We start from the raw sequence: 72,089 nt of genomic DNA, 5'->3' as shown, positions 1-72,089 counted from the left end.
TACCAAGTAACATTTCTTTTAGCCAGCCTTCAACAACCCTTGGTCTTGGCCAGGCCTCTAGTGTTTGTGAATACATATGGCTATGTCGAGATATTGTAGCCTTCCCTTCCTGAACAGTGGTAGTTACAAGCATACTGTAGGCATACCTGTTTCACACAACAGCATACACATTTTGTTTAATTTCTTTTTTTTTTAGATTACTCCAATCTAAAAAAATATATGAAATTAAACAAAAGTATATTTGGAAGATTTGTGTTTACAACAGGCATATGAAGCCATTTGTGAATCAAGCAGAAGAATGAGAATGAGAAGAATGATGACTATGTGTAGTCTACAGTGTATTTTTAAAAGGTCTTCGTTTTCCTCTCAGTTCTGAGGTAGGAAAATAAGGATTGCATTCACTCGTTATTGAACCATCCTTGATCCATAGCTTCACTAGACTTGAGAGGTCTACTGATGTATTCATATATATTTTGTATAGAGTTCTTTGAAGCAGGCATGCTTCCCCTCAGAAGACAGATGTCAGAAGTGAAGCAAAATGCCAAGGCCATTCTTGAAAATAAGATACCATAGTGCTTTATACAGCAGGCTTGAAAGACAATTTCACCAGAGCTTTGATCAAAATGAAGTACCTCTTCCAAATTGCCCAATTGCATATTAAAAGGACCATCTGGAATCAATCTAGGTTCCTTAGCTAAAATAGATTCAGTTATTTTATCTTATCCTGAATTTGTTGTGCCAAAAAAAGATGCTTTGAAGGAAAATGGGCTGAGGCCAATTGGAAAATTATGCCTTTAGGCTAACTAAGGATAGTGCTTTCTTCCTAGCCTGTTGAGTCACAAGTAACACATGGAACTTACCTTGAGGATTTTGTGGAGGGAAGCTTTTTAAAATTATATTTGGTTAAGATTTTGTAACACAGCTCTCTACATGGGGCTCCCCTTGAGATGCACCCGAAGACTACAGCTAGTTCAGAATGCGGCCGCGCGGGCTATCATGGGGAGGACCAGATACTCCCATATAACACCACTCCTGCGCGAGCTGCACTGGCTGCCTGTGGTTTTTCGGGTGCGTTTCAAGGTGTTGGTTACCATCTTCAAAGCGCTTCATGGCACGGGACCTAGTTACCTGCGGGATCGCATCTCACCTCATACATCCCTGCGACCAATCCGCTCCCACAGGGAGGGACTCCTCCGGGTGCCGTCCACCAAGCAGTGTCAACGGGCGGCGCCCAGGAGTAGAGCCTTCTCTGTGATGGGCCCAACCCTCTGGAATGACCTCCCCCCCGATATCAGAACTACTACCGACCTCCGCTCCTTCCGACAGAAACTTAAGACCCACCTGTTCCAATTAGCTGGCTTAGCTGATTTATAGTCCCACTTTCAACCTCCTGGCAAACATCTTATTTTGGGGTAGTTTATAAGGGTATTTTTAATTTTTTATCCGAATCTTAATCTATTATTGTACAGTGCATATCCTACCTCCTCCGTCAATTTACCTATGTATATCTATATTTTTGTATTCACATTGTTTTTAATATGACTGTACACCACCCCGAGTCCTGTTTAGGAAAGGGTGCGGTGTATAAATTAAAGTATTATTATTATTATTATTATTATTATTATTATTATTATTATTATTATTATTATTATTATTATTAGAGAGTAGAACGTATTTATTAGTATTGAAAAACTAGGGCTACAACTCAGAGTAAATGACATTTCTGGCTACATTGAGGAAAGTTCAACATTGCCTTTTAATCAGAATCAGAATTGTTTCAGTGGGTATGTACATATGATGAGAGAAAGAGCTATGGCAAAATAAATTCTTATGGATATTAACTTTTTTTAGATTTCTGAAAATCAAATAAGGGACGATCATACCTCCCATCTTAGACTCTGGATCCACTCTACATCATGCTTATTTTGATCGAGTTTACTATCAAGTAAGAATTCCAACCCCTCAGTAGGATCTGTTGCTGTCCTATCTGGAGATAAGGGATGAGGTAGAGAAAATGCTGGTGTCAGATAGCATCCAAAATTAAATTAGAGTCCAAGGCAAAGTGCTGCTCAAAGTTCCAATTTATTAAGAGAGCCATGCTGGCACATCTGGGGAAAACCTGAATCTGAAGCTTCTCCCCCCCCCCCCAAGTTAAAGTTCATGATTTTGCTCCCACACCCACAAGTCCATCACATGGTCCAATCTTCCACTGCCATGCTGGCAGTCCCACCCATCCAGTTCCGGTCAGGTGCAGAGATGCCAAGACAAAGGATGACCTTGGCAATCTAGGAAGGAATTTTATTTTGGCTACATAACATTCTACTCTGTACCATCCCCCCTCCCATTTCCCCACTATAGAAACAGCATAGTAGAATAGAAGTGTGGCAGGCCAAAGATTCAAAAGGAACATGGCTGCAGGCCTGACAGCTGGCTTGTTTTACCTCCCTGCTTGTAGCACCTTAAAAGGAGCAGGACAATTGCCTGATATCTAAGAAACTGTTTGAAATGAGTCTTGTTTTTGAAATCTACACAGGTTCCTTTTCTCAATGTATCATCAGATATGCTTTCTATTTCAGGGTGATAAATGTTAGTCTTGTTGTTAAAAAAAAGTGTATTCTAAAATATATGACATTGAATGAAAATAGATTGAAAAGGTGAAATGATGCAATAACTATTTCTTTTTCTGCTTTGTAGCCTGCTTTTTTTTCCAGAGAATTAAGATCACATGATCACATGATCACACATGATAAATAAATTTCAGTTTACAATATGTTCTCACTATTAACTCATAATACTTTGAGAAAGTAAAGGGAACATGCTATATTTAATGAAAAAGTACAATTGGTATACGTAAAATTAATAGTTACTGTCTATGTTGGTTAACCACTTCTAAAAAAAATAATTTGCTATGTCATTTGTGTACATAATTAATGGCCATTAGAATTATTACAAGATTAAACATCACAGTAATCAACTAGGTCAAATAAAGAGAGCAGTTGGTCAACATTACTCAATTTTCACTCCTTTGGTTTATAATGTTATGATATTCATAGTGACAACTGGACATACACTAAGATAGATCCTCAAATTTATAGCATATTGTATTTTCTTGAACATAATTCTACATTTTTGAATCTCAAATTTGATTAAGGATAATTGAAACGAATTGACATATCCTAAGATTTCAGATGTCTTGATATCAGATTCACAGCTAGAGGACATAATTAGAACAGGGAAAAGCAGACAGGACCTAAAATGGAGAAGGGAGAAAGAGAGGGAGAGGGACAACCAAATGAATTATTTTAAATTTGATATTGTCTTCCGGGCACAAAAGGAAACAAAAATAAAAGAAAACATGTATAGAAACTAAAATGTGTACTGTATCATCTGAGTTGAAGAAAGGCTGTCTATTGCCATTGCTTTAATGTTAAAAAATAATGTGTTAATTTGTTTTTGGACCTGTTAGTTAATACTTTATTGCCTTTGGTGTTTATGTTCTCTATATATGTTTAATAAATTGTATGCTTTTATATATGTTACAACTCTTCACAACAGCGTGGCTTCTCTATTACTAGAATATCTTTCATGTTGTCATTGCTTAGAATCTTGTCATTCGCAAGAGTATTCTTGGAAGGAGGGAAAGAAAAGGGAATTGTTCAAAGCACATCAAGTGAGGAACAGATGGTCATTTCAGTTAGGGATGGTCTGTCTGTCTATCAGTTAGGGAATCAATGAGAAAAAAATGTGAACAACCACTCATAACAGACTCACTAAGATAAAGTATATTTATAATATATATAAACTACTATTGAGGAAGGTACCACCTATAATGCACAGGTACAGTATAGGTCAGTGATGGCAAACCTATGGCACGCATGCCACAGGTGGCACGCGGAGCCATTTGTCAGGGCACGCAAGGCGCGCCCTGTCAGCTGGCCAGCACACATGCGCGCGCTAGCCAGCTGAGTTCACCGTTTTTAAAAGCCATTTTTTCGCCCTCCCCAAGCTCCAAAAGCTTTATAGGAGCCTGGGGAGGGCGAAAAGAGCCTCCCCCCCCCCCGGAGGCCCTCCGGAGGCTTCAGGGACCGTCCGGAGGCTTCCCTGAAGCCTTCGGAGCGCTTAAAATGACCCTCCGAGCAAACTGGAAGTCACTTCTGGTTTGCTCGGAGGGTCATTTTGAGCGCTCCGAAGCCTTCAGGGACCGTCCGGAGGCTTCCCTGATGCCTTCGAAGCACTTAAAACGACCCTCCGAGCAAACCCTCTGGAGCCTGGGAGGGTGAAAAAAGCATGTAAAAATGGGGGGGGGTCGCGCCTGTTGTGCACGGATGCGCACAGGGGGGTCGTGCATTGCATAATGGGTGCGGCACGCCCACACATGACCCCCCTGCCCTCCCCCCACTTGTGGCACGCGAGCCAAAAAAGGTTCGCCATCGCTGGTATAGGTGGTACCTTCCTCAATAGTAGTAACTGTAAGAGGAATCCTAGTGGAGTCCTAGCAGACAACCATTTAAATATGAGCCAGCAGTGTGCACCAGCTGCCAAAAAAGCCAACACAGTTCTAGGCTGCACAAACAGAGGGATAGAATCAAGATCACGTGAAGTGTTAATACCACTTTATAATGCCTTGGTAAGGCCACACTTGGAATACTGCATTCAGTTTTGTCACCACGATGTAGAAAAGATGTGGAGACTCTAGAACAGGGGTGGCGAACACGCGGCTCGCGAGCCGCATGCAGCTCCCGGCCAAAATAAATGAGGCTCTTTGCCTCTTATCATTATTTAGTATACTGTGGCTCGGATCGCGCGCTCCCTTTCGGAAGCTGGGGAGGTCCTTTGCAGGCAGCTAGAACGGGCCGCCTGCAAAGGACTTCCCCAGACTTGCTTTGAGGAGCACGGGGCGACTGAGGCTAGTTGTGAAGCCCCAAAGCCCCCACCGCCACCGGAAGAACTGCTGCCACCTCCTCCTCCTCCTCCTCTAACAGACAGCACTGCCGGATTTGCCGCCCAGCGCTGCGGCTGAGATGAAGCCGCCAAAGCTCCAGCCAGCATCTCTGCGCGTGGCAGCGGCGCCTCCCCTCTGCTCGGAGCAGCTGAGCTCAGTCAGCGCTGGGTTACCCCTACCCCCTCCTCCTCCTCCGCCGTGCTTTTGAGGAGCCATGAGGCTGCAGGAGCCAGTAGGAAGGCGGGGGGGGGAGCAGTGGAAAAGAAGCCTCATGGCTCCTCAAAAGCACGGAGGAGGGGGAGGGGGCAGAGGTAACCCAGCGCTGAGCTCAGGAGCAAATCTGGTGATTCTCTTGGAGGAGGAGGAGGAGGAGGTAGCAGCAGTTATTCTGGTGGCAACTCGTACTCGTCGGCATCTTCAGCAGAAGCCCTGCCCACAATGAAGAAAGCAAAGATGGAGCAGATCCACGCAGATGACGTCGCTGCAACATGACTGGAGGAGGAATTCTGGGAGTTGAAGTCCACAAGTGTTAAAGCTGTCAGGTTTGAAGACCCCTGGGGTTTTTTTTCCCTAAAGGGTTAGGGGTGCAAGGGTCTTGTAACTTGACAGCTTTAAGAGTTGCGTGCTTCAAATGCCAGAGTTTCTGAGCCAACATTTTGGTTGCTAAGCAGGAGCGTTGTTAAGTGATACTGATATTATATAACACTTTGAATTAAGCGGGTACCTTGAAGAAACATAACTTTGAGTTTCAAATAATACTGATTTCGTTGTTGTCTTAGGTGACATCTGTGAAAAAAATTTGGGTGCTCAGGCATGAAAATGTGCCGCTCAAACACTATACTTTTCTGCTCACATCGAAAAAAAATTAGAGGGAACATTGCTTCCGGGTCTGTTTTGGCAGGTCACTGCGTGGTGTGGCTCTCTGACTCTCACAGTTTAAAATTTTGGCTCTTTTTGTCGAACTTGTTCGCCACCCCTGCTCTAGAAAGTGTGCAGAGAAGAGCAACAAAGATGATTAGGGGACTGGAGACTAAAACATGAAGAACGGTTGCAGGAACTGGGTATGTCTAGTTTAATGAAAAGAAGGACTAGGGGAGACATGATAGCAGTGTTACAATATCTCAGGGGTTGCCACAAAGAAGAGGGAGTCAAACTATTCTCCAAGGCACCTGAGGGTAGAACAAGAAGCAATGGGTGGAAACTAATCAAGGAGAGAAGCAACTTAGAACTGAGGAGAAATTTCCTGACAGAACAATTAATCAGTGAAACAACTTGCCTCCAGAAGTTGTGAATGCCCCAACACTGGAAGTCTTTAAGAAGATGTTGGATAGCCATTTGTCTGAAATGGTATAGGGTTTCCTGCCTAGGCAGGGAGTTGGACTAGAAGACCTCCAAGGTCCCTTCCAACTCTGCTATTGTATTATTGTATTAAAGTACTACAGTTTTGATTTAGCTTCCAAGATTCTGTAATCTAACCCTAGCTGATGAATGAAACACTGTATGAATCTTGGATCCTTGATTGTGCACTGCTGTTAGGAGGTTGGCATTAATCTCTGAAACTTTGTTTTACCAGAGAGACTAGTTAGTCTCTCTGGTAAAACAAAGTTTCAAAGATTAAGAAAGGTCAGCAGTATTTCCAGCAGGTCTAGGTCTAGAATACAAAATTAGTTACTTTTGTATTCTAGACTTAGACCTCCTGGAAGCACTACTGACCTTTCTTAATTCAACACCAGCAGCACATTGATGCATAGATCACTTAAAAATAAGATAAATATATCAATTGTTGCTCCACCTGGTATTATTAGGGTTTGACTGTCTGCTGTTCTTACTCCTCCACTTTTGTTATTTCAGTCACTAGAATATTTAATGGACAAATTTAACAAAGCTGAATACAGTCCCAAGCCTTTCATCACTCAATTTGAGCTGTATATATCCAGAAAATCACTTGAATTCCTCATGTATTTGTACTTAAGTAGCCTGTTTTTCAATTTTTGTTAATTGTAGCTGCCCTTGAGCAGGCTAATAGACAACAGTCACATAAAGGAATACAATTGTATGTAAAGGTATTTTTGTTTAATTTTAGATTTTTTAAACCTGCCTTTATTTTTATACAGTAAATAGCTCAAGGCAGTGAACATACTCCTTCCTTCTCTTATTTTCTCCACAGCAAAAATCCTATGAGGTCAATTGGGCTGAGAGTGTGTGACTGGCCCAAAGTCACCCAACTGGTTTTCATGCCTAATGCAGGACTGGAACTCACAGTCTCCTAGTTTCTAGACTGGTGTCTTTACCACTAGACTAAACTAGATATATTTAAATTTATTTATTTATTTAAATATGCCTTTGATGATTTTATTGGCAGAGCTGCTGATAATCAGGAGATTTATAGGTAAAACCAAGATAAGCACACAAAGAGTATGAGAATATATAATAAAAATTTAACTGCATGCTATAGATATTCTCTGAAATAGTTTGCTTTGCCATTTTGAAAAGGTTTGTTTAATGAACTGTGAGATGAATTAGCTTGTCAAGACATGCTGGTCAGTCAAAAGCAGCTATTTCAAAGCTATGTGATAATAAATGAAAAACTGGAACAGTTGAGACACACTAAAGATGGAAAAGAAAAATGTTACATCCTTTCTACACCCACTCCTTCCTTTCCCTTGCAGTCTTTAGATGTTACTAGAGTTGAACCTATGCAGTTAGGAACAACGAGAATTCCCTTATTAGTTACACTGAAGTTAACATGTGCTCTTGGTTTACACTTTTATTGTGGAAATTTTGGTCACCTTGCATGTCCCTGCTTTGTTAAACTTTCATGTCCTGAATCAGGTGTGACATGCCACAACTGAAATCAAGGGCTACTTTACCAATGAATACCCACTCATTCCAGGCTGAGAATATGGAAAATGACACAAGTCTCTCTTTCAAAAGGACAGATGGTCAGTTCTTAACCAACTAAAGTGAAGATAGACCTGACCCTGACTGACAACACCCTATTCTCCAGGGAATTTTGTACTCTGTAATGCCTCTTTTAGTAGTATTAGTTTGAGGAGAAACAACTAATTTCATTAATACAAGTATTGCCCACTCAAACAACAGAACATACAATGCATGTAGAAACCACAGATGAAAGATTTCTACCTCCTGATCACATTGTGGAACATATTGCTCCCCTTCACTTCATCATAAACAAACACTTAGAAACCTTGCAAACTGTATTTAAGTACTTCCTTCCCTTTTCCCATTGCCTTGAGAATAGATTGGCTACTAAAATACTGTCCGGTATTGTTTCTATAACTATTCTTTTACTCTTTCTTCCTCTTATTTGTTATCGTAGCAAAACAAGACTATTATGTATGCTTGGAATCTTGCCCAAACAAATGTTACTAAACATTTGTGTACTCAATCAGATGCGATGGATTCTTAATAAAGGTATCACAAATTTTATCTTGGTTGAGTGGGGGATGGACCTGAATCTCATCATTTAGGTGACTGAAAAGGAAGACGGAACCCAGGAATTTTTATCTAATAATGCAAGGGAGAGGCCTTCTATAGACATGTGAATTGGCTAAGCTACCATATTTTAAAGCCTTTGCATTTCTCAAGAGGAAATAGGTATTTCAAGCTAGGATGATAGCTGAATTTTGTATTGTAGGAAGTTATCACCCAGCCCTCTCCCAGAAAAATGAAATATCCTAGGAAATATTGAAAAGGCAGAATATTATATTTCCCTGGATGTGAGAAGGAAGAAACATGTTTTAAATTGAGAATAGCTCCCTGTAGCTTCCTGCCTCCACCCCCTTTGTCAATGGCCATTAAGAAGGCCAAGCCAGTCCCTTTACATAATAAAGAGTTCTCCCCTTCAGCTCCAGGGGGTTGGGAATGAAGGCATGATAATATAAGCCTTTACTCAACTGACCACATGGCATCTGAGAACTCTGAGAATTCAACCAAACCTGGACTCAGCCTAGAGAGTTGCCCCTGCATGGGCCCATGTGAGTCTGACAACCAATCAGAATACATTTCTTACACAGGAACAGGAAACAGAGAGGTGGGACTGAACAGGTTATAAAAAGCCTAGCAAGCCCCTCCATCTTCGCTTCTCTTCTTCTCCACCAACATTGAAGCATGTGATCACCTTTTCTGTTCAGGACTCAAGCCATGTGGTCCTGTCCACCATTAAAACCATCTTTCTAAGCAGCCTCCATGTCTCCAGTGTCTTTTTCCCCACTTGGAGCTGAACCCAGAAGGACATTTCTTTCAACAGTATGAAGAAAAAAAAACTGAAAAGAACAAATACTTTGCCCAAATCAGTCCAATTTAGATCTAATTTTATTTAGCTCCTCGTTAGCATGTATTTCTCTTTGTACTAAAAAAAAGTAAAGCTGCAGCTTTAGCCCATGCTAAAGCGTCCATCGAAGAGTTAGCTTGTTTGAAATATTTTTTTGATGATAAAAAAAAATTATTAGACTTTCTTCATTTCTTGCCTGTGCTCTATCATCTTACTGAGAAAAAAAAACCTGGTGTATTGAGAGTGGTTTACAACTTTGAAATTTTGAACTTTGTAACCCTTTGGGACTCCCACCTGCTGCCATTGAGTTCTGATGTGGAATGTCTCCAATAGGCAATTATTTCACTAAGCTGGACTTGAGAAGGGCTTACAGTTTGACCTGCATAAAACAGGGCCGTGATTATTTAACTGTGTTTAACACGCATTATGGAAAGTTTGACTATATTGTGATGTACTTTGGACTATCTAATCATCTCAGTATTTAGGAGATTCTTGAATGAGGTGTTTTTTGACTTTTTGGACTGTTGTTTATTTAAATGATATTTTGACTTTGTCCAATCGCACATACTGAACGTGTCAGGAATGCTCTAGAGAAGATATATACACAAACTATATGCCACGTTACAAAAAGTGATTTTATTTATTTTTTTATGCTCAGCTTCGGAGGCAATATAATTTTTGCATACAGCATTCAGATAAGTCCTAGTAAGATGGACTCCATTCTAATTGGAGTACTTAAAAACTATTTTAAAAAACTCAAGAATGTGCAGTGTTTTTTTGGAAGGGGGAATGGATTTGCAACTTTTTACATGTATTTTGAATTTGGTTTTACTGAACACAACATAATTTTAATTCATATTTCACAGTTCAGGTTTATATTCATCCTCTGTTCATTAACCTCAGATGAAGGGGCAGAATAAGAAAACTAATGCAACTCTGCGCATTATGTTATTAATTATTATCTGAATTATCAAATAACGACACTTTTTCTACTGGATATGCCCCCTATCTAGGCTGTTTTTCAGCTTTCACTTTGATGCCTTGTCCTCCAGGACCCTCTGTCTTCTGTTCTGCAAGCTTCTACTTTCCTACGAGAACAGCAGCACAACTCCTCCCTAAGGCACAGGCAAGGCTAGTGATAAACATGCTATAGATTGCTGCCAGCAAAAGGAGCCTTCTGTTGTTGTGGGAGATTGTCTGGCTTTTTCTCTTCTTCTCACCCTTTCAACAACCTAGAGCAGCGATGGCGAACCTTTTTTGGCTCGCGTGCCATAAGTGGGGGGAGTGCAGGGGGGGTCATGTGCAGGTGTGCCGCACCCATAATGCAATGCGTGACCCCCCCAGTGTGCATGTGTGCACTACAGGTGCGACCCCCCATTTTTGCATGTTTTTTTCGCCCTCCCCAAGCTACAGAGGCTTTATAGGAGCATGGGGAGGGTGAAAACAGCCTCCCCCACCCCCCAGAAAACCCTCCGGAGGCTTCAGGGACCTTCAAGAGGCTTCCCTAAAGCCTCCGGAGCAGTCAAAACGACCCTCCGAGCAAACAGAAAGTCAGTTCCCGAACTTCCGGTTTGCCCGTAGGGCCAGTTTTTTGTGCTCTGGAGGCTTCAGGGAAGCTCACGAAGCTTCCGGAGGGTCTCTGGGTGGGGGAAGGCTCTTTTCGCCCTCCCCAGGCTCCTATAAAGCCTCTGGAGCCTGGGGAGGGTGAAAAATGGTTTTAAAAAAGGGTGAACTCAGCTGGCCAGCGCGTGCATGCACGCTGGCCAGCTGACAGGACAGCGCCTCGCGTGCCCTGACAAATGGCTCCGCGTGCCTCCTGTGGCACACGTGCCATATGTTCGCCATCACTGACCTAGAGTCTAAATGTAATGGTCCTTCTCACTACAGTAGTACTGCAGATTGGCTCAGGTTTTTTTTTATATTGCTACTGACTTTATTAAATACCCACCCTGCATTTCATCATCTCTACTTTTTCTTGACAGTCTGCTGTGCTCTGCAGACTCCTTCTACTGAAGAATGTGACATAGAATGCATAGTGGTGAGTCACTGGACAGACTCTCGTGACGCTAACTGTTCTTGGGAGGGTGCTGCTGTTCATGCAGCCTGACTTTTCCATCAGCCTCCATCTACGGCATGGGTGTCAAGCCTGTGGCATTACGTCGCTGTCACGTGATGTTTCGTGACATTTTTTTCCCTTCGTGGAGCTGGGTGGGTGTGGCCTGCCTGTGATGCATCTGTCCTGCAGGCCACCAGTTTGGCATCCCTGATCTATGGCATCCTCATAAAATGGAGCCCTCAGGTTTGTCAAATGTGCCTATGGTGATGCCAACTCTGACATAACTAATTTCTGCTCACTTCTTTCTTTTCCAGTCCACTCTGCAGCTTCATACCTGGGGGAGGTGGAGGGAGAGAGAGTCACTGTAACTCTTCTCCTAGAGTGTGGGCTGATTTAGACATATTACCTGGTCTCATCCCAGAATGAAAAGCGGATCTTCTGTCTTTAAACTCTATGGCGGAAGATGTAAGATTATTGTTGTTATCTGGGAAAGGAGAATTGTTGAAAATATGACAATGAGAAACATGTTTATTTCATCCTTATCTCTTAAGCAAGCCCATTAATTAACTAGGGAATTTGTCAGGGGAAAAAATTGAATAACTCACATTGGCTACATGTATTAATAAATAAGGGCAATGGTTTTCTTATTTGGTTCCCAAGATTCTGCAATCTAATCTCTTCATCCTGACATTTGACCTGATTATTGAGACTGTGTGAAAACTACTTACCTGAGCTGTGTGCTGTTGTTGGAGCGGGCCACCATTACAGTATGGTTTTTCTGTAGGAAATTCTTGAAAGTTATAACCAGTGATTTGAACAACTCAAGATTATCTCCTTTGTAATTAAGCATTTTACATGTGATTACTAAAACCTCAAAAGGGATGCCCCCTTTTTTTAAAATGAAGTTTCAACCAATGATAGATTCAAAAGACTTTTTAAATTTAGGTTGCACAAAAACATGTAATCTAAGATATATTTCTGCTCCTTGCTGAAATATGGTGGTTAAACCCTGTGGGTGTTCATAACTAAAACCAATGAAGGATAGCCAAACTGCCATTGCTACAGGAAATGGAAAAGGGGGATTTTAATGAAACAGGCTATAATTATTTCTGGAGCAGGATTCAAGCAATTATCTCAGCTCTAGCCTAATGAATCGCAGAGCAGCTGCACAGGCTTGAGAATTCAGCTGAGAGATCGACAAAGAAGCCAGCTGAAGGCCGGGGATCACCAATACATTCTTTAAGCCATATTTCATGTATTCTGATTTAGATTATCATCTCCCTTTGCAAGAATCAATGCCAGAAAATAGCAATTCAACCAGATGTTTTTAAAAGATGTATTTTCAGTCCTTTTCTAATAAATCCTCACAGATGTTGCCTTCCCTCTGTCTTCATTAATCTTAGGAACTCCTAAGATTTTGTGCTCAGTTCAAAGCAGCCTATTTAAATTATTATTGCTGTCAAAGTTCATATACCTAACCAGGAAATCCTGCCAAACTTTATGCTTCTCTGGCTGGAATGCTCACCTCTTATCAAAAATCTCCTCCTCCCCAATTTCCTTTCCCTTGGCAATTGAAATATTACTTGACATTATTCTAATCAACAGAGATCTAAGAAAAAATACATTCCAGACTGGCAAAAATTATCAGGTTGTTTATGGGAGCATCATCAATCCAAATGGCACAATCTTGCAATGGCTATTACACAAAATAGGTCATCTGAAGTGACGAGGTGTAATCACAGTGCACATGACTATTACTTTAAATCTACTCCAAGTACGTCAAATATATGCTGTGAATCACCTAAAACAGTGATCAAAGCTGAAATTGATTCATACTTTTCATTTGAGTTAAGAAGATACGCAGTAAGGATAAAAGATTCTGGACTTCTTGCAAAGCCAAACTGTGACATTTTGTTCCTTGAAACTGAACTCACATGATGCAACGACTTATTTTAGAGTTCAGACACCAATTCTGGTTTTAGTCCCCCCTTCTGCCTCACTTCCAGAAGATTGTCCAAACAATTAACACTGTTAACTAGCATGATTATCAATGCTACTTAATGCTTAATGCTATGATTATGATAAATGATTTCAATCAGAAGGTAGGCAAATTTGTAGGAACTACACAGAGATTTTAGTCTACAAGAATGAAGTAATAATACAAACTGGTGGAGCTTCAGTTTTTGTGAATTCTGTGAATCCTTTTGGATTTCATTTTAAAGAACAATTAATATGGTTTACGTGTTTATTTCCTTCCACAAAATGGCTGAAAGAGCACCTGATCTTCAGTCATTGTAATTGGATGGGATTTCCGAGGCTATAAAAAACAAACATACAAGGTTTAAATGTTGTCCCAGGACTCAGACAGTCCACCCACAACTTAATTAGGCTGCTCCCTATATAATACAATCTGGGATGGAGGAAAAAAACACCATATGGTTTATATTTTAAAACAAATTTATATAATTTCTAACTTTTGTATTATTATATCAATCATTTTGAAATTTGAAATGCAAATCTGCACTTAGAAATTCACATAAAATTGAGACCTTAAAAGAAAACATGCACAGCAAAATTCAACATGGACAACTTATTTTCCAAAGGACCAGAGGTCAGGACAGGAAAGAATGGATGAAAACTAATCAAGGACAGAAGCAACCTGAAATTACAGAGAAACTTCCTAACAGTGAGGACAATTATCCAATGGAAAATCTTGCATTCATCACTTTTTAAAAAGATTTTTAAGAAAAGACTGGACAGACACCTGTCTGAAATGGTAAAGGATCTCCTGCTTGAGCAGGAGGCTGGACTAGAAGGCCTATAAGGTGCCTTCCAGCTCTATTTTGATTGATTGAGTGATTGATTGAAATTTCACACGGGCTTTTAAAAAAAACATGATGCAAAACCTGGAAAACTGAAGTTGGAAAAACTGAAACTTCTTTTGTAAATTCTTAGAATACTTCTGTGAAATGTGTAGACTTGACACAACACTCTGAAGATTACTGCAATATTTAAATTTAGGAAGATACAGAAATTAACTGCTTCTTTCTAATTTCAAAAATTACATACTGATAATTATTCATGTAGAGTGACAATTCAGTATCAATCCAAAATTTTGCTTTGCTTTTCATTGCTGCAGATACAGTGTATCTGATAATCAAGGTATTTGTGAATGGCTAAGAGTCATCTATACAGTGTATTTAACACACTTAATATTTTTCCTCCCCTTAAATTCTAATGACTTTAACTGTTATTTTAAAAATAATAACTTTTCTTTCTTGAATCTTGATTTTGATGAGTATGCTTGAAAATGTTAGTACTACAGCTCCAATAACATGTGAGGAGGGAAGAGCAGAGGATAGAGAGGGTAGATGATCAGGGATTAGAAAAAGGCACCCAATATAGCAGGGGAGCTTATGATGCATTGTTGAAAATGATGCTTGAGTAGGAATCCAACTGAGCAAAATGTACCTTAACAAGGATCAATCATGTTGTTTCTTGTGCTATAAAGCTGAATAGTTCAATACATATACAGACTGAAACCCACTTTTGTACATTTTCCACATTGGAAGTGAAAAACATCAATACCAGAGGAAAGAAACTTGTTTCTGTAAATTACTTACCTATCTTTTGAAACTCTTCTCATTTTGATGATGTGCCAATATCTACCTATATCTTTTTTTAAAAGAGGGAAACATCTTGCAACTCTAACATCTAATTTTGATTTTTACGTAATGAAAATATGATGGAGGGTTTAAGGTTTAAGGTTTAAGGTTTATTTGGATTTATATGCCGCCCTTCTCCAAAGGACTCAGGGCGGCGTACAACATTAAAAACACACATCACAAAAGTTAAAAAAAGATTAAACCCAATTCCAAAAAGACCAAACCGATTTTTTTTTTTAAAAAAGAAACAGTACATTTAAAATAAATTAAAATTAACATTAACATTAACAGGCCAGGCCGGCTTGCTGGAAAAGCCAACTTTTTAGGGCGCGTCGGAAGGATCGGAGGTCAGGGATTATGTGGAGCTCCAGGGGCAGCTCATTCCAGAGGGAAGGCGCTCCCACAGAGAAGGCTCTCCCCCTGGGGGTCACCAGCCGACACTGCTTGGCCGACGGCACCCTGAGGAGGCCAACTCTGTGGGATCGTACTGGACGATGGGAGGCTACTGGTGGCAGTAGGTGGTCTCGCAGGTACCCTGGGCCTAAGCCATGGAGCGCTTTAAAGGTCATAATTAATACCTTGAATCGCACCCGGAAAACAACCGGCAACCAGTGCAGGCCGCCTAAAAGGGGTGTGACATGGGAGCACCTAGGTACCCCCATGACAACCCGCGCGGCTGCATTCTGGACCAGCTGAAGCCTTCGGGTGCTCTTCAAGGGCAGCCCCATGTAGAGAGCATTGCAGTAGTCCAGGCGAGAAAGGACGAGGGCATGAGTGACTGTGCACAGAGTATCCCGATCCAGGAAGGGGCGCAACTGGCGTACCAGGCAAACCTGGTAAAAGGCCCCCCTGGTCACGGCCGTCAGGTGTTCTTCTAAACTAAGCCGCGTATCCAGGAGGACTCCCAGATTGCGAGCCTTCTCTAACGGGGCTAAAATTTCTCCCCCTATCATCAAAGATGGAACAAAATGTGCAAATTGGGATGCCGGGAACCACAGCCACTCAGTCTTGGAGGGATTGAGCTTGAGTCTGTTCCTCTCCATCCAGATCCGCACAGCCTCCAGGCATCGGGACATCACGTCGAGGGCATCATTTGGGTGGTTTGGGGTAGAGATGAAAAGTTGAGTATCATCAGCATATTGATGATACCGTACCCCAAAACCATGGATGATCTCGCCCAGCGGTTTCATGTATATGTTGAACAGGAGGGGTGAGAGAACCGACCCCTGGGGCACCCCACAAGTGACGCGCCTGGGGGTCGATCTCTGCCCTCCAGTCAACACAAACTGCGACCGATCCGACAGGTAGGAGGAGAACCACCGTAAAACGGTGCCCCCCACTCCCAACCCCCCGAGTCGTCGCAGTAGGATACCATGGTCGATGGTATCGAAAGCCGCCGAGAGGTCTAATAGGACCAGGACAGAGGAACAGCCCCTGTCCCGGGCCCGCCAGAGATCATCGACCAACGCGACCAGTGCCGTCTCCGTGCTGTACCTGGGCCTGAGGGGAAATATTTCAGTAATTCAGTAACCCCCTATACAAAATCTACTTATGCAAGAAATGAAAAATAAATATCTGGACAGGATGAAACATTAGGCCTATTTGACTGGTGTATTAAGAATGTATATAAAAATAAGTACTTCTATTGGATGTGATGTGGATAAAAAAAGAAAAAATATATCCACACTTGGTCTCATGGGGCATGTATACTACGTGTAATAACAAATATATAGCAATCTCTCTAGAAAGCTGGCAGGCAGGATAATCAAACATAAGATAAGCACTTTCTGAGCTACATCATAACTACATCATACATAGAGCTGCATCCAGTTTTGGTCACCACACTATAAAAAAGATGTTGAGACATTGGAAAAAGTGCAGAAAAGAGTTAACCAAGATGATTAGGGGACTGGAGACTAAAACTTATGATGAATGGTTGCAAGTACTTGGCATGGCTAGTTTATTGAAGAGTGTGACCAGGGGAGACATGATAGTACTGTTCCAAAATTTGAGGAGCTGCCACAGAGAGGAGGGGTCAAGCAATTTTCCAAAGCATCTGAAGGCCAGACAAAGAATAATGGATGGAAACTGATCAAGGAGAGATTCAACCTAGAAATAAGGAGAAATTTTCCGACAGTGGGAACAATCAACCAATTGAACAGCTTGCCTTCAGAAGTTGTGGGAGCTTCTGGAAGCTCACTGGAAGCTTTCAAGAAGAGACTGGACTGTCATTTGCCAGAAATGGTGTAGGGTCTCCTGCTTGGATGGGGTGTGTGTGTGTTGGACTAGATGACTTATAAGATGCCTTCCACTTAGTTAATCTGAAGGGGAAAAAAAAAACCTGATTAGTGTTTTAATTAACTGATTAACTGATGTTAAAGGTCTTGATTAATTAGGTGCTATCAAACTGAATTCAACTGATTAATATATGGACAAATGCTCATCATTTTGCTTTGTTTTTATAAATAACTTCCAAATAGCTCTTCCAAGACACATGATCTCATCCATCCACCTTTTCTAAGTCTTTCTCTTCTTTTATTTACTTTAGACATGTGGAACATCATGCTTATTTTAGACTTTTATCTAAAAGTCACATGCCAGAATATGAGTTTCTGCTTGTTGATGATTGCTTTAGCAAAGAACAAAACTAATGACCTCAAAGACTGCAATTCAGTATTTGGCAATATCCACCATAATATTTATCTCTTGGTGAAGCACTTAAAGGATTACTCGTGACTTAATCTTGATATATTCATGTAGTTCATTAGACTTTGGAGTTTATCAATCCCAGTGTTCTCTCCTCTTGAAAACGTATACACTACAATTCTATAATATAAAATATGTTGTTTGGAACAGCTATCAAGATAATATTTTAATAGATATTTAATGAATATTTCTGTGAAAATTTCCTTATATTTTATTATAACTTTATTTTTGTAATCAGACTTTCCGGATAGTATTTTTGGTAAAGGTGGGTTCTAAACATAATAAATAAATGGCATTTGCAAACACTGGCATATGTGCAACAGAAGGATAGTATAATAAACATTTGTCCAGGAATATATACTAGTATCTATTTTGAGTATACATATATAGGAGGTCCTCGTTTAATAACCACTCATTCAGTGAATGTCTGAACTTATGGATCGATCCTTAGGATCAGTTCTCATACTTATGGCAGTTGCGGAATACCTGTGGTCATGTGATCATGAGCTGGACACTTGAAATCTGGCTTGCAATTACGTTGCAGTGTCCCGTAGTCACATGGTTGTCAATTGCAACCTTCTTTATCACCAACCTACAAGCAAAGTTAGAGGACAACTGGCAGATGGTCACAAATGGTGACCACATGACAACCTTATTTAATGACCTGCAGCTATTAAATTAACAATGGCAACCAGAAATGCTAGAATTCTGCTGTTAAACAGCGTGGTCATGTGCTGTTGCTTTACAACCACATACTTATAGAAATGCCAGTTCCAATCCCAGTCCCAACTCCCATTGTTAAATGAGGACTACCTATAGTAGGAAAACGGAATCGATTCCACAGCAACTTTTCATACCCAAGAAAAGCTAACAATCATTTGTTAATCCATGTTTAATACTTTTTAAATATCTTGAGATGTAATTTTAGAAACAGAATTCTTAACCAGGTACTGAAATCCCCGCATGGGTTTGGAGGAAAAAGATGTTTAGTGGAAAACATTTCTTGAGTGCAAATTGAGTTTCCCACTTCACTTTCTATTATTACATCCCTCCTTGCTGTCTGTTGTCTTGCTGGTGGTTTATATCACCATTGCTTTAATAACAGAAACCCTGGCATCGTGACAATTATATTGGCACAAGATGGTTGACTCTAGAAGGCATCATAAGTCATCAGTAGCGATTTGTCTAAGTTTGCAGGACATCAGACTGCAACAATATAGTACTGTACTCTTCACCCTAACATGAATGTTACACTCTTCTTCTTTGTAGGATTTATATATATTACATATAGTATCTATACCCATGGGCTGGTATGCACTATATTATACAGCTTGGGAAATTCCAATGGACAGAGCAGTAGGCAAGGCTCACCCCAAAATATCACCTCCTCCATTCCTCAGGGAGTTGCCACTGTAAGACATTGATAGCATTTAACTGGGGGCTGCAGCTGCACTGATGTTTTGTCACCTTCCCCAAAGTGAAAAAAAGCAAAGGAAGGCAAAGTTTCTATATTGGGAGAGCAAATTCAATTGCCTAATATTTCATTCATTCCTCACATTTTCCAAAGTGGAAAAAACTTTCCTGGGAAAAATAGGCCAAAATAATGATCCAATAGGGCATGATTTATATTGTTATATTATCTGGAATTTTATAATATTGTATTATATCATTCGATTTTGGACAGTTTTTAAAATATTGTAACAGAGGCAGTATTCAGCAGGTTCTGACCAGTTCTGAAGAACTGGTAGCGGAAATTTTGAGTAGTTCAATAACTACTACCTGACTGGCGCCGGCCCCATCTATTCCCCCATCTCTGCCTCCCGAGTCCCAGCTGATTGGAAGGGAATGGGGATTTTGCAGTAACTTTCTCCTGGAGTGGGGAGGGCATGGGAGATTTTACAGTATCCTTCCCCTGCCACGCCCAACAAGTCACACCCACAGAACCAGTATTTAAAAAAATTGAATTCCACCACTGTATTGTAAGCTACTCAGAGACTTATCTTCTGGTAAGACGGGTGGCTAATAAATTTTATCAGGGAGGGAGGGAGGGAGGGAGGGAGGGAGGGAGGGAGGGAGGGAGAGAGACACATATGATAGAGAATCTTCTGCAGCTAACTTTAGTAACACAAGCAAGCATTTCTAATGAGTTTTCTAGAATGAAATACAATACAATACAATAGCAGAGTTGGAAGGCTTGGAGGTCTTCTAGTCCAACCCTCTGCCTAAGCAGGAAACCCTATACCCGTGACGGCGAACCTATGGCACGGGTGCCACAAGTGGCACGCGGAGCCATTTGTCAGGGCACGCGAGGCGCTGTCCTGTCAGCTGGCCAACGCACATGCGTGCGCTGGCCAGCTGAGTTCACCTTTTTAAAAGCTATTTTTCGCCTTCCCCAGGCTCCAGAGGCTTTATAGGAGCCTGGGGGGGGGGCGCGAAAAGAGCCCCCCCGCCCCCCCGGAGGCTTCAGGGACCGTCCAGAGGCTTCCCTGAAGCCTTCAGAGCACTTAAAACCACCCTCCGAGCAACCCGGAAGTGACTTCCGGGTTGCTCGGAGGGTCGTTTTAAGCGTTCTGAAGGCTTCAGGGACTGGCCGGACAGCGGAGGGAGGGGGGACTCTATAGCCTTCCTGCCATGCGTCCCGCACAGGAATCCGTCCCCTCGGGGCTTTGCGTGGGCGTCGCAAGGGTTAAGCCGAAAGGGAGGGGAAGGGGGAGGGGGAAAGTGAAGGGGGCTTTGTTGTCAAGGCGACGGCCCAGCCTCCTCCTCCTCCTCCTTTCCCCCTCCGGCTCGAACTCTGAAGGAGGGGAAAGGCGGCAGGCAGCCAAGCTCCGAGGACGGAGCCACCCGTGGGGCTGAGCAGGATGCGGTGCGGGGCCGCCCGAGGCCGGGATCGAGGCGACTGCGCGGCCTGCCTGGCATGGCGCGGCTAGAGGAGGAGGCGGTGGCGAGGGCGGCGCGGCCGAGGCCCAACGGACTTCCCTTTGGCCGAGTCCGTCCTGGCGGTGGCAGCGGCAGCGATGTGAAGGCCGGGCCCTGGTGAGCGTACCGAGGCTGGGTGGAGCGGCGCAAGGATGCCAGGCCCGAGGCGCTGCGCGGCGGAGGCGATCCGGGCCCGGGTGATGGAGACGCACGTCTCGTGCCTGTTCAGAGACCGTCCCGAGACTTCCCTGAAGCCTTCGGAGCGCTTAAAACGACCCTCCAAGCAACCCGGAAGTCACTTCCGTGTTGCTCGGAGGGTGGTTTTAAACGTTCCGAAGGCTTCAGGGAAGCCTCCGGACGTTCCCTGAAGCCTCCGGGGGGGTGGGGGAGGCTCTTTTCGCCCTCCCCAGGCTCCTATAAAGCCTCTGGAGCCTAGGGAGGGCGAAAAAAGCATGTTAAAATGGGGGGCGTGGCGTTGTGCGCGCATGCGCACTGGGGGGCACGTTGCATTATGGATGCGGCACGCCCGCACACGACCCCCCCGCGCTCCCCCCACTTGTGGGCATACGAGCCAAAAAAGGTTCGCCATTGCTGCCCTATACCATTTCAGACAAATGAATATCCAATATCTTCTTAAAGACTCCCAGTGTTGGGGCATTCACAACTTCTGGAGGCAAGCTGTTCCATTGATTAATTGCTCTGCCAGGAAATTTCTCCTTAGTTCTAAGTTGCTTCTCTCCTTGATTAGTTTCCACCCATTGCTTCTTATTCTACCCTCAGGTGCTTTGGAGAAGAGTTTGACTCCCTCTTCTTTGTGGCAACCCCTGAGATATTGGAACACTGCTATCATGTCTCCCCTAGTCCTTCTTTTCATTAGACATACCCAGTTCCTGCAACCGTTCTTCATATGTTTTAGTCTCCACATCTTTTCTACATCATGGTGACCAAAACTGAATGCAGTATTCCAAATGTGGCCTTACCAAGGCATTATAAAGTGGTATTAACACTTCACATGATCTTGATTCTATCCCTTTGTTTATGTTGCCTAGAACTGTGTTGGCTTTTTTGGCAGCTGCTCACACTGCTGGTTCATATTTAAATGGTTGTCCACTAGGACTACCAGCTCCCTCTGAGTTACTACTATTGAGCAAGGTACCACCTATACTGTACCTGTGCATTTCATTTTTCTTGCCTAAATGTAGAACCTTACTCTTTTTACTATTGAATTTCATTTTGTTAGATAGTGCCCAATGTTCAAGTTTGTCAAGATTCTTCTGTATCTTAAGCCTATCATCTGGAATGTTGGGTATTCCTGCCAGTTTGGTGTTATCTGCAAATTTGATGAGTTCCCCATTTATTCCTTCATTGAAATCATTGATGAAGATGTTGAAGAGTACTTGGCCCAAAACAGAGCCTTGTGGTACTCCACTGCATACCTCCCTCCATGTAGATGCAGTTCCATTGAGGACTACACGTTGAGTGCAGTTGGTCAGCCAGTTACGAATCCATCTGGTGGTGATGCTGTCTAACCCACATTCTTCTACTTTATCTAGTAGTAGGTTATGGTCTACCTTATCAAATGCCTTACTGAAGTCCAAATAAACTATATCGACGGCATTCCTCTGGTTCACTAATTTTGTCAAAGAATGCAATAAGATTAGTCTGGCATGATCTGTTTTTGACAAACCCATGTTGGCTTTTGGCTATTACTTTGTTTACTTCTAGGTGTTCGCTAATTTGTTGCTTGATTATCTTTTCCAGAATCTTTCCTGGTATTGAGGTCAGGCTGAGAGGTCTGTCGTTTCCTGGATCTATTTTTCCCCCTTTTTTGAAGATGGGAACCACATCAGCCTTTTTCCCGTCCTCTGGCAGTTCCCCGGTGCTCCAGGATCTCTGAAAGATATAGTTCAGTGGTTCTGAGATCTCATCTGCCATTTCCTTCAGAACCCTGGTGTGTAATCTGCCCGGTCCTGGTGATTTGAACTCATCTATGGTAGACAGGTGCTCACTTACCATTTTCTTCCCTATTTCAATTTGTGTTCCTAATCTGATTTTTGTGCTGCTGTTTTTGATAGGTTGGACTATTTTATCCCTTTGTGTAAAGACAGATGCAAAACATGAGTTAAATAGTTCTGCTTTCTCCCTGTTGCTTGTCACCTTCTTGCCACTTTCTCCCAGCAATGGACCAATTGTTTCCTTAACTTTTTTCTTGTTTTTAACATGTTGGAAGAAGCTTTTTTGTTATTTTTTACTTTTGTGGCAAGCCTTTCTTCATTCTGAGCCTTAGCTTTTCTTACTTCATGTTTACAGGCTTGGGCTATTTGCTGATATTCTGCCTTAGTTATGTCCCCCTCTTTCCACTTTTTATACATATCTTTTTTGTCTTTCAATTTGTCAGAGAGTTCTTTATGCAGCCATGCTGGTTTCTTTTGGGAGCTGTTATTTTTCTTCAATTTTTTTACATTGTAAAAGTAAATTGGAATCAAGCCACTGTGTTGTGTCAAATGAAGCCTCACAAATGACATAAAATGATATGTTGAAGGTGGAAAGTTTTACACAGCTCCAGAATTTTCTACAGAAGTCCTTTAGGAAAGCATATTATGGTTCCATGGAATCCCTGCCTTCTAAATACTATGAGGAAGGCAATGCCAACGGGCGACACCAAGGAGTAGGGCCTTCTCTGTGATGGGCCCAACCCTCTGGAATGACCTCCCCCCCCGACATCAGAACCACTACTGACCTCCGCTCCTTCCGGCAAAAATTGAAGACTCACCTGTTCCGATTAGCAGGCCTGGCATAACTACAACTGTTCCTCCTGGTAAATGTACTAGTAACTGGTTATTTTAGGGGTACTGTTTTTAATTTAATTTGTATGTGTTTTAGGGTTTAAAATTATATTTATATACTGGCTCTGTACAGTTCTTTTAATTCTATTTTAACCTCCTCCATTCCTACTGTACATATTCAATTCTATTTATTGTATTTTGTATATTTTTTACATGGACTGTACACTGCCCCGAGTCCCTTTTGGGAGAGGGGGCAGTCTAGAAGCACGGTAAAATAAATAAATAAATAAATAAATGATGCAACATTTTCATAAAAATTACAGACTTGACTTTGTTTTATTATTTCTCATATTTATATACTGCTAAAAAACCAAAGACTTACCAAAGGTTAGCAAAAGCATACACAAGGCCTTAACAGTTTAAAATATCAATGTACCAAATACCCCAGGGGTATATTACCACAACTTAAATTGTTAATTGAGAATGGTCTGCATTGTTATTGAATAAGTGGGTGATCCACTGAAAAAAAGAAGTTAAATAATCTGTGGCATTATATAAGGTCAGTAACACTTTATCAGCACAAAAAGAGAAGATGAAACAAGAAATTTGTGTCAGCATGATGCAAAAATATTGGAACTCATGACATCAATGTCAGGATTCACATTATAATCCTATGAATATTTCCTTGTAACTACTTCTACATAAGTAGTTAGGAGTAAACTGTAGTGAAATCAAGCTCAGTTTAAAGCACTAGTTTGTGTGCAACCATGACACGTATATATACAATATATACATAGTTGTAAAGGTATCAGAAGGGACGCTCAGTTGGCTCAGTGGCTAAGACGCTGAGCTTGTCAATCAGAAAGGTCAGCAGGTCGGTGGTTCGAATCCCTAGCATTGCGTAACAAAGTGAGCTCCCGTTACTTGTCCCAGCTTCTGCCAACCTAGCAATTTGAAAGCATGTAAAAATGCAAGTAGAAAAAATAGGAACCACCTTTGGAGGGAAGGTAACAGTGTTCTGTGCGCCTTCGGTGTTTAGTCATGTCGGCCACATGACCACAGAGATGTCTTCGGACAGCGCTGACTCTTCAGCTTTGAAACGGAGATAAAGCTCCTCTCCCAAGAGTCGGGAACTACTAGCACATATGTGTGAGGGGATGTTTAAATCACATCCGTAAATCACAACAATGAGGAATAGTACACACTGGGTATGATCTTGAATTGCCTCTTGAAAATGAGATAGATAATTTTAAGATAAAAGATATTTTTGTCTTTGTAAATGACTTGTGATCTTATCTATAAATCTTGCAGGTAAAACTAGAAAACAAACATAATTAGTGTTTCCCTCTCCTTCCTGCTGCCCTGTTCGCCCCCTGCAAATCTGCTTCAGAAGGTTGAAGAACTAAGATGACATGGGGGATGGCACTGGAGGCCATAGGGAAGATGAAATCCCAAGGCAGGCCTGGAATTCTACTGAATAATTCCACCACAACACAGAAATTCTAGAAATAACCCATTGCTTTAATTAAAGGTGGATAATTTAGAAGGGCACTTTATTGCAGCATGGTCTTCCTTAGCTACTTTATTTGACCTCTTGTATGATCATATTAGGCAAAAATAAAATGCTTTTGACATTCTGTTGCTCCTTGATTTTTATAAACTTGGACACAGACACAGATACAAATCATATACACTAAGTTTATAAAATAGACAATATGGGTGGCACACAAACTAATAAATAAACAAAAAAATCAGAAAGCAACAGAATCATTATATAATATTAATTGAACTCTTTTATAGTTTTAGCATATTTTTATTCCTTGTAGTAATTTTGTATTTTGACTTTTGCTTTTAATATTTTTCTGTATGTATTTAACAATATCTCAGCAATTATTGAAATTCATCTCCAGAAAAACATGTCCACAATATAAACATTGTGAATGTAAATAAAGTGAATGAAACAAATGAATGCTGTTTCATTTCATTTTCAACCAGTGGCAAAAGCCTGAAAAATAGATAGATAGTCCAAAACATATGTTCCATCTTGAATTCCAGATCTGCCCTTCTGCTTCTCTTACTACTAAAACAGCTGTACAAGCATTATTTTCCAAACTAATACAGAAATAAAAAATAAGCAATGTCTGTCAGCATACATTCAGCAATCCTATGTTGATTGACTTTGTTGACTATAACCACCAAGAACTAAATATGAATGGAGAAATGATTATTAGAGGAGAAGATGTTAATTGCAGCTACTATTGCATCACAGTTAAACTTGGAAATTTAAAAACACATCAATAACTTCTTTTGGAAAGATGATTTAATAAAGAGAACATGATTCAAACTCACTTTAAAAAATACAGATGCTTCAAAGGCTGCACAACTGTGCAATACTACAGACAAAAATCTCATGGTCCCTGTAACAGTTTTGGCAACCCAGAAATGGAACTGATTTATTTTATATACATGAAATAATTATATTCCATCTTCTAATGGTGAAATTGTATTTCCAAATAGAGATAGGGACAAATAAAGACCCCTTCTCCATTATCTCTACATGGAGGTCATGTACAAGGAAATCAAGCAGTACGCATGTCAACGTCTTCTAGGATGGGGAACTGACCAGATAGCATTAAAAAAAAACATGTAGGGAAAAAAGTACCTGCGTGCCCCAAAGTATAAAGTACAATTATTTACAGTACATTTCTACTTGTAATGGTTTTGTAATGCATTTTGTAAAGTATATTTTGATTGGGTGTTGTCTAGAGGTGGTTATAAGGTGGCCAGCTATGTTATTTAAAAAATAAATGGCAAATGAATGAATTAAACCAATGGGAAATGGTTTCACTAGGCATATTTATAAATATTCTAGTTACTGGAATCTATTCCCCTGGGACAAATGCAGTGGTCATTGCTGAATAGGTTTTTCTCATACCTGTGGGCATGGAATCATTATACTAAACACATATGTGATTTCATTTCCTAAGTAAAGAGAAAAAGAGTTCCATGGGCACTGAAGGTTCAGTAGCTATAGATGCAAACATGAATTTTGTCTGCACAGATTATTATTATTTGTTAAATTTATTTGCCAACTATCTTGCTGTGGTGTTACTCTAGCACCCTATAACAATAAAATGGAAACAGTGAAAAGAGTGTAGACAGAAGTAAAATAATAGAACAATAAGATAAACAATGAAAAAGAACATAACAGAATACATCAATATGATAACCAAAAAGATGAATAGGTGGAGAGTAGAGAGAAAGATGAGAGGGTTAAGGTTATACAGACAAAGATAGAGAAATGCATGTGAGACTGTCTCCTCTAAAACAGAAATGCATCATCACACAAACAAAAAGACCCAAAAGATTTACATAAAATCTGTACATACTAATTTAGATATATAACTACACCAACATATCATGCTTACTATAAATACAACATATTTTGCCATACAGGGGAAGACATATGTCTGTTGTCCGAGTACATTTGGTCTCGATTAGTACAGTTAGTGAATCCCACAGCATTAGCCAACTTTGGCTACTGAAATAATATTTTCATGAAAAATGCAGTAATGGATTCAACTCCAATGGAAGGAGGCAGTGATTTTATGTGTATAGTAATGAAATTTTATAGGAAATGATAAAAACATACCATTAAATGTATGACTAACAAAGTCACAGTGCTAAATTTGTACTGTTTTCCTCTGACAGAATCTTCCTTTTCTCCATTTTGCACACATGAAGATCAGCAGCGTCTAAAACCAAATGCAGCTTCTCATGTGCTAGGCTTTATTTGCACACACATCACCTTTTTGTTACCTGAATTTGGGGTCATATTAAAAGTGGCCTGGTATCAACTTGTGCTAAATTTAATATTGCATTAGTAGAACTCACACAGCCTTGACCTACATATATATTTACAGTTAATGGGAAACATTAAGACTCTTCCTTGTTCTTCATATTTAAGCAAAATTGGGTTGTTGAGCTCTTTGTGACTCCTAGATGCCTGCTAAAGTTCTATGAAAATTTAGTCAGGTGACTTGTTGGCATAATAGAGTAGTGAATTTAATTTTTTTTTAATTTACACAGCTGCCAAAATATATTGTTTACCATGGTTTTAAATGCCCATCTTTGAAACAGAATATGTTTCAAGCAGAATACGGTGCTCCATATGTGCACAGAGCCCTCCTGGTTCGAGAAATAATGTTCTTTTGAAGCATAAGAAGAAAGAAATTCAAGACAAGAAAGAGAACATTTGTACATACGTTGATAAAGGTATAATAACCTTTTTAGCAGTAAATGTCACATTTAAAACACTAATCCTAATCCTACCCTATCCTATGCACTAAAAGGGTATGCTTTGGAGAGCAGGAACCCATAAATTGCACAATAAATTATGAACAACAGCATATATTGTAAGGAATAATACGTCATAGGAATTATGAAATTATAATTATACAGTCCCAAAGAAAACCTTGATGACAAGGAGTTCCAAATAGGATTCTACAAACACTGCCATGTACAAGGGGAAAAAAACAGCAACCACACAACTCCTAAATGGAAATTTGGGTTTGTTTGTTTTAAATAAATGGTGCCTTGTTATTTTAAAAGTACTAACATGCTTATGAACTTTGTTAAAAAATGACCGTAAAAGACGGGTAAATTTACTTTGTTTCTCAATTGCTTTAAAATAATGTGAACTGATAAAATAATTTTAAAAGATAAAAACCAAGCATTTGTTTAGAAATATGACCCAGTAAACTCAGTGTTATCTAGTCCAAAGAAAGAGAGTAACTACAGCTACTTAAAGACCAGTTGAGGAAATTTTGTTGAATTTCCAAGAGGCACAACAAAGTTGTATGGAGAGAATAGAGTTGCTAGAGAAACACTGGGTTCTTAAGATCTTTTCTTTCAAACTAGTGAGAGCTTTCTGCAATGTGCAAATTTGCCAATTTTTCTCGCCTCTTGCTTTTGATTTTTTTAAACAATGAAATCTGTTTCAGATTCCCATAGAACAGGTGTGTCAAACTCACGTTGTCACGGTGGCATTACATGACATATCAGGACTTCCCCCTCCCTTCGCTAAGTTGGGTGTGGGCGTGGCCAGCGCATGACACATCCAGCCCATGGGCCAGGAGTTTTGACAGTCCTGCCATAAAATGTAAGGAGCCAGTGGGTGGTTCTTGTTCTGCTTGCTATTTTATTGTGAGTTGGACTAAGGAGAAATTTCCAGTCACATGACCCATTTCCCACAGGAAACACAGGGAGCCACAGAACCTGGTTTGGGGAGGGGTGTCATGTGACTGGGAGTGACATTGAATTAGCCATGCCCACCCACTCACATGACTACCCACCCACGCCCACCCACTCACATGACCACCCAGCCACGCCCACCCACTCACATGACCACCAAGCCATGCCCACAGAACCAGTAGTAAAAGAATTTGAATCCCACCACTGCGTTTACCCACTGCTTTGAACCAATCAATTATTCATTTGGCTTTGGGTATCTTGTGACTGGAGAACCGTCAGACATTACCGTATTTTTCGGAGTATAAGACGCACCAAGGTTTTGAAGAGGCAAATTTTTTAAAAAAGTTTTTGCACTCTGCAAACCTTCCTTTTTTCGTGAAAACAGGCCCTTTGTTCCCCCCCCCCAAAAGGCATGAATAGCCTTTAGGGGTTTTGCAGAGTGCTCCTGGGGGGTGCCCCCCCCAAAAAACAAGCAGAAACTGGCCCGTTTTTTGCAAAAACTGGCCCATTGTTTTGTCAAAAAAAGGGCATAGATAACCTTTAGGAGGCTTTTCTAGAGTACTCCTGGAGGCTGAGAGGGGGACAAAATTGAGCAAGAAACGGCCTGTTTTTCACTCATTTCTGCCCTCCGCCCCCAGGAACTCTCTGAAAGCCTTTTACAGGCTCTGCACGGCCATTTTGATGAAGGGGGCAGGGTTTCGAGAGGCAAAAAATGCTGCATTCGGTGTATAAGACGCACCCAGATTTTCAGCCTCTTTTTTGAGGGAAAAAGGTGCGTCTTATACTCCGAAAATATACGGTATTTAATATTTAAATTTTACCCTACATCTCACCCAAATAGGTCACAAATTCTCTTCAAAGTTGCAGAACCTCTGAGGGCTCTACCTCATGCCTCCCAGCTCTGTGATGATAGCAAATCTTTGTTCATCCTCTCCTGCAACATAACCATTCTATGGGATGAATAGAGAGAGCAATTAGCACACATACTTAAACCTTTAACTCAGTTTCAAAATGCCTGTAAAAATGGTCTGGTTTATTTTCCCAGTTTATACGAATGGCATTGGCAAAATTCTTGCCTCTTCCATCATGCTAGCTAGGGAATTCTTGGAATTGTTCCTAAAATCTTCAAGTTGTCAAGATTGAGAAACACTGTTATATTTTGACAAATGGCCCGAAATATGTACTCAATCCGTACAGCTAGTGTAGGATGGGGACATATTGTATATTTGTTTTACATTTTATGTGAACTGAATGCCAAGGAATAAATTGGAGCTGTGGCAGTTTGGGAGCAAGATATCATTTGAATCCTGCTGTTTCTAATTCTGAGGGGCCCTTGGTACTCCTGAGCTTGCCTGTTTTCTTACAGGGGTGAAACACTACCAGTTCAGGCCGGTTTGCCCGAACTGGTAGTAAAAAATGCTACCATTCACCCGGACTGGTAATAAAAAAGTGCTTAACAAAGTTTTAAAAAATTCCGACAAGCGATGGTAGGAACTTTTTTAAAACTTTTTTTTAGCATTTGGGGGACTATTTTTGCTCCCAGGAGGCTTCCCTGAGCCCTGCTAGGCCAAAAACAGGGGTGGGGGTGCTGCGAAAGAAAGAAAGGAGGGAAGGTAGGAAGGGAAAAAGGAGAGAGGGGGGGAAGACCACAAACCTGGAACTAGAAGCAGCTTCACAGGATACCTTGAAAGAGCACAGCAATCCAGGGCTGGAAGGGGCCTGGAGGTCATCTAGTCCAACCCCATGTGCCAGCAGGACATTGTAAAAGTGAGTTTCTGTCTTTTGGTCCCCCAGTCACATGACCCCAAAAGACACACCCACAGAACTGGTAGGAATTTTTTTTTAGATTTCACAACTGTTACAGATGTTTCATTACCCAAATGAAGTAACATCCTCAGTGCTAGTAAGAACTGCAGTTTGTTGTTTATATATACTAGTGGCTTGCCCTGTCAGTGTTGGTGGAGGGATCGGGCTGTTGGCTCTTTGAATTTCTTGATTGTAGTATTGTTTATTTGATTGTTGGTCTGATGTTAACCTTGCAGTTAATCTATTCTGATCTGGGTGCTGATTGCTGGTGGAGAGGTGCTTGGGTCTTTCTGTTCTTTTTTGGGCTGGATGATTGTCTCTTTTGCATATTCTATAGATGTTGTTAATGTCTGTGTCAATTGATGTCTGATTTGTCAGAGTGCCAGGCTTATAGAAATTCCCAGGCATTTTTGGACTTGGCTTGGTCTAGGATGGTCACGTTTTCCCAATTGAAACCATGATTAAATCTGTTGTGAAATTGAAGAACTTTCATCATGTTTTCTGACTACTAGTTGATGTTTGTAGATGCGTTCTGCCAGCCTTTTGCCTGTTTGTCCTACATAGTGGTTGTTGCAGTCCTTACATTGTATGTTGTAGATGACTCCTGTTTTTTCTTCTGGATTGTTGGATCTTTTAGTCTGCTTACGATGTTTTGAAGGGCTTTAATTGGCTTGAGTGCTATGGTGATTCCATGTGGTTGTAGGAGTCTGTTGGTGGTTTCTGAGATATTCTTTTTTTTTTTTTTTCAAAAAGTTTTATTGGTTTTTTTAAAAACATTTATGTGGAAAAGGGTAGGTGGAATTACAAATTTTGGCAGTTGCAAGCGTGGCAGACGCCCCCTCCCTCCAGACTCCTAGGTTACATCAAAATATCAAATCTTAATACATAATCATAAAAAATCAGCATATTAATTCTAGAAAAAATAATTTTCAATCAATTTATATAATTATAATATATAGTCTAGTTATGAATTCATTTTAACTTTCGGTCTGTTTATAACATTGTGGTTTTCTTATTTATTTTTGTGATCTGAGCTTTCTTGGTGTTGACCCTTCACCCCCCGCTGGCAGAGCTCCGGCCCCTCCCGTGTCCTGTATGACCATTGTAGTGTCTTCTGTTTTTTCTAGGTTGGCTTTATTTTTTTCCATAAAGGCCTGTGCCTCTATGGGTGTGTTAATTCTAATTCTTGTCTCCTCCCAGAATATCAACATGCCTTCAGGCATCAACCATCTAAACCACACCCCCTTCTGGTATAATTTATTCGCCAATTGCGAATAACTTTTCCTTTTTTCCCTAATTTTTTTGGGAATCTGCTTTAGAATGGTTATCTCCCTGTCGTGGTATGTCAGTGTTTGCCCCCTTTGTACACCCAGAATTTCATCTCTTGTGGTTTTCCTAAGGAATTTAATGTGAACCTCCCTGGGTACATTATGTATTCTGGCATATGCTGAATTCACTCTATAGGCTAGGTCTATCTCCCATTCCATCTGCTGTTTATCTTTGTGTATGTATTCAGCTAAAATATTAGTCATAATGTCCCTTATGTTTTCCCCATCTGCTTCTATTACATTTTGAAATCTAAGATAAAAGGACATTCTCTCAAACTCTGTTTTCATTTGTTGGATGTCAAGTTCTTTGTTCCCCTTCTGTAAAGCCTCTACCCCCCCCCTCGCCTCAGCCACCCCACCCTCCACAAGGTCCAGTCTCTGTGAGTTCTTGAAGATTTGGGCTTGGTTCTGTTTAATTTCATCTTTCATTTCCCTTAACTGTTTCTTAATTTCCTCCTGGCCCTGTAGAATTTGTTGAAGCATTTGTTGAAAGTCTATCTCTGTAGTCTTGGGTTGCATCAGTTCTGTTATCTTTGACTGTGTAGCTGGGCTAGACGTTGCAGACGTTGGGGCAGAAGTAGCAAATCCAGGCTTTCCAGGAGGTGGTCTTTTTGGAGACATGGTTTTTGAAGCAAGGAAATCAGTCAAAGTAGAGACTGGGCAGCTGGAGAAGTAGAGCAGGCAGGCGAATTCAGAAGGCAGAGGATCCAAACAGATGGGGATTTCTTTAGTCAGTCTAGCAATAGATGAAAGTTTTTTCTCCAAAGAGTTCAGAAAAGAACAATCCACAAGAGATTCCTCTGGGTGACTCGGAGACAAAGACCGGAAGCCTGAATTTTAAAGGTGGAGTCAGGTTTCACAGTTCATGAAGACAACGGAAGTGTGCCATCTTGCCCTGCCAGCTTTGGGCTCAGAGGCATAATAAAATTTTAAAAGTTCAGAAAGTTCTCAGTTCACCCATAAGTTCTGGAGCTAAGTCCAATGAAAATCACTTTTATGAGGGTGAGGCATCATTAGTTGGCTCTCCCCCCTCCTCCTTCCCCTGGGGGCGAAAGCAAAATCTTCTCAAGCCGCTTGTCCAAGGGAGGGGGGGAAATCCCCCTCCCTCTAGCCGCACCTCTAGCAGAAATCCGAAAGTTTAACTTTTTTTAAAAAAAATGCTGAAAAGTCCATAAATTCAAGATAGAGGGAATGGAGAAGGGAAGCCTCTCACCATACTGCCGCTGCTTCGTTCAAGAGTGCGTTCTCCGATCGGCATGAGGCGAGGCGCGCGCACACGGGCGCCCTCCGAGACTGCTCCCCAGTGCCTAGAACGAAGCGGAGAAGCCCCCGCCAGCCGCCGCCGACGCCAGGACCCTCCGCGAGCCGTTCCCTCGGCAGGACACCTCTCCGGGGCGTCCTGTGCCCCCCCAGAAGCGGGGGAAGCCCACCGGGAGAGCGGGAGCAGGCAAAGGCTTGCCTGTCGCCGTAGCCGCCGGAACCGGAAGTGTTTCTGAGATATTCTTGATGTATGGCAGTGTAATTCTTTTTAGTGTTTGTGTTGTTGTGCTGTATGAGGTTGAGTGGTCAGGAATTAGTTGATAAAGTTGTGTGGATGTCCATTCCATTGGAATATGTTGTATAGATGCTCTATTTCCTTTTTCTGCTGTTCCAGGTTGCTCTAGTGTGTTGGGCTTATTTAAGTGCTTACATAGCCTCCTTTGTGGGAGATTGGGCTGTTGCTTTGGTGGTGGAGTGCCTGGTTAGTATGGGTGATTTTTCTGTAGACTTGTGTTTCAAGTTTTCCATTGTAGTCTGTGCTGATCATGATGTCCAGGATGGGTAGTGAGTTGTTGTTTTCTTCACAACTCGCTACCCTTCCTGGACATCCTGATCAGCAGAGACCACAATGGGAAACTAGAAACACAAATCTACAGAAACCACCCATACAAATATTCTCCTTTATTAGTTTTTAACTGTTACTGGTTGGTTGAAGAGACAACTGTTCATAGTGTTTCCTGCTTGTTCTCAATGTTTTAAAGCCAACAGAAATGAATGCTATGACTTCAAATTGCTTTCAGAAGGATTCTGGGACTGAAAATTAAAGAAAAAATATGCAGCATAGAAAAATTCAGACTATTGTTGCATTTGAATTTTTCTCAACCTTATTATATTCACAGAAGGGATGCTAACAAGCATCTGACTTTAATCTGATATCTTTAGCTCAAACCACTAAATTCTTTGGGACAGACCCCACATAGAGACACATCAATAAGACTCCACAAAGTATTGAGAGGAAAAGCAGGCTTGTTCCTATACAGATTTCACAGTGGCCTGCAGTTCCCCAAACACTTTCTTTCTTTTTAAAAGGTGTTAGCTCCTCAAATGTCTAGTGTCTGAAAACACAGCATTAATGTTTAACTAAAATTAGCAGACAGAAAAGAGGGGAAGTTACTTACTGTAATCAGGGGTTCTTTATCAGTGTAAATTGTCTAGTATATACCATCAATTTCGTTGTATTTATTTTGTACAATGATAATAAAGACTATACTACCAGTTACGGTGGAGTGACCACTGAAGATGTCATGTACATTCACAAAACCTTTCAAACACCTAAAAAGGGAAAGGAAGTGGAAAGAAAATCAGTAAACAAAAGAATGGACTGCATTTTGCAAAGAGTAGAATAAATTCCAGGGAGTATTTTTGTCCATTGCTTACACTTGGGCAATACCAAAATCAACCCCATTAATAGTTCTATAGCTAGTTGCTCGAGGATCATATACAGTTCTCAAAGCCCTATGCAATTCCTAGACTCCCTCTAAAACTTGTCACTAAATTGTAATATTTAATACAACAGAAGGAGAAAATGCTTAAATATTTGGAAAACAATCCTATTAACAATGTATAAATGAATCAAATTTAATTTACATTCAAATTAATTCACACTGAGTTTGTCCTGCCTTTACATGTTGCTGAGTGCTGACACTGGAAAACAATGTAACCAAGTTTTCCAGCTTACTCTAGCCACCATATCTGGAAGGCAACAAGCACATGAACCAGTTACACCAAGCTAGTCCTTATCATTTTGATTCTTTCCTGACTAATAAACTGTTTATTGATAGGTCTATAATAAACTACTGCAGGTATGGTTAAACTAAGAACATTATCTTTCCAGAGCTTTAAGGTAATAAAGCACCACTTGTCAAAGTGTATTTTCTTCTCAACAATGCCTAGGGAATTATTCACATGGAGTAGCTGTACTTGTACATACTGTTTTGTTAGGCTTCAAGTGCTGGAAGAGGAACACTGAGTTTCATTTCTTAGCAGCATTACCTGTGATTTCACATGAGGTTCTCTCAAATTGGTATGGATCATCACATATCAAGTTTATATTACCACCTCCATTAAAAGAAAAACTGATGAAGGGAAGCCCAAGGCCATTATGTAAATTTGCATCAAGGACATCAGAGTTCAAATTCCCCAATCTCTTTTCTGCTGAGACCAGGATTTTTTTTTTCTCTATAGCTATTCTGCCCTTCAAAAGATTCAGGTTCAGATTAAAGACAAAATGTTAAGAATGTACAACAATATTTTTTATTTATGCTGCCCAGTCCGCTGACGTTGACAATCCAATAAATTAAAATAAACACATGAAGAAACAAATGAATATTCTTTTTCAGCCATCTTTCACCTGATTTCAATAGGATGTACTATCCAGCAATTGCATTTATGATTCCATCCCAAATGTCTAAGCTAAACTGAACATACTAAATTTCTATTATTTTAAGATTAAAATATAATTTTTATAAATGCAACTTTTATTTCTATACTTAGTGCTTAAAAGATTGGTTATACTTAAAGTAGAAAGAGACAGAATATAAAGGACTCGGTGTATAGAAAAAAATAGGTAACTTGGAATACACAAACACATATATACTATACACCTCTTCCAATTTCCCAATCCTGCTAAAGGGATTAACTCCTCTGAAAAGAGCTGCTTGCTAAACTCAGTGTCCCCAATAATAATCTGAAGATTTGATGGATTTCTTTCCTGCTTGGCACACATTAAAATAGGAGCTTGGATTCCTGGCATGCTGACAGATTGTCAAATTTCTTAACTGAACAACATCTTGGCAAATTTAGATGACACACACTTTGCAGGGGTTGAGGCAAGGTGACTGAAAATGAATTCAGAATAAGCTGACAAGGTCATACCAGGTGTTTTGGTTTAGCATATTCATTAAATCTGTCCATGTAGCAGATATAAAAGATAACTGTTTCGAAGGCATATTCAATCATCTTATATAAACTTTCAGAACTGACCATAGCAAATTGTGGCTACATTTTGAATGCAAGTATTAAGATTTTGCAGCAAATTAATTAATGTAATTATTTAAATAGATTGCCAATTATCTCTTTGGGTTGCTTTGTTTCCAGATAAAGTTGCTTTGAACAAGAGAAATTCCGTAGCCACAGTCTTAAATAAACAAACAACGGGGCAAAAATGAAGCCTTTTTTGTTCTTGCTATCATCTTTGCAGATTTTGCATTCTCTTAATGGACGCGATAAAGTTGTATCTTCTATTTTCTTCAGTGGCTTCAAACTGAAGGAAATGTCTTTTCTAATGCCTAAGATCCCTTCAAGTATGGCCAGGGTCAGACAATAGACATAAACTCCACCAAAGATCCGAGCCAGGTTTTCACCTTGCCTCAAAATGTTTGCATGTAGGAAAACTCTTGTCTGCAGAATCGTGGTTTCACAAATAGCTTGCACTATTGGCTAATCTCAAAATTCATAGCCAGCCTAAAGAGCTAAAATCTGCCTCTGTCGAATAAAACGGGTGAGATTCACATACACCGAAGTCATTCACTGTTTTACTGCGTGGCGACATTTATACGCTTTCAGGGATATGGAGCGTGAAGATTTCTCATCCTACAGTATTTTGACGCAGGAAGGGTGACACATCGTTGCTGCCTAGTTCGTCTTCTACCCAGGGGCTCTGGTGCCTTAGGGAGTCATCAAAGTCTTGAGTGAAGAATTACGCGAAGAGAAGAAATGGCTTTCAACGGTGCGAAGAATTTAAGTTTTACCTGTCCATGGAAGTACGGCGGACCAAACACAGCCCGAGCGCCGGCGTGCGGAGGGTTAATTCTAGGTGCTGCGCTCCCGCAGGGGCGACCCTCTCAATGATAACAAACGATCACGTGGTGAATCAAGCGGAGGGGGGGATGGTTGTTTCACCTCTCCTTCCTCTCTGCGCAAACGTCACCCCACCTTCCCGGTCACCAGGGCGACGGGTCCATCTGGGCGCGCGTCAGAACAGCCCGTCTCTTGGCAACGGCTGGATGTCTCTCTTTCCCTTCTCATTCAGCCTCACGCTTGGTCGCGCGTCGCTCTGGCGTCAAAGTGACGTCAATGGGTCTGTCTCGGTTTTCGAGGTGGGCGGAGGGAGGGCTTCCCGCGTGTTCCTCTGCCCCCGGCGCGCAGAGAGCTCGCTGGCAGCCGGCAGAGCAGCCGCGGCGGTGCCACGAGTAGTAGGAGCAGCGGCGGCAGCAGCTTGAGAGCCTGGCAGCCAGACGAGCGCGGAGGCGGCAGCCGCTTGGCAGCCGGGCTCAAGGTACAGCTTCGGAGCGAGTCGCGCGGGCAGGGCTGGAGCGGATACTGCGAAAGCTTGCGACTTTCTTTCTTTCTTTCTTTCTTTCTTTCTTTCTTTCTTTCTTTCTTTCTTTCTTTCTTTCTTTCTTTCTTTCTTTCTTTCTTTCTCTCTCTCTCTCTCTCTCTCTCTCTCTCTCTCTCTCTCTCTCTCTCTTTCTTTCTTTCTTTCTTATTTCTCTCTCTCTCTCTCTCTCTCTCTCTCTCTCTTTCTTTCTTTCTTTCTTTTAAGTCCAAACGAAAAATCTATTTGCGAGTGTGAGAGTAGATTCTCGTTTCTACATCCCAGATCCCATCCCATACATTTTTACTGGGACGTTTGTTGCTTGGACAGTAGCTATTTGGAGGGAATTCCCAATTCTTCCCAAAGATTTAACAGACTATTTTTACTCTCACTTTATACATCTCATTCTTTTTTTAAAAAATTAACTTGAAGCTCTCACCACAAAAAGCAGGGGAAGCTTTCTATTGCCTCCACTGCATTAGCTTTGTCTGGGTGGAAAGTCCAGCACACCAATTTCTGAAGTGATCTGGGTACGCCTTAACAGGGGGAAAATGTCAATGTACTTTTCTTTCTCTGCAGGTGCAAATTGCCATCTTCACAAAGGAATGCGTCTGCCGACATCCTTCTAATTGGTGTTTGCCCCCCACCAAACTCAAATCATGGTGATCATGTCAGATTATACAGCCGTTCCCACCTCAAGCCAAAGCCAGCAAAAGCCTCTTCGGGTTGGATTTTATGATATCGAGAGGACCTTGGGAAAAGGCAATTTTGCTGTGGTCAAACTTGCCAGGCACAGAGTAACCAAAACGCAGGTGGGTGTGAGATTGTACTGCCTTACCTGGTAGAGAAAACTAATCATGCTACATTGGGAGACGGTGCTCAGTGGAATTAATCAATTTTCCAAATGTACAATAATAACACAGTAACTCCCTGTTGTAGACAGTAATGAGCAGAATATAGTTTAAGTACTAGTAATAGCAAATTATTCCAGACTTCATAGTTCCCCAAATGAATACGAAGTAGAATGACACTAAATCATAGAGGAGTCTTTTGTGCCGTTGGTTTCACAGTTATTGCTGGCTTAATTATGAATATTGCTATCCTACTATTTTTTTTCCCCTAAATGATTACTACTTTTCAGAATAAGGGTTATGCATTTGGGGCTGACTTTTTTAAAGAAATTAAATGGGTGTAACAGTATACATGCTTACAAGCTTTGTTCATTTTTATTTGAATATTTGATTATACGGTAACATTTGGAAAATGCTGAAATTATACAAAGCATAGAAATCACATTAACTGGGCAATTAATTTTACTTAAGAAACAAGTGAATTAAAAAAAACATTTCTACTGCAACTAAATATGTCTAAAGTTGCTCTTATATACTGGTCATATATTTTTTGTAAGTCCTGTCAGACTGTTTGTATTAAAATATTTTAGATGTTGCATTATTTTAATTTCCACATGTATTGTATATTGTCTTCCTTAAAATATGCTTAAGAAGGAGTTTATGTAATTTTATAGTTTTAGTTTTCCTGTTTTCACAACACTTTTGTGTTAGTAATACTTGCAGCAACATAACATATTTTATGAATGTTCTGTTTTTGTTTAAACCTTAGGTTGCAATAAAAATTATAGACAAAACACGGTTAGATTCAAGCAATCTGGAAAAAATCTATAGAGAGGTTCAGATAATGAAGCTCTTGAATCACCCCCACATAATCAAACTGTATCAGGTAAGAAATGATTTCAGGTTATTGCCTGCCTATTAGATATATTTTGGGCTTTATTCACGTAATGATCTTAATAATACTTGATTCCATTACAAGATGGATTATTATTTCAGATCAAAACATGTTAAATAGTTTAAATTAGAATGTTTCCAAAATGCTGACTCACTGAAATTTAGTTCTTGTTGTTTTTTAAGTATATTTGATATTTATAAAAATATTTTGTTTATAGTATATGGAAAATTTTAAGAGAAAAATTCAAAACTCTGTGTATATATCTTTTTATGTTCACAGTTTAAATTACAAATTGAATCTGGATATAGTTCAAGCGTATATGTTTTAGATCAGGCTGCTACTTCGAAGTTTCCTTAAAATCTTATTTAAAATAAAAAATAAAAGCCAGAATGGAATGCTATGCAATTTCCATCTAGTTCACCCTGATTTGCAGTTACATTCTATAAAAAAGAGAGCAAATTGGTATATAGTGCAGCTAATGAGTTGTAATCCTCTGAATAAACAGAATTGATTTTATAATATTACTGTTTGATAGAAATACATACTATTAGAACAATGTCTAATAAAGAAGAAAAAATGTTTAAAACATTTCTGAAACATATAACAGAACCAATTTTCTGTATGGCGTGCAAATACCTATCATAAACTTTCCAATAAACATTTTGCTTTTTAGGGAATAAACAAGTAGCTTAAGAAATAAAAAAAAATGACAACCAAAAAGATATTTATATAGATAATTTATTTTAAAAAAAGGCTTTGCCACTGCAATATTTGTGAATGTCTGCTATCTATGGCTATTTGAATAAACAAGCAGAATGGTTTGAGGAGTTTTGTTGGATCTCTCAACTTACATGTTTCATAGCTCTTAATATTGTGTTTGATGCTTCTTTTTGATGGAATTTGAGCAGTAGGAATTAGGTGAAATGCCACTTGGAGTGTGGAAGGATGGTGTTGACATGATTTTAACAGCACTGTCTACTTTTAATCCAGCTGGCCTTTTTCCCAGAAGTTTTTAAATGCCTTATTCCTTCCTATCTCTCTCTCTCCTCAATAAAATACACATATGTTTTTATTATGTGTAGGATGCAAGTGCTTTTTCGTGCCTTTGATATTTAAACTTCATTAGACAATGTTAGAATTTATAGCTCTTGAAATTTTATACACACACACACACATTCATTCATCCATCCATTCATCTCCCTGATATTTTTTATGGATGTGAGATACAAGTCAACTTCGTCATACTAAAATGTTCCAATTATCCTTGAAGGAATTTTCTTTGGATAATTTGTATTTATGATTTAAGGCAGGATAATTTCACTGGTAAATAATGTTTAGAAACTACTGAACTATATTAAGTATTAAAAAAAAACAAATCAAATAAATGCCCTTTGAAAACATGCTGATATTGGAAGAGCCATTCATATTTTGATGGCAATGGATGTTGCAGTTAGGCATGCTTAACCCTAAACTGGAACAGCCTTCTCCAATGTGGTTCTATATAGATGTTTTGGAACTGCAACTTCCAGAATTTACAGGTTATATGTTCTATCATATTTGGAGAACCTCAAGTTAGTGAAGCCTGTACCAAATAAAGAAACATATACAATGTCAAGTATAAGCAACTAAATAGCTTTTTTGTTCCTTAATGTATATTTCAATTTTATTTGTCATCTGTTTTTTCCAAGTCAGATGATGATTTGTATTAAGTGGAGTTAAATATATGTCTTATCATTATATATGTTTTAATAAATATTAATTAACACAAGAAATTGATACTATTTAATGAGGAGTTAGATGCCAATCAGATGTCTGCATGCAAAGATGTGCAAGAATTGGCTTCAGGCAGGGAAAATTAAGTGTTCCTGTAGGTCTTCTCTGTAGATTAAATACTGGTAAACAAGGAAATGCATGTTTTGTGCTATTATAAATGTGCTTTATCTTCAAAGGCATATTCAGGATTTCAGAAATTTACATCTTTGATATGTTGTTTTTCTGTCTCATATTCATCAGGTTATGGAAACAAAAGATATGCTTTACATTGTAACCGAATTTGCAAAGAATGGCGAAATGTTTGGTAAGTTCTCATGGCATATTGGCATATTATTAACAACTACTTGCTTCTTATCCATCATTTAAATAACAGGGCCTCCACCATTCTGAATTAGACTTGAGTGACAGACAGATAGAGAATTACAGAAAGAAGGCAGCAAAAATCCTGCCCCTTTTCTCTTCTTACGGAAACTTCTGCTATATTATAGACTCTTCATCAACTGAAGAGTCATATTTAGTTACAAATCTCTGGCCATCATGGAATGGTTTATACTTCACACTAAACAAAAAGCAAATAGAGTGTATGTTGACTTACTACTTTGTGTAAACCAACCCTATGTCTGCTGTAGATTGAGTTGTCCAGTAGTAATATATAATTTAAGTAGCTGAAGTGCAGCTAAGTAAGGAGGTTTATTTGTAGATGATTTTAAGAGGTTATTGAAGCTGATATTAACATGAAGGCATTTCTGCCCTTTTAATCATGTTTGACAGATCACTTAACTTCGCGTGGGCACCTGAATGAACATGAAGCTCGGAAGAAATTCTGGCAGATACTTTCAGCTGTGGAGTATTGTCACAGCCATCACATAGTACATAGGGACCTCAAAACGGAGAATCTTCTCTTAGATGCTAACATGAATATCAAGCTTGCAGGTGAGAATGCTGCCACTGCAAAACATTTCATGTTTTCCAATTCTTTTCTCATTAGAAGTTTATTATATGCTTCTGAAATAGACACAGCCTTGAAATCTACATTTGAAAATCAATAAAAATGGATGTGGTGGTGTTCAATAATTGCCAGAATAGATGCAAATACATTTACCTATTCATATATTATTAATAAAGGCTGATGTTTTATTCATCTTCCTTTCTAGACTTTGGATTTGGAAACTTCTACAAATCTGGCGAACCTCTGTCCACCTGGTGTGGAAGCCCACCTTATGCAGCTCCAGAAGTTTTTGAAGGAAAGGAATATGAAGGCCCATACCTTGATATATGGGTAAGCTGTAACTCCCATATTACCCACTTGGTAAGATACCCAAAGGATGATATAACGAACTTCATTGACTATATATGTATTATTCTGTTGTTGACAGAGCCTTGGTGTGGTGCTGTATGTCCTTGTCTGTGGTTCTCTCCCATTTGATGGACCCAATTTACCATCTTTAAGACAAAGGGTGCTAGAAGGACGATTCCGTATTCCCTATTTCATGTCCCAAGGTGGGATTTCTATTTTTTTTTTAACTTTAACACTTTCTTGTTTTATATTTCAATGTTTTAAAACATTTTGAACATACATTATTCATGTGGTATTTTAGCATTTTGAATGAAAGATTTCTCTAGCTCTGTATTAATTAGGAAACTGTAGTGTTCTTTGTCTACATTCAAAAGCATTCAAAATTTAAAAGCTCATTTAATAAGATTTTTCTTTAAGAGAAAAAGGTCTCAATATACAATATATTTTTAGAATTTATTTTAATCTCTCGATCACCGATTATTTTGTCAGTAACTGAATTGTTATTCATTGACTCTAGTACTTAAACAAGCTTCTTGTGAAACTAGTACAACAGAAGAATCCCTTCAAGTTGTGCTTGTAAAATTTTAAAAACAACTGAAGTTCCCTAAGCTTTTGTAAAGGAAGTGGGAAATAGCTATGGAGATAGATTAGCCTTGATTATTAAACGATTTTTATGGGCTTGCTTTTGTGTGAATAAGGAGACTTGGACACTCATTTAACTTTTAAATTACTCTGTTTGCCCTTTATTTTTACATTCAAATGTTGCTGTTCTTGTCTTCTAAATAAATCACCAGATTGTGAAATGCTTATTCGACGGATGCTGGTTGTGGATCCTACAAAACGAATTACAATTGCTCAAATAAAGCAGCACAAGTGGATGCAAGCCGACCCATCACTTCAGCAGCAGCATTCTTTGCCCTTCTCCATGCAGAACTACAATTCCAACCTGGGAGATTATAATGAACAGGTCCTTGGGATCATGCAGACTCTTGGCATTGACAGAAAAAGAACGATTGAGGTGAGTTTTTGACATCATACTCGGAAAAGCCACGGTCTCTCTTAGACCATGTGAGTTGGGCCCTTTAGGAAAGTGGCACATGTTTGCCTACGCATTGCTAAAAATGCATTCCTGTGTAGCCCATATAATTTTACATTTGTTTGGAGATTCTAGACAGGAATGCTTTTCAAATGCTCAAGCTGGCATGAAATTTTAAAATTTGAAATCATAGAAGGTTTGGTTATGAGAATCCCATTTTTTTTTCCATTCCTGAAGAAGCTCACCTAATCCCTAAGTCTGCCTTTGTAACAATGGCTAAACCTTTGGAGTATAACTCTTCTAGCCAGTAATGTTAAATATCTTATTTTGTGATAAACTGGTGGGGGGAGGGGGGGAGAGTGCGTGCGTGTGGGGTTGTCTTTCTAACGGACAGAAGTTTCTGGGATTAGAGAATGGATGGCTATTCTTTTTTAAATGTATCTGTATACTATAATTAGTTTCTGTTTCATTTCCTGTAGTCTTTACAAAACAGCAGCTACAATCATTTTGCTGCAATTTACTACCTTCTTTTGGAGCGCCTCAGGGAATACCGTAGCAATCAATTGTCCCATCGCTCAGTAAGCAGTCGCCAGCAAAGACCAAGAAGTTCAGACTTCAGCAACCTTGAGGTAAGGTCATATATAATCATTCTTAGGTCAGCTAAGTTAAGTCAACTGAATTCCCCATGCAGGTTTTCCCCCCCTCCTTCTCTTAGAGGCGAATCATAGCTTAAGAGTGCCGGAAGGAGGCATCTCCCTCATTGTTTTTTGTTTAATCTTGTGACCCAAGGCATATTTCAGCAGTTCTGGAATAAAGCTTATTTCACTGCAGGTTAAAATCAAAATTTGAATTCTGATAAATAAATTAGAATAAATTATGTAAGTGTTAAACCATTTGCACAAGGAAATCTTGTGCATTCAGCATCAGCTCACAGAGCTGACAGATTTAGCTGGCATTGTACTTAATGTTTTACTCTCCAGTTTATTTTTCTGAAATTCAAAAATGAAACTCAGGATATGTATTTATTAAAGGACAATTTAATTAGTTCTGGCACATTTTGTGGGAGCTTCATCACTAGACGTTTTCAAGAAGAGACTGGACTGCCATTTCTCAGAAATGGTATAGGGTCTCCTGCTTGGGGGTGTGTGGCGGGGTAAAAACTAGAAGACCTACAAGGTCCCTTTCGACTCCATTAATCTGTTATCTGTTATTTATCTAGATTGTGCAGAAAGTCAAATGAAAATGTAGTTGATCATTGCTTGGTTTTGAATCTTTTTAGTTGACCCAGGATAAAATTGCCAGTGAGAACTTGAGATCATCTCTGCTATACCATCAGCCTCTGAACCTGATTCAGTCCCCTTTGCAGGCAGATATGGATTGCGACCTGAACTCCCCATTACAGGTTGGTGCTCTTAGCATTCCTACTTAATAGTTGATTGGAGGCCATTAGGTGAAACAATCCCAGAACCAAGGAGGCTTAACAATATGTTTAAAGATCTATCTTTTACTTTTACCCTCCATTGTCAATCTGCATTATCACTTATGTCTTCTTGGGAAAAATATTATAGAGGCACAAACAACACTGCCCAAAGTTGCTTCTTGTGAGATGGGTGGCCATATAAATCTGATAGATAGGTTAAATTAATAAAGGCACTGTATTATTCCTTTTATTGTTTTACTTTTCAGCCATTGTTTTTTCCTATGGATCCGAACTTCAACACCCTTTTCAGGAATCGTTCCATCTCTCCAAACAGCCTCCTGGAAACTACAATCAGTGAAGAAGTAAGGCAGGACAAGGAACTGGAGGATGAAATCAAATCTTTCAATCCAATTGGTTTCCCCAGCAACACAAGTCGAAGACACACATTGGCTGGAGTAACAACTCATTTTTATCAGCATTCTCCACCATGTAAGTGCTGTGAAGATGCAGAATAAATATTTAAAAGAGTACTTTCTCTTTTTATTGAATTTTATTTATTTAGTTATACCAAATGTATTAGTGTATTCCTTCTTCACCTATTGTCATGTGTCTTTGTTCATAGTGTATTTTTAAAATAAGCTTAGGTTTGAAAAATCAGCTGTCAAAGCCTTTCCTTTAGATTAAGCTGTATTGGTCATGGTTACAAATAATAATTGCCTCAGTTGTACCACATTCTGAAATAACTTCTCTAAGGAAAATAAAGTAGCAGGTAGGCTAAAAATATGGACTTCCTTTCTTTCCTTCTTTTGCATATTCAGGTATCTCTTTGCGTATGTCATTTGAGAATACCTATATATTTTTTTCTTTTGATTCTACTTTAAATGTTAGCAATTATCCATGTCACCTATTCAGCAATAATTGACAATATCATCCTAGTTTTCTTTTTTCTCCCTGTGCAATAATATAGCTTCTGGGTATTGTGACTTTATAGGTTTCTTTTACCAATGGGGTGTAATTACTTATGCATGGGTTCACATTAGAGGGTAAAATTAAATTGTTTTTTTATTCTCCCATATCCTCCCCGCCCCCCCCCCCCTCAGCAGGATATTTTGGTCATTAGTATTGTGATCCAGGTAGCATTCATTCATAATTTGTTATTTACAAAAATAATAAACAGGGAGCAAACCCCACACTCACTAGCACTGATGATATTACATAGTCAGGTAATGAAAGGTATCCAAGCAAACAACCAAGCTTAGAGAGCATCAAAGACTCCACCATTCATAATTTTTAAAAACTAATTTGAAAATGGGAATATCTGTTAAAGAAGCAAGACTTCCTAATGATTTAAATATCAGATTAGTTCCTGCAATCCTTTATTCCTAGTGAGCATGCTACAGGAATGATCTCCCATTGCTTTTAATACATGCTTTAGCAATGAAATTGTCCCACAAACTTTCCCTGTAGTTAAAGTTGCATTGAATTGAGTTTCATATTGTTTGACCGCAGCCATAGTACTGCCTAAGGTTTTTGTTAAGAGTAGATCTTTTGTAAGTAGGAAAGGTTCATCTTATATCCAATACGCTTGTTATTTTCTGTATCAATTTCACAAATGTTCCCTTCTGCCTGTTTTTTTGTATATATAGGTATAGTCATTTCCTCTTCTGCAAGCCCTACAGAAGGAACCAGTTCGGACAGCTGTCTCCCTTCGTCAGCAAATGATGGCTCTGAAATGCTGAGCAACTGTTTGGAAAATCAAATGAACCTTGGTCACCCAACCACAGCTAGAGTTACATCATCATTCCTGACTTCCCATTCAGATGCCCCAGTATTGCAAACTCAGGGCTGCAGGGGTGGTACTTCTCTGTTGCCTGTCAGTTTCCAAGAAGGAAGGAGAGCTTCTGATACCTCATTAACTCAAGGTAATCTTTCCTTGTACACACATAATCCAGAGCCACCAAATATTCTCTAAAGTCTATAATAGAAGTTTTAGACATTTGCCTAAACATGGTCTACTATACACCATGTTATATGCCTATTTGAAATTGTGGCCATGCTGGTATTTATAAAGAAACCTGCAAGTTATTTATACTCAAGACAAAAAGAACATACATACATATGAGACAGAGGAATATGTGCGTGGGAATGTATGTGATGAAATCAGATGATAATCTGTGGCTGTCATTCAGGGTTGCCTAAGTGGGAAAGGAGGGATATAACCTTGAAGGTAGCTGTTTGTTTAAGGCAGGGATTGTTTGTTAGATCATGTGTTTCTCTGTTGCTCTGTAGGCTTGAAGGCATTTAGGCAGCAGCTCCGAAAGAATACTAGAGCCAAAGGTTTTCTTGGACTGAATAAAATCAAAGGCCTTGCTCGCCAGGTGTGCCAGTCCTCCTCTGTTCGGATAGCACGGAATGGCCTGGGCCCTTTCCAGCATTCTCAGCAGAGTTCCTGCATATACAGCAGTGGGGCAAATGGTAGCAGCAGCGGAAGTGGCAGAGAGAGCAGGAATTTACTTGAAGAGGTGCTTCAGCAGCAAAGGTGAGCATATAGCCTCTTGTCATGAGAAATGCTCCTTAGCCTGCAGCAATAATTTGCAACAATAGTAATATGTATTGACCTTGGTCTCTCTTTATTTTTTTTTATTTTTACTTTATAAAGATTCTGGAGAGGTTTATTGACCTCTGCATCACTTTGAAATAAAGTGCTTGGGTTTAAACATATTTTAATGATATCAAATTATTGGGCACTCAGTGTTTCTGTTATTAGTTGGATTTATTTGGGGAAAAAATTGTTTTAAGATTTAAAAGATTTATAAAAGGTAAAAGAAATATTTTTGTGCTCTTCATTGTTTTTCCCATGATATTAAAATAAAATTCTTCTCAGCTCAGTGCCCTTGGGAATGAATGTATGCTGATCAGATCAGTAATGATGGCCAATCATTTGCAGATTCGGCCTTTTTTGTATTACCTATATGTCCGTGAACTTAACATGCATTGACACCTCCATATATTTTGTATGGATAAGACATACATATTTTTGCTGATGTAAGCTGCAAGAGCCTAGCGAACGGATTGGATCAGCATGATACCTGTCCCTTACTTTGCATAAAGTCAGAGTGTTTTTGTGGGGCTAGGATAATTTCAGGAAAGTTGCTGCACTCTTAACCCCCAAAGAGTTAGAAGAATGGCAATAGTGGCTAAAAGCAACATTGGAAACTTAGGACAAGTGAGTAACCTCTTTGCTTTCGCTTTCTTCTGTTCAGAATGCTCCAGCTCCAGCATCACCAACCAACCTGTCAACAGCCTTCTCAGTCGCACAACATCTTCTTGCCTGACTCTTCAAGCAGTAATACATCTAAATCCCTACTCCTGTCTGAACTGCAAAGTGAGAACTCATTAGAGCTCGCTTTTTATAACACTCAGTTTCTTCAGCCTCACCTTTTTGGAGTTGCTGTCTCTCCAGTAACTTCAGCTGCTCACCTTCTCGATACCCATCTACATATTAATAGCAATGTATCTCCAGTTGCCTCTACGTTTTCTCAACCGAGTCGTTTTACTGTGCAACCTCTGAGCTATGACGCAGTTACTTTACAGCATGGGGACTGTGAAATGGAGGATCTTACTTCAAACCAGATGGGGACATTTGTCTTAGTCAAATGAGATTTTTCTCCTGCTTTCTTGATCATCATCTTCAGGAGATCAGCAGTTCTATTACTAACACCTACAAACGAGAGATTTTATTTTGCTAAGTGAATATCAGAAGCAATAACATGTTTGAAATATGTGAAGAGGCCATTCATTTGAAGAAGCTCATGTCTTTATAAAACTGAAAAAGCAATACTTAGGTCCTTTGGCTTCAATATTATTGCACTGAACAAAAATAATGAGAAAACCTTTTTGTTTGGTAGAAACTAATGAGTCAGGTAAGGGGGGGGCAAGGGGAAAATAATGGTTTTCTGGTACTGTATTAAAGTCGGATCTGCTGTTATATAAGAGTAGATGGTTGTTTCTGGTTCTGTTGTAACAGGAAAAGCCTTTTCAAAGAAGTGATTAGTGTTATGGTATTCCAATTCACTTCACTTGTTTATGGATTTGTGAAGATGATTACCTCTTATAAAAACTATCACAAAAACTCACAGTAGCATTACGCATTGTAGAAATATAATGCTCAAAGCATCTCCACTTTTTATGTTCATGCTAATAAAACCAACACTTCTCAGTTTTTCTTCCCTACTCAGATGATCATAGCTTGAGAAAACTGTGAACACTTTGCTTAGTATCTCTCCTGTAGAAGCTAAGAAAAGTTTATAATTACGAGAAGCAAGTTAACATTATAAGCAACACTGAGGATTTTGTTCTGAGACTACAAGCTGTTTTTCTGTCTTTGTTTCTCTTTAGCAAGAGAAACTTAAGAATATATTACGTATTGGCTAGGAATTGCTCATACAGTGCTTTAGGAAATATTAGGGTGAAATAGCAAGAGCTGTTGGGTTGGAAAATATATAAACCAAAGTTTCGTTTTCCTTCTCAAGCCATGACCTCACTTTGAGGGTGTGTGCTGGGCGTAATGTTTTATAGTGCTGTACACATTTATTGCTGCTACAAATGAAGTTTTTATGCATTTCCTTTCGGGGTCCAAACTGAACTGGCTTGTTGGGAAAAAGTGCAATATTTTAAAAATAAAACAGTTATTTTGACAGTTGAAAGAATAAGAAAGCACAACAGTGATTTTTTTGAACAAATTAGTTACCATGGAAAGAACAGCACAACTTCTGGGTTTTGTTGTTTTGTATCTGAACAGATTAGTTTTTCTAAAAGAACTAGATTTTTTAATGTGTAGTTTAATATGGTCTGTTGTGTGCACACATAACAGGATTTGGAAATCATTACACATTACAAGACAGCCTTCTGAATAAGCTCTTTTTTTGGTTTCATGACCTATGGTCTCTTACCATATGGTAGCTTCTGTCTGCATTGATGGAAGCCAGGCATAGTTTGGCACAGAAAGGGAAGATGGTGGCTATCCTCTTGTCAGTGGGTAGTTTAATATAGTCTCTGTGTGTGTATGCATGTATGTATATATGTATGTGTGTGTGTGTGTATGTGTGTATGTATGTATATACATACATACATACATACATACATACACACATACATACACATATACATACACACACACACACACACACACAAATAAACCAAAGATTGTCTGGCAGATGGGAAGAGAGAACGGGTAAGATGATATATGTTCAATGGCTTTGTCTGTGACTCTTGAGTTTCATTCATTCATATGTGGTGTCTGCATGTCTGGGACCTTGGGTTGCTGGTTGCTGTTTCCGCTGCTGCTGCTTCTTTGTTTTGTAAGACCTTCAAGGTGAAGCTAAATTACTTTGTGTAATCTCTGACTGGTGCCTTTCGGCCAAAAAAAAAAAAAAGTAAGATAAAATAGTTTATGTGCAAAGTGGCAGGGCAGATGGTTTTGAAAGGTGACTTCAACAAAGAAAACAAGGTCATGCCAGAGCAGCAGCATTGCCTTCGTGTTCATAAAACAAATTCCATGTGTTATTTCAAGAACCGTAGGCTTCTTTTGAATCTTTCTCTTTTATCTGCCGTGGATCAACAGGCCATAAAAACAATCTGTTTGTTCTAAGCAGTGACAAGCACTTTACTTCTAGAATCTCCTCTCCAAATGATAAAGAATATGTTTTCAATTATTCGGAGATAGAAAAAGGTCATTTTCAACATTTCAGGGTTTGTGCATTGCTTCTTCTCCTTGTCATTCTTGACAGTACTGTTTGCAATGCAATAGATTATTTAAAGACACTTATGTGATTGATTCAGTTAAGATGTATAGTTTTTATTTTTTATCATGACTGAAAATCATTTTGTTTATGTTAAATAGAGATGTGCAACAACTAATTAGTTGTGTTTTATTTAATATTTAAATAAATAAAAAGTTGTTTTAAAATAATTTGTGATCAGTGCTGCTTTTATTTTTAAAAATAATAACTGAATATATTTTTGGGACTCCGATCTGGACCTTGTTTCATAAATCTCAGTTTGGGAATCGACACTAGTGGATTAGGAAGACTAGGCCAATCCAGTGGCCTATCCTTAATCCAACAAGACCAAATGCCTGTGGATTAATGACCCTTTGAAACTGGGGACTTTCCATCTTTAGTTCTATATTGGGTTACATTCTATATCAGAATGGTGTACAATTTGGGTTCCCTTGAACTCTCGGTTCTTGCTTGAAGATTCGGTAGCATTGTGGATGCTTTTGTACAAATCCATGCTAAGCATGTTTCTTTCTGATCAAGAGGCCCTGCTCACAAATATTCATGCCTTGGTCAGTTTCTGCTTTGATTATTGTAATGACGTCTATATGTGGATGCCCTTGAAGACTGTTCAGAAACTACAATTAGTTCAAAATGCAGCCGTGCGGGTAGTTACTTGTATATTTCTGTATACATGTACACTTCTGTATACATGTATACAGCTACTTCATGAGCTGTAATGGCTCCTTATAGATTTCTGGGTACAATTCAAGGTGCTAGTTACTATCTCTAAAGCCATTCATAGCACAGGACCTCGCAGGACGATCTACATCAGGTTGTTTCTACCAGTCTTACAAGACCTGACAAATTTGGCATCTTTGGGAGGATCTTTGAGAAGATGAACTTGACTGGTGCTCAGTCTTGGTTATATCCTATTATGTTTTGGAATTTTTGGTTGATTATTTCTGTTCTGTATTTTAATTCTATGTTAGCTACCCAAAATTGTATTCACTTGTTGGGCAGTCATAAAAATCCAATGAATACATTCTATATCAAATTATGCCTCAGAAACATTATTATTATAAGAAAGATTTGTCTCACTTTTTTCCAGAAGGCATTTAAATATACCTTTAATAAAGAAGTCCTTTTCATAAGCAAGACAATGATACACACACATACACACTTTCTGGTATTATTAATTATATTTTAAGGAAAAAATGAAAAAGCTAACTAAGAAAAAATGGAGTAAAGTAAGAAGCATTGAGCATATATGAAAAATGACCGAAGCAGAATTATAAAAAGCTTTTCTGGCTTTTTATAAAAGAGCAACTTTTTAGGCACATGAAATAAAATATTCCTTGAATCATGTAAAACAAAAGTACTGGGAATGAAGTAAAAACAGTTAATAAATTACAAGCTTCTCAACTGAAACTATTGCAATCATATAGTATTTTTTTCAACTATTAAAAGATATCCAAGGTAAAACATAATGTTGACATTCCAAAAATCAACTTTTTTTTACTCTCTGTCTCAGTTATACAACACTGACTCAAACTTAACTGAAGAAGAAATTGATTTTTATAAAGAATAGCTTTCTACAATTCTACATGATCATACTGTCTATTTAGTTGCATTTTTATCTGTCTGAGAAGTACAGTAACATACAACATAATCTATGGAAACAGGGAAAGCTTCCAGTTTGGATGATTATCTCATAGAGTGATATAAAAACCTACTGAGTCCTTGGACACAATGCCGTTGGGTTGATATCTTTTAAAATGCAATACATTTTATCCCATTCTCCTTCAATAAAGCTTATATAATTCTGATTTTGAAGGCTGATATTGTTTCTATGGCTGCATTAGCTAACCTTGTTAAATGCTGATGTAAAGTAAAATTAAGATAATCCTGGCACGTATATTACAAACGATAGGGCCTTTGGTTACCCATTTGGTTAATTAATCCAGTTTAATTACAGGCTGCCATGCATCTGATATTAGAATATTAGATTACTAATTGATTTGCTAGCTATGCATCCCTAAAGCTTTCAACCAATGGTGCTGATTTCGTTGTTTGTGGAAAATGTCTTTGATAAAATGCAGCAGAAATTTTTAACGGATCAACAGAGTTGGAAGGAACCTTGTAGGTCATCTAGTACAACCCCCTGCCCAAGCAGGAGACCCTGGCCTACACCATTTCTGACAGATGACAGTCCAGTTTCTTCTTGAAAGCTTTCAGTGATGAAGCTCCCATAACTTCTTTTTTTAAATAAAGTTTTTATTTTTTTCATTTTCATACAAATAAGCACATGTATACTGTTACATAACCAACATTATTTTGTATTATTAAATATTTATATCAATTTGTCTTATCAATAAACCCCCCAAAATGATTATTGGTTCTTCTGCTCTCCATACACCATATTTGTAGCCTGTCATTTTCTTCTCCCTCTCTCCTCCTCCTCCCTATCTTATTTCTTCTCTCTGTCATCCTTCTCTACTTCTCCTTCCTCTCTCCTTCTCTCTCCACTTTCCAATCCTTCTTTCTCTCCTCTTACCCCCCTCTCTCCTAACCCTCTCTTCTTCCTCTTGCCTCTCTTCTCTCTTCCACACTCTTCATCTCCTTTACTTGGTCCTTGATCCTTTACCTTCCCCCTCTTCTTCCCTCATTTCCTGCCTCTCCCCAGTTTCTAACTTCAAGATTCTATTTAAACTTAGCTTTACTGATTTATGCATATTTTTTATAATTTCACGTAATTCTTCAAATTCCCACCTTTCCATAATGTCCAGTTCCAAGATTAGCATTAGTTATACTTTTAATTATAATTTAAGTTACATAGTTTCTTCTTACTTTGGAATTCTGATCTGACTTATATTCCAATTCAGCTAAAATGAAGAGGAAGAGAAGGGGAGCCATCTTAATCACTTCGCTTTCTTTGTTCTTTGTTCTTCCCTCCGGCAAATGGCTCCATGTTCTTTCAGCTTGATGATTCCAGCAATACAGCTTGATATTTTTAAATCAAGTTTTAAATCCAGACAAGATGGGTTTGTGAGCAGAGAAAATAGTGCTTTTTCTTTATTTTTTCCACCTCTCATTGATTAGAGTTGCTTAAGATATGTAAATTAGAACACACTTGAACAAAACAAGGCTCATTGGTATGTTTTGAACTTTCGTTTCCCTCCTCCTCCTTCTTGTAGGATTCCCAGTTGCCAATTAATCTCTTTTAAAGACTTTTCAAATCCAAATTTAAAGTTTGTATTTCAATGGGTTAGTTAAGTCTCTGTTTCCTCATTTCTGTCTCCAAGTTGTTTGAAACAAGCAGATCTCTTTGGGCTTAATGATTTAAACCACAATCCCCCCTTCTTTCTTTTTTTTCCACCAAAATCCCAATCTATCCATCAATATTATTTATACTCACAAGGTTCTTTGCCTTTTCCAAATTCTGATTTATGTCAGTTTGTTAATTAAATCTTCTTACCAGGTTTCACATTCCATTCATTACACCGCTCCTGCTCAGATGCTTTGGCCAGAAGTCCACAACTTGATAGCAGCCATGCTGCCTCCCCTGACGCCTGTTACATTCCTCTGGGTCTAATGAGATGCAGCTCCTTCTTCACTTTTCCTCCACAAAATTTCTGATCCAAAAGGATCTCAGCATTGGTTTGTCAGACAGAATGCATGTGAGGCTCTTCAGAGCTCACAGTTTTCTGTCAGTCTCATTGAGGTACTTCTGGTCGCTGAAGCTCCCAGAACTTCTGAAAGCAAGCTGTTCCATTGGTTGATTGCTCTCACTGTCAGAAAATTTCTCCTTATTAGCAGGTTGAATTTCTCCTTTTTCAGTTTCCATCCATTATTCCTTGTCTGGCCTTCAGGTGCTTTGGAAAATAGCTCAATTCTACACTGAATTTCATTTTGTTAGATAGGGCCCAGTGTTCAAGTCTGTCAAGATCCATCTGGATATTGAGCCTATCATCTAGGATGTTGGCTATTCCTGCCAGCTTAGTATCATCCGGAAATTTCATAAGTTCCCCTTCTATTCCTTCATCTAAGTCATTTATGAAGATATTGAAGAGTACTGGGCCTAAGACGGAACTTTGTGATACCCCACTGCTTACTTCCCTCCATGTAGATGTAGTACCATTAAGGACTACTCATTGAGTACAGTTTGACAGCCAGCTACAAATCCATCTGATAATGATGCTATCTATCCCACTTTTTTCCAGCTTACTAAGAAGTAGGTTGTGGTCTGCTTTGTTGAATGTCTTGCTGAAATCTAAGTATATTATGTCCACAGTATTTAGCTGGTCTATTAATTTAGACATTATTTTGAAGAATGAAATAAGATTGGTTTGGCATGATCTGTTTTTAACACTCATGCTGACTTCTAGTTATTACTTTACTCATTTCTAGATGTTAGCAGATCTATTTTTTTTATTATCCTTTTCTGTAACTTCTCGGTTATTGATGTTAGGCTGATTGGTCTGTAGTTTGCTGGGTCTGGTCCCCCCACTTTTTTTTTTGAAAATGGGAACCATATGAGCTCTTTTCCAGTCCTCTGGTAGTTCCCCGGTACTCCAGGATTTTTGAAAGATGTGGTACAGTAGTTCTAATATGACATCTTCCAGTTCCTTTAGAACTCTTGGATGCAATCCATCAGGTTACAGTGATTTGTATTCATCAAGATCAGACAGGCGTTCTCTTACCATTTTTTGGACTTATTTTAACTTTTATTTTTGTATAAAGTCTTGCCTAAGGATAGAATTCCTCCTTTTTTATCAATTCAATCAATGTGTGGTGTTCTTGTTCCTTCAATGGGGCTTTTACAATCAATATTAAAACTTAAATTGTACCTGGTTGCTAAACGTCTCTGTGTTTTTCACCAATCAGTCATCTAGCTGTCAGATTTTGTGCAATTACAATTTCTGGCTATTATTCATGAGTTGCATCACATAAACTACATTGCATTAGTCCGGACAAGCTATAACCAAGGGATGGATGACTGTTGCTAAGTCAAGCTAAGGAAGGATTATATTTGTTGCATTAAGTGTAATTGTGCTCCTGGCCATGGATCCCACTTGCAAGTGCAATAATGTCTGTGAATCGAGGGGTATTCCCAAATGTCGACCTCCTCAGTGACGTGCGGTGAGGTTTATGGCTGGTGAGGTTGGTGACATCATCAGGAAGGCGGGGAATGGGACCACGTGTGCAGGAGACTGAGGCTGCCTCAGCCTCCCTCCTGCACATGTGGTCCCATTCCCCGCCTAGGATTTCCTGGGTCCCCATCCTAACTGAAGATTAATCAACTCTGACCCTGCTTAGTTTTCTTGGAATCAGCCATGGCCTTCTAAGCGCTATGTTCAATATCGTATCACAAAATAATAATTGTAAAACAAATACATCTGCTTTTTCTCTCTGTCTCTTTCAGCAGCGCAATTCTTAACAAGGCGCCGACCACGACTTGGTTTCCAGGGTCCTTTTGCGAGCGAGCTGACAGGGAAATGGTAGCCGCCTGTCCGAAAAGTCCATCGCACTTTCCGCTTTCGCGAGCAACTTCCCGTAAACCTGCCGTTGCTCAGTGCGAGGAAGGGAGCTGCTCGCGCATGCACATTCACCCTGGAACCATGAGCTCCGGCGTCAGAACCCAACAGAAGGCGGTGAATGGGATGTGTGCAGGAGGGAGGCTGAGGCTAGAGGAGCCTCCTGCACCTCCCTCCTGCACACGTGGTCCCATTCCCCGAGGCTCCTCAGCGCCTTTTCCCTTTTCCCTTTTTTTTTCTTTTCATGATGAGAGCGGTGAGGCTCTGCCTCCCCTGCCTCCCCTGCCTCTCCTGACCGCACGTCCCTGGACCTCCTCCTGTTGGATGAATGCAGCCTCATCCAGAGCAAGCTTTATCTCAATGTTTTTTCCCCTTTGCTAAAAGTCCTCTGTCTTGTCTGCATTTAATTTCAGCTTCTTTCATTCAGCCATTATTGAAGTTAAGCAAAGTTCAAGGGTATAGATTACTCTCTGAAGTTAGAAGATAAGGAGAAGTTGAGCTGGGTATTGTCAACACACAAATGTTGGCACACAATTGTAAAGCTCCCGATGAGCTCAGTGCTTTCATGTAAAAGCTAAAAAGCATAGGTGACACAAGCTATAAAACATAACAGACATCATAAATCTATGATCTAAATATTAAATACTAATCTTATAGTAGGTAGTCTTTGACTTACAACAGTTTGTTTAGTGATCGTTCAATGTTGCAATGGCACGTAAAAATGTGACTTATGGCCGTTTCACAGTTATGACCTCTGCATGACCCCATGATCATATGATCAAAATTCAGATGCTTGGCATCTGGTTCGTATTTATGACTGTTGCTGTGTTCCAAGATCATATGATCACCTTTTGTGACCTTGTCACAAGCAAAGTCAATGGGAAAGCCAGGTTCATTTAACTCAGGGGTGTTCAAACTTGGCAACTTTAAGACTTGTGGACTTCAACTCCCTCTGGAGGAGGTAGACATGGAAGAGGCTTGTTCCCTACTGGGGGAGGAGGCCCCTTCCACTGGCCCTAACTCTAGGGAGGCTCCTGAGTTATCCCAAGCAATGTAGGAGGTTGTTCAAAGGGCAATATCGCAGGGGATTGCTAATGGCATCTAACAACTGGGGTTATCCTTGCCCCTCCTGAGCAAAGCCAAAGCCAGAGGGCAGAATCCTGGGGTTCTCCCTCAACCCTCCGGGGCCTCCTCTCCTGCTTCCTCAGCTGTCAGCAAGGTGTCTGATGAGGAGGAGGGTGGACAGGACGCCCCTGATCTGTTGGAGGACGAGAACCTGGCCCCCCGACGCCCCCGCATTTTCTGGCTTATTTAAGCCTACCATGTTCAAGGCCATTCTGACCAAGGCTAGGGCTTCGTCCATTCAAATGGGACTTCCTGCCCAATCTGATAAAAATACCACTGATCAGGGTAACAAGGAGATTATAGGACCTGGGGATGCAGGTGCAGGCCTCTTTAAGGAAATCACTCCTCCTTAGGAGTTGGTTCCAGCACCACAGCTGTTCCTGGACATCATCCAGCGACAATGGGTTCAACCCATTGTCAAGGGCTATGGCTTCTAATGTGACCACTCGCTGCTTGCTGTGGCTACGCCACTGGCAGGCAGACATGAAGGCTAAGTGGAATTCTGGGAGTTGAAGTCCACAAGTCTTAAAGTTGCCAAGTTTGGACACCCCTGATTTAACTTATCAATTGTAGCGATTCATTTAACTACAGTGGAAAGAAAACTCATAAAATACTCACTTAAATGTCTCATTAACAACAAAAGTTTTGTGTTCAATTATGGTCATAAGTTCAGTACTATCTGTACCATCTTCTGGACATGGCCCAACAGGAAGGACACTAGTGTGAGTAAAGCTAAGTGATCCAAAATAATATGATGGTGGACAATATAGAAAGTTCCTGAAAAGTCCAGGAGAGAACTGTATTTCTTTGATGTAGTTTCCAACATTAGTCATCCATCTAGGTGACCAAGTAAACCTTGATATTTTAAGATCCAGAAAATCAATTTTGTTCAGGTACTGCTGCAGCCACTTTGTTCTCAGTCACTCGTCTTCTGGGTCAAGGTACAGCTTTTTAAATGCATCCATTTTTGCAGAGAAGTATTCAAAACACCAACAATATATTGGAGGATTCCAAACCTCACTGCTTCAAAGAGATAATATGTCTTTACAAATATTTCTTAGATTCGTCTACTATACATGTTCTGAGCTTTGCCAGAAGCATACCCAGTCTAAAATGAGTATCCGTAATAGTAGTAGAATATGTTAGATGATCATTCAGGATACTCCCTAAAAACAATAAGAACATCACAGATTATTTTCATTGTCAGAGGTATGGTCAGGCCTGGAAGCCATCTTGGGCATTGGATCTTCAGGCCTGCCACATTTAGTCTGTGGGAAACTGGGAGGGGGGATTGTATGGAACTGGAGAGAGATATAGTCATAATAACATTCCTTTTTCCGAGAGTCGAGGATTTCTGCCCTGCACATGGAGGGATGTGACTGGGAGGCATCTCCAGTTGGGATGGTGCTTTGATTGGACCATGTGATGGACATGTGGATGCTGAGTAGGTGCTTGGACTTTCTTTTGGGTGGGGAAAACCTGGAAGCTTTCAGATTTGGGTTTTCCCAGATGTGCCAATATGACATCTCTAATAAAGTGGAACTTTGAGGCCTCTAAGTCTTATTTCATTGGGGGTGTTACTTGGAACTCTGACATATACCTTGATTCAGCAATAGAATCCTTTTCTGTCTTTACCTTATATTCCCAACTTTCCTAGTCTACTTCATGTATATCATAGTTTCTTGGTCTTTCCTAACCTCATGGGAAAAGAAAAAAAAGTATGAATAACCAAGTGAACACAAGAATTATTTGTCTATGGAGATTCCCAGTCATCCAGGCCATGATCTTCAAGGAAAAACAAAGTCCAGTTGCCTTTTGAAAAAGCACCCGTGGGACAAGAATTATTTGTTCATTTACCAGGAGTCGAGGAGGAGGAGGATTTGGTTGCAAGAAGTTTAACTAGTTAAGTAAGGTAGATTCATATAAAGCCAATTTTGAAAATACAATACTGGTTAACTTTACTTGCTTTTGTGGTCAATACAAGACTTCTCTGTCATTTCTAAAGATCTATGTAATTTATTTGAACCCTAACATTTGAAAGCGTGTTTTCTCCTATGTGAATTTGATTAGGATTCAACATTTATGGCTGAATCTTAGCTCAAAGACTTCTAAAAATATTTCTTTAGGGAATGTATACCTTCCTCAAATAGCAGTGCTTTTATAAACTTTTTGGCACCAAATTATCCTAAAACATTTAAAATAGTTATATATACTCAGCTTGCCTTTTAATTTTGCAACTTCTGAATTTATTTGCATATTGCTATGCAAATGATTGTTTTTATTACATTTGGCATTTAGGGTTTTTTTATGGCATTGTACTCCAAATTATCTTTTTACACTAACCTAAAATTTGACAGGACGGACAATTGAAAATCTCAAATACCCACAAATGTAAAAAGTGCTAAAGTTTCCCGGCCTTTCAGAAGTGATATAGGTTTCCCAGTTTTTCCTTGATTTTTGAACTCCGGATTAAATTGGAAATATTCTGAATAAGAATTCTAAATTCCACTGGCCGAGTGCTTTCACAGAGATTAGTATTGCGTACATAGGAATGAAATTATTGCTATTGTTATTTGATGTGTTACGTTTCCGTCATGTATATGTATATGATTAACAGAATCCACCAAGATATGGATGGAACATGAAGAAATGGGTTGACTGAAGACAAAAAAAGACCTCTTAGATCTTCATTATAGGTTATTTACTATGTTACAGAGTACTGATTACACCAGGATAGTAATAGCAGGTTGGTTGATCTAGAAGTGTTCAAACCAAGCTCATTGGCAGTATGGGGGTGATGTAAGTTTATAGTAGGATAACTTTAGGTCCTAGAGGGCTGCAATTGACATTTTATCAGCTACTCAGTGGAATACTAGTATTCTGTCAATTACAGTCATCTAAATTTAATAGAGACAGGGCTGCATGCCAGCATGGTAGGATCTGAGAAACCAAGGAGATTTCTGTGGAGATTTCTGTCTCCTTCTCATCAGGGACTAATCATAGGCAAACCAATGAGTGTTCTTTTGAAAGGAGATCTTATGTTCTCGACTGTCTGGAGGAGATGGTGGCAGGCTTTATTTGTGTCATCTGTTTTTGCACAAGAATTTGAACGAGAATTTCCAAAGTTTTACTTTTTCCACATACTCATGTCCCTCCTGTTTCATAACCAGAAATAAAAATTGTCTGGGCATGCCTACTTTTGGCAGAATAATTTCTTTAGCACATAGCACTAGGAAACCAGGGCTGACACATGCTACACTTAACTCTTTCCTTCCTCCTTCGTATAGTGTATTAGGATTTTGTTTAGCTATTTCAGAAATCTAAATTTGAAAGCGTTTGGCAGGCATTGTAATACAAATGAGAAGTGTTCCGTATTTGAATCGTAGGTGAGCAAAAGAGCCTAGGATATAACACGAATATCCCTCCTGTAGTTGTTAATGCCTTCTTAAAAGAGCTGTATATTTTTATTGTATGCACGTATGTAAATTGCCACAGCACCTAGTGACTCTGGTGTGGTTTACAACAACAATTTTCCTAGTCCTGTATGATTTTATGGCTTTATTGCTGTCTTAATGTCACTTAATTCAAGCATGTGTTTTCTGAACACTTTTGATTACTGAGGGAGACCAGGAAAAATCAAGACTCCTTTAAGGAACTGTTGACTAGGTCCAGCCAGGATGCCCATTTTAGACTGAAGGCATCTTTGCCCACTTTGAATCCTAACAATGCACACACCCCAGTACAATAAGACATATGTATGCATTCTAAAGAGGAGATAACTAATTTGTGGAACAGTTCCTAATTCTCTAAGTGGGTGTGAAATCTCCCAACAGAAATGTTCCTATGGTTGAGAATTTTGATAAAACAAGTAATGCATTCATAGTTCTTGGAGTTTCTAGAGTGCTAGCATGATTGGAACATATTTTTTAGTGTAACATTAATCCAAAAGAATGTTATTTAGGATGCCTAATTCGTTACTTAAGGACATGGTGGCTCAGTGGCTAAGGCACTGAGCTTGCCGATCAGAAAGGTTGGCAGTTCGGCAGTTCAAATCCCTAGTGCCATGTAATGGAGTGAGCTCCCGTTACTTGTCCCAGCTTCTGCCAACCTAGCAGTTCAAAAGCATGTAAAAATGCAAGTAGAAAAATAGGAACCACCTTTGGTGGGAAGGGAACAGCGTTCTGTGCACCTTCAGCGTTTAGTCATGCTGGCCACATGACCACTAAGATGTCTTTGGACAGCACTGGTTCTTCGGTTTTGAAATGGAGATGAACACCACCCCGCTAGAGTCAGGAACGACTAGCACATATGTGCGAGGGGAACCTTTCCCTTTCCCTTTAATTAGTTACTTAGGTAGCCCACTTCTGTAAAACTATGAAAGATGCTGTGAAGCAATTATTTTTTTTTACTTGTGTATAACTATCATCTATCGTCATTTGAATGGGGCTGCAAGTACCTTGACCGCCATTAGATACAGCAGAGAGCCATATTGAAATTTGGCTCTTTATTTCCCTCTACTGGTTGTTAATTTTTGCAGTCAGTTCTTTTTTTAAAAAAATAATTTTATTAAAGTTCATAAAGGCAAAGATAAAAAACTAAGAAATACATAAAAAGAAAAAAGGAAAGGAAATGCAGAAGAAAATAAAATGACAAGAATAAAAGATATATAAAAGATGACACCCTCTCCCTCTAGACACGTACGAACAATTTCAATAACTTCTAATATTCTAATATTTCAGTGTGAAAAATATTTCTCCTCATATTTCACCCTTTATCAATAATCAAACTATAAAACTCATCATTCAGTCCTAATCAGCAAAAGGCTATTGAGAGATATCAGGTAACATTTATTTTAACAGGCAAATAAATCCATTTTGTGTACCAAGTTATCATTTTTTCTAAGATATGAAACAAACAAAAAGTCTGTCCCCATTTATAACCCAGATATTTAAAACAACATCATTCAGTACTGGTCAAAAATAAATTCCATTAATTGCTACTAGAAACCCCACACACATATTAACCTTGGTTAAAAGAGCTCATTTTATATTTCTTTGTTTACTTTTAAAAAGCTTGATCTTTAATTCTATGAAATAATGCTCATTAAGTTGGTTTCTCATCATTTTCTCTTTGTGTCCTTTTAAGAACTTCAGCCCCTGACTATGGAATAATCTACATTATAAATGAAGCCTTTTGTAACATACCATGTGCCAGGAGAAGGGAAATAACGTCGCTACTACTAACATAGCTAAACCCAAATTTAGTCTGTTTCCTTAGTGGGCTGAGGGCACTATCATGAAGATTAGGACACTCACAATTGGAGGAAAGCGCTAATTCCTAGCCATACAAGGAAAAGAAAGGAAAGGAAAGGAAAGGAAAAGAAAGGAAGGGAAGGGAAGGGAGGGGAGGGGAGAGGGGAGGAAGGGAAAGAGGAGAGGAAAGGATTAGCTTTACCAAATCAGATGAAGTTCTGATACAATTACTTGTTATCTCAGTCATGCAGCCCTTCAACTATGCATTTGCCTTAATATAATGGTGAGAGGTTATTTTGATAGAAGTATTTGTGTTTTTTTTCTTTCCAAGCAAAGATCCAAGACCAGAAGCTGGGGAATGCAACTTGGAAAAAGATTTCAAGGAAAGATCACTAAGTAGTAAAGAGTAGTACACTTCACCAAGTTGTCAATTTCCATTTGTCAATTTCCCTCAACAAAATGCAATTTGGAAATGCAGGGTTGCTGAGTGGATTCATTTATTTAAATGGGTATATCTCGATAGAACATCAGTAATATCCTCCCTCTCCTCTAGTAACAAACATACTGTATGGCCATGTCCACATATACACCTAACCATGGCATGAACAGGGTCTGGCCACAATTTCTTTCTCTCTCATGTCCTATGATGATGGCTTTGTCACATTCTTAGCCCATGAGTGAGATCAGCTTGTCATTTTTGACCATACAAGCTTAAATTGTATTTTTGATAGCATAGGAACCAGAGGTGGTATTCAGCAATTTCTGATCAATTCTGGAGAAATTTTGACTAGTTCGGAGAACCTGTAAATACCACCTCTGACTGGCCCCGCCCCCATTGTTAGATCGGATAATGGAAAGGCACACACAGGCTAACAGCAACAACAGCTCTTTATTAACTCAGTAGCAACTATGTACAATCCAGCGAAGGTTGAGTCTGACAGCAGCCTTTTTATAGGGAGCTGTCAGACCCTTCGACCAATGAGATTAAACCTCTGTTCCCACTGGAACAGAGGACCTTGGTAGAAACCATTATAGCTGATGCTAGTATCTAACACCCATCTATTCTCTGCCTCTGGAGTCCCAGCTGATTGGGAGGAAATGGGGATTTTGCAGTAAGCTTCCCCTGGAGTGGGGTGGGAATGGAGATTTAACAGTATCCTTCCCCTGCCATGCCCACCAAGCCAAGTCCACAGAACCGGTAGTAAAAAAATGTTTTTGAATCCCACCACTAATAGGAACCAATGACAGCTACAAGGTATGCATAATTTATTATATTTTGCTACATACTATATCAGAGATGAAGTCAGATGACCAAAAATAGGTGGGGATATGAAATTTTTAACAGCTGGAATATATGTATATTATTTATTTCTGCTATTTTTAATTGTTTTAATGTTATGTTGCTGCCCAGAGTTACATTGGTGAGCTGCACATCTATATAAATTGACTAACTGGTTAATTAAATGAACAAAGAGCTGATACAGTATGGTTTATCTACTGGCCTTCCAAGTTGTGCAAGAACAGTAGAACTGTGTTGTTTTTAGCACAGGTGGTGTTTTTGCATTCCTCTGGCAACTATACTCCCATATAGATCAATATGACACATGTAGGCCCCCATATTACATCTGCCGTGGAATCGTGGAAGCAATTTATGACTGGTAAATTTAAATAATGGTGTTAGAATTGCATGGTAGGACTAAACTGTTCAAACAGCAGTTCTGGATGGACTTTAACTCTAGGCTTTTGGTGCTTCATCTGAAGGTTGAGACAGCATGACAATGGTATGACAGTGCCAATTGTGTCCCCTGCAGCATCCCAAACAGAACATCAGAAATTGAAAATCAATACTGTGGCTTTTATAAAGAAAAGAAAGGAAGGAAGGAAGGAAGGAAGGAAGGAAGGAAGGAAGGAAGGAAGGAAGGAAGGAAGGAAGAAGACATCCTAAATAATTGTGACTAAGCTCCTTTGCAAATTGGTGTTTTTTTAAAAAACAGATGTTTATTCAAGTAAGATTAGAATAGACAGATGTTTGCAGGCAGACCTGCCCCTTTCTTGCTGCAGTGTAGTGATTGCAGAACACTCCCCCCCCCAGGGGCTGATGATGTGCTGAAGAAGGAAGACAGCAATATTGGAGAATTGCTTTGATTGTCCCCAAATAGCACACTTACTTAGGACTGTGCCATTTTGAACAGCATTTGAACAGGAATTGCAAGCATTGCTTTTGGTTGACTCAAGGAGAAGTAGATAGCACTTTAACTCAGCAGTAGGCAAAGTTCAGAATTCTTCTGGATTTTTCACAAAGTGAAGTGTATAAAACCATGATGGTGAACCTATGGCATGTGTGCTAGAGGTGGCATGCAGAACCCACTCTGTGGGCACACATGCTGTCGCCAGCTGCTCTTCTGGTTTCTTCTTTGCAGGCATTGGGGCAGCAGAAAACAGTCCAAAAAACAGCCCAAAAACCAGGACATTTTTCAGGTTTTTGGGGGGATGTTTTCAGGCCATTTTTTGGTTTTGGACCATTTTTGGGGCCAAAAACAGCCAGAAAAATGCCCTGAAAATGCCCTGAAAAACGGCCTTAAAACAGTCCAAAAAACAGCCAAAACCCGCCAAAAACCAGGCATGCACATACCGGCCAGCTGGTCTTCGGGTTTCTGGTGCTTTGGCACATACAAAGACCAGTTGGCCGCTGCACATGCAGGTGCCAGAAGACCAGCTGGCCTGCACACGTATGTGCACTGACCAGCTGATCTTCGGGTTTCTGGAGCTCCAGCACGCACACATACAAATGCACGCAGGCACGTTCTGGCTTGGGCGCTCGGTGCCGAAAAGGTTCGCCATCACTGGCATAAAACATGGTGACTACACCCAAAAAGCCTAGTCTGGGAGCAATTGCACCTATCTGAAGCTTTGTTCACTATATATGTTACATGCTTTTAGTATAAAATGGGTGGAATTTTCTGACCTGCTCATAGGCACATCCGTATATTATTTATGCTGTGGATTTTTTTTCTTTAAATCCTAAGTGGAAGCATTAGAATAAGCATTAATTACTTATTTCTGGAATAAACCATACAATTGGGTAACAATGGAATAATAATAATAATAGTCTAGGCTCTGTGGCTCGTGAGGGATGGGTGGGTGTGAGCGAGACTGTAATGGCAATTTTACAGATTACAAATTAAAGAAAATAAATTCTAAGAATCTTGCAAGTAGTTTAGGAATGTCAAATTATCGTTAATTTTTCAGAACAGACTCATTCATAAGGCATATTTTCTGACTGTGATTGAAAACTTTATTGGCTACCCCCTATCCCTTGAAAAAGGAACAATGTGTGACTCACATCTTCCTAAAGATTTCCTAGCAGTAATTCTTTTAATAGCTGATTTCAATATTTGCAGGTTGTGACGATAATCAATTGTTTTATAATTGTCAAGATGTGATGGAGAATGTAAAAGTTTACTGACAATTTTATTAAACCTTTAAATAGATATACAGATATAAATGCATGTTTGTATGGGAGAGTCTTCTATATTCCATGTAGCTTTGTGAAAAGAATAGTGGTTTGATCTTGAATAATTTTGAACTACTCCTGGAAGTAATGTAGTGTTTTAGAATTTCAATTTCAGAATGATTTCTGGAGAATATATAGACACTCACACAGAGAGTCACTGTTACCCAAAGTTATTTTTGTACCATATGTATGTGTATGAACATGCAGGCATGGACATGTGTAGGTTGCTTTTTCTTAATCCAAACCAGTTTTTCCATTCCTAGTTGCAACAGTGACTAATCTGGGTGTAGTTATAACCCACCTTCAGCTGGTAGTAGCTGTTTGAGATACACAGTGATTTGAGGTATGTGACATTGAGCTCTTAAACGTTTCCTGTAATATACAAGTTCACAGAAGAATACTTGTGCAGGTTGCTACCAGCTGCTTCTTCTGTAATGTCCCCAAATAACTTTTCTTTTATGTATTTTTAGCAAATTGACATTCAGTACCGGCAGCAGTAGCCCCACTAGAGCATCTCTGTCTGAAGTGTAACTCTTCCTATCAGAAGCCTCTGTTTATAAATAATCAAGTCAGACAGTTCTATATAAGTATCAATGTTCTTTAGGGGATTCCTGGAAAATCTTTGGCATCATTTAATCTCTTGCAAATGATGGCATTTGAAAATGAGCAGTTGTACAGTATGTTCAATCAGTAGCACCACTGGCAGGGGTGGGTGGGGTATGATCTCCACCCTTGCCTACAGCTGCAATCTATTTTAGGGTATTTAAAAAAAACTCTCTGAGATGAATATAGCTGTGATGGGTTGTGGACTTTGTAATATGTGCAACATGTTTAAACGGGCAGGGCTTCAGTCACCCAGGTACAGCTGCTACCTTGGCTTCTTTTGGACCCTCTCTGTAGATGTGCTGGCACAAGACAGGAACACGTATTTGCAGAAATACGTGCTGCAATATGGAGTAATAGCTTGTAGCTCTGTGAAAACAGATGGCAGGGTTCCAAATTCACATTTTGAGATAAGGAGGTTTTAGATTAGTTATTTCCCTGAAATAAACAAGTGTTCCATTTCTGAATATGGGACTTTCAAGGGCACCTGTGCTTACTGGCCATTGCAGGATTTCCATAGGGAAGGAGTCAAAAAGACAAGATGATAGCCACAAACCAGAGGTGGTATTCAGCAGGTTCTGACCAGTTCTGGAGAACCGGTAGTGGAAATTTTGAGTAGTTCAGAGAACCGGTAAATACCACCTCTGACTGGCCTTGCCCCCATCTATTCTCTGCTTCCTGAGTCCCAGCTGATTTGGAGGGAATTGAGATTTTACAGTATCTTTCCCCTGGAGTGGGTTGGGAATGGAGATTTTATAGTATACTTCCCCTGCAACGCCCACCAAGCCACGTCACACCCACCAAACAATGCCCACAGAACCAGAAGTAAAAAAAATTGAATCCCACCACTGCCACAAACATCATCAAAGCCTGCTCTTTTTTATTGGATGTTCTGTTTGGCTTTCATTCACCCGTTCCCTGCTAATGCCCCTGAGTCTAGCTGTACCCAGTCTAGCCCCTTCCCATCTTATGTCCTATTTCGGAGGGCTTCAGAAAGCCAGCAAAACATCCAATGTCAAGATATATCTGCACATGAAATCACAAGAATATTGTTTGTCTGAATTAATCAAAAGAGCTTCATATTCATGTAGTATATACAATGTGTTTATCACAAGAACAAGTAATTTGTTCCGTGGAAATACAGCCTGCAAGAAAATTTCTGGCAATTATTTAACAAAATTATTATAAGTACTGTGTTTACCTTTAGAAAACGTTCACTCTCAAAATGGGAAAAAAGTTGTTCAGAATTTTCCAAGTGATCTCTGCACCTTTGATCTTTCTGTAGTAAGACTTTCTATCTGAATAAAAAAAATTAAGTTTGGCTTAGCAGAAAACACTTTGCACTGAACACCGAATGGGAAGCGGAGAAGAGTAGCTAATTATTGTACGTGTCCCTGTTTTAAAAATAAACTAGGGAGAAAATGGATTGTGCAAGGCACACATGTTGCAACATTAAGAAAATCAAGAAATGCTTCATTTAAAAAAATTGATGTGCTAGGATTTACCAGTCTTCCAATTCAATGACTATTGTGGAAGATTCACATCTCACACTGATGGAGCTTGACCCTCTGCTCACCTTGGACGTTAGGCCATTTTCAGCTCCTTCTGTGAGTGGGATTCAAGTGAGTGTAACATAGCATCCGCTTCTTTTTATTGTGGAATGCTATTATGAATGAAACTTCATGGCAATCAATTTGACTGTACTGCTGTTATCCGAACTCTTGGGAAGTGGTGGGTTGCAGCTTTCATTTTAGCTGGGCTATGCAGGTTAGCAGATAGTTTCATGTGCACACACTATGCAGAACAGATATAGCTTTGTCATTAGAACACTACGCATATCCGGAGCACCTTTTACGAGTGTAGACATCATGAATTGAATCTTCAGCTTTGCGAGCAAAAGCATGTAATAATGTGAAACTATTGTCCAAGATTCAGATGTAGAAAACTGATTTTACTATCATCATCTTTATATTTGTGTTTCTGTTGCTTAGCTTGTATAAACAAACCCAATGATCAAAGAAATGCCTGAAATTTTTAACCAACTTTCCTGCCAAAAGAAACCAAATTCTGCTCCTGGAACCTCCTTTTCAGTCCTTAAGAAAACAGAGAGCATGTACCAATGCAAAAAATAAATTAAAAAAATCAGAACATAATAGATGTCATGACTGACAACTTTTAGTGACACTCCTGTTGTTATTTCAACTCCAGTTTCATCCAAAGTGAGTTTATCTTTGATTCCTTTCATAAAAGCTTGACCTGATTACTGAATGAACTCATTTTCTGGGGAACCATTAGATAGCTATATTGACTGGGTTTGTGGAACATGCTGAAGTTATCATTACTTAAGCTTAGTGGATTGCGTTATCTGATTAAAGGTTTGGGTAAGACAGCCTTTGGAAATAACTTGATGTGAAAGACCTCATCTGCTTAATGTAACTATTAAACTACTGTGAAAAGAATTAGAGAATGCTACCCTTCATGTTTGAATGATAATGAGTTTTCTTTCAAAATATAGAGAACCACCTTTGCTGCATATAGAGCAGTGTTTTTCAAACATGACAATTTTAAAATGGGGCCATCTACAAGGGAGGTTGATTGAAAGCACTGTTTTATAAAGGTGATTCCAATCAATGTTGGGAAAAGAAAAGTGAAATTACTCCAGCGATTGCCCCAGCGCTTAGATTTCTTTCCTACTTTGCCATAGATTTACACAAAACTGGTAGGGAGGTTTAGGTTGCATATCTTCAATAGCCTATTTCTGGTGAAGCGAGATACATGGTAGGAATCCTACGCCAGTGCCTGAAGGCTATAAAACAGATTGAACCTGAATCCCATCAAGAATTACTTTTGGTGTAGAACCCAATTCCATAGTTTTTCCGGTTATTGTTTTGGGTGGCACTGAGTTTGCCTGATGGTAACAGTCTAGGACCTAGACTCTAGATCTTCTACTGAACTTATGGTTTCTGTTGGAGTTTTCATGGTTCCAGCAGTTATACCCTTTTTTGTTCAAAGAGGTGCTGAACACAGGATTTGATCTAAATGGCTGAATTTGTTTTCATGGAACTGCCCTTGGGGATGACTCAGAAGCTGGAACATTCTTGTTGTGATCTGCCAATTGCTAGCAGAACTGGCAGCAGACTCGGACGATAAGGAGGTTGGGGAGGAACTTGGGCCAGTTCTGGAGTCTAGGGAAGACTCTGATGGATGCTCTGTGCCAGACACAGAGATAGAGCCAGGGCCATCTGACATTTCCCAGCCACTGGAGAGGCAGCTGCCTTTGGAGGATGATATGAGTGAGGAGGAAGAACAGCTGGGGCCTCTTCCAGATGCACATATGCACAGAGCAGTTAGGAGAAGTGAACAATGGAGGACAAGGAGTCAACTTGGGAAGCAAAGCACACATGCATGCTGAATGGTCTCTCCCTGGCTGGGGAATAAATAGAAGGAAAGGGGAGTGGTTGTTGTAGGAGACAACAGTTAGTATTTCTGAAGATTTTGCTCATTGTGTTTCATCTCACTTTTTCATGTCACTTGTTCATGTCATGTCTGCTTACCAGAACTTAATTTGCAGCCTTTCGGTTGGGAGCTCATGGCCTTGCCATTATCGCAAGGAATTGATAAGGTCTGTTACTGCAGTTAACTCCTTGAAGGACTATTGCCTGGACTTTTCGGTGGGTGAATACAATTAATTGACAAGAGGTAAATGAAGAGGGGTTTTCGTGACCAGGAGTCTGTTTCTTGCTTCTGCTAAGGCTGGGGCAGAACAATTCTGGTACTGTCCAGCTGCTGTCCAGCATTAGCGTTCACCATAATAAAAATATTTACAGGAGATATTCTGGTGTCAGAAAGCTTCTAGTGGCTAGAATCTAGCCTATTTCAAGGTGTCAGTAATTACCCAAAAATTCTATACAGTTTGAATACTTGTTAAATTAGGGACAGTCTTCGGCAGGTTGAATCTGCCTGTCCAGCATGGGGCAGATGTTGGGGAGGAAATTAACATTTCTAAAATTAACCTATACTCTGGTCAAATGAACTTCTAATTTTTCCTTTTACAGCCGTTTTAGAGACAAACAGTTCTGAGTTCAACTTTTGTGAAATCAGATTCGTAGAGAAGCTTTTGTCATACACTTACCATTACAGGTAGTCCTTGACTTACTACTACAAGCAAGGCAGTTGTTAAGTGTGACTCATTTTACAACCTTTTTGCCACAATTGTGAACGAAATCACTACAGTTGTTAAGTGAATCATGCAGACATTAAATAAATCTGGCTTCCCTCATTGACTTTGCTTATTGGAAGCTGGCTGGGAAGGCCAGAACCAGTGATCGCATGACCCCAGGACAATGTAACTGCCATACATACATGCCAGTTGTCAAACACCCAAATTTTGAGCATGTGACCATGTGGATGCTGCAACAGCTCTTTGAAAAACATACACCACTTTTTTCAGTGTTGTTGTAACTTCGGTCATGAAAAGAATGGTTGTAAGGCAATGATTTCTGCAGTTAGAAAATTCATATGCGGTAGAGTGAGTTAATATTCTGCTATGCTAATTAAAACTTTCTCAGTGTTTAAACAACAGTGTCATTGAGAACTATTTTAATTTACCCAAAATCTTTACATCTGAATAACCAGCTCATCAGCTATTTGGGGAGCTCAGTTACACCAATATAATTCAGCTGGTTACAGGGCCTAAATTTACTGCGCTTCTAGACTGCCCCCTCTCCCAAAAGGGACTCGGGGCGGTGTACAGTCCATGCAAAGAATACATCACAATATAATAAATAGGTAAAGTTAAATATGGAGGAGGTTAAAAAGAGAATTAAAAAGAACTGTACAGTTAAACAGTATATATAAATATAATTTTAAAACCCCTGGAAATATCACACACATTAAATTAAAAGCAATTCCCCTAAAATAACTAGTTAATAATATGTCTACCAGGAGGTAACAGTTATAATTATGCCAGGCCTGCTAATCGGAACAGGTGAGTCTTCAATTTTTGTCGGAAGGAGCGGAAGTCAGTGGTGGTTCTAATGTCGGGGGGGAGGTCATTCCAGAGGGTTGGGCCCATCACAGAGAAGGCCCTACTCCTTGGTGTCGCCCGCTGGCATTGCCTAGTGGACGGCACCAGGAGAAGCCCCTCCCTGTGAGAGCGAATTGGCCGCAGGGATGTGTGTGGGAGGATGCGATCCCGCAAGTAACTAGGTCCTAGAGACTAAAACATATGAAGAATGGTAGCAAAATTGGATATGGCTAGTTTTGGGGGGGTGACTAAGGGTGACATGATAGCAGTGTCCCAGTATTTGAGGGGCTGCCACAAACATGAGGGAGTCAACCTATTTCTCAAAGCACCAGAAGAAACAAAGCAAGAACAAAACAAGAAACAATGGATGGAAACTGAACAAGGAGAGAAGCAACTTGGAATTAAGGAGAAACTTCCTAACAATGAGAACAATTAACCAGTGGGACAGCTGCCCTTCAGAAGCTGTGGGTGTTTCATTAATGGAGGTCTTTAAGAAGAGATGTGACAGTCACTTGTCTGATTGGTAGGGGTTTGGGCAGAGGTTTGGACTAGAAGACCTCCAATGTCCCTTCCAGCTCTATTCTGATTGATTG

At 39.6% G+C, this 72,089-nt stretch overlaps 1 protein-coding gene and 2 long non-coding RNA genes across 3 annotated transcripts in view; 1 reads left to right on the top strand and 2 right to left on the bottom strand.

The window, feature by feature from the left end:
• The window catches only part of LOC309391173, a 13,546-nt gene extending 4,619 nt beyond the window's left edge, over positions 1 to 8,927 (bottom strand). The window contains exons 1-2 of the long non-coding RNA XR_014175235.1: positions 8,865 to 8,927; positions 1,884 to 1,987 (exon numbers count right to left, since the gene is read on the bottom strand). This is a non-coding gene — a long non-coding RNA (uncharacterized lncRNA). The remainder of the gene's footprint in view (positions 1 to 1,883; positions 1,988 to 8,864) is intronic.
• Positions 8,928 to 12,952: 4,025 nt separating this feature from the next.
• On the bottom strand, positions 12,953 to 37,065 carry LOC309391175. The gene is made up of 3 exons (XR_014175237.1): positions 34,194 to 37,065; positions 29,455 to 29,571; positions 12,953 to 13,609 (listed from the first exon to the last, which is right to left on the bottom strand). It is a non-coding gene; the product is annotated as an uncharacterized lncRNA (long non-coding RNA).
• A 131-nt stretch (positions 37,066 to 37,196) lies between these two features.
• Positions 37,197 to 50,633, top strand: SIK1 (salt inducible kinase 1). Its single transcript, XM_081951155.1, has 14 exons — positions 37,197 to 37,351; positions 37,970 to 38,202; positions 39,011 to 39,127; positions 41,150 to 41,213; positions 41,681 to 41,842; positions 42,064 to 42,188; positions 42,286 to 42,409; positions 43,001 to 43,224; positions 43,722 to 43,871; positions 44,522 to 44,644; positions 44,929 to 45,151; positions 46,309 to 46,584; positions 46,952 to 47,201; positions 47,926 to 50,633. Exons 2-14 carry the CDS (start codon positions 38,050 to 38,052, stop codon positions 48,320 to 48,322), a joined length of 2,388 nt encoding a protein of 795 aa, XP_081807281.1. The 5' UTR covers positions 37,197 to 37,351; positions 37,970 to 38,049; the 3' UTR covers positions 48,323 to 50,633.
• Positions 50,634 to 72,089: the final 21,456 nt, after the last annotated feature.

Source organism: Natrix helvetica (genome assembly GCF_964273705.1).
Source record: "Natrix helvetica genome assembly, chromosome: 4".
NCBI classification, from domain to species: Eukaryota; Metazoa; Chordata; class Lepidosauria; order Squamata; family Natricidae; genus Natrix; species Natrix helvetica.
The sequence above is the reverse complement of the archived record's forward strand: the minus strand, read 5'-3'. Positions and strand labels throughout refer to the sequence as shown.

Bases quoted from the DNA above. Each gene is read 5' to 3' on its own strand.
- SIK1 (XM_081951155.1), top strand. From the start codon at position 38,050: ATGGTGATCATGTCAGATTATACAGCCGTTCCCACCTCAAGCCAAAGC. The intron at 38,203-39,010 runs GTGGGTGTGAGA...TTTAAACCTTAG, and splicing joins ACAGAGTAACCAAAACGCAG to GTTGCAATAAAAATTATAGA. The intron at 45,152-46,308 runs GTAAGTGCTGTG...TTGTATATATAG, and splicing joins TTATCAGCATTCTCCACCAT to GTATAGTCATTTCCTCTTCT.